Here is a 72089-nt window from a genome sequence, read left to right as displayed (position 1 = left end):
AAAACTTAAACCAAATGCTGTGCCTTTCTCACTGAAAACCCATAGGAGAATTCCCCTGCCGCTGGTGGGGAAAGTCAAGGAAGAGCTCCAGCGGATGGAAGAGCTGGGCGTCATCAGCCGTGTGGAGGAGCCAACAGACTGGTGTGCCGGTATGGTGGTCGTACCAAAGAAAAACAGTTCACGCCTGAGACTGTGTGTGGACTATACTGGCTTGAATGAGTATGTGCGCCGTGAAAAATAGATTCTGCCGTCTGTGGATCAGTCCCTCGCCATGCTTGCCGGAGCAAAAGTGTTCAGTAAATTGGATGCTAACATGGGGTTCTGGCAGATCCCCTTGGCCGAAGAGTCAGTCATGTACACCACATTCATAACACCCTTTGGGCGGTTCCACTTTAACCGCCTTCCCTTCGGCATCAACTCAGCACCCAAACACTTTCAGTGCATGATGGCGGAAGTCATAGAGGGGTTAGAGGGTGTGGTCTGACACATAGATGACTTATTAGTGTGGGGGCGGGACCAAGACGAGCATGACACTCGACTCCATGCGGTGCTGCAAAGAGTGGAGAAGGCAGGCATCACCCTGAATGTGGAAAAGCGCAAACTGGCCTTTCTGGGTCACATCATCTCAGTACCAGGCATTCGGCCCGATCCGAAGAAGACGGAGGCTATCACGGAGATGAAGGAGCCCACAAAGCACTCTGTGACCTCCTCTCGAAAAAGAACTGCTGGGTGTGGGACACTGACCAGGTAATGGCGTTTAAGGAGCTGAAGGAGGCACTTGCTTCTCCTCCAGTGCTGGCCATGTATGACCCAAACAGAGACACTACTAAAGTATCAGCCGATGCATCATCGTATGGCTTGGGAGGCGTTATTCTCCAGAAGGTGGACAGTGAATGGTGTCCTGTGGCTTATGCATCGCGGTCACTCTCTCCAACTGAGCAACGCTATGCACAAGTTGAAAAGGAGGCTCTGGGCCTCACATGGGCCTGTGAACGGTTCCGGGATTTCCTCCTGGGAAAACGTTTTCTCATACACAATCATACATGTGCCAGGGAAGTCACTCTGGACAGCAGACACACTGTAACGCTCGCCAGTGAAAGCGAGCATGTCCCCAGATGAAAACGAACTGATGAAGAGCACAAACATATATGTGGACTGTATCATTGAAAATCTGCCTGCCAGTCCCTCATACATAGAAAATCTGAAAGAGCAGCTCAAAGCTGACAGTGTCTGCTCACGGGTTATGATGCTGTGCAGAGACGGGTGGCCAGCGCATGTAAAACAGGAATCAGTGCTGAAAAACTACTGGCTAGAGCGAGCCACACTCACAGTGGAAGACGGTTTGCTGCTAAAAGACTCACGGCTGGTAATACCTGCAACACTGCGGAATTATGTGCTAGTCAAGCTGCATGATGGACACCAAGGCGTCGTTAAATGTAAAGCATGCGCACGCCAGTCTGTTTGGTGGCCGGGACTTGGTCAGCAGATAAACGACATGGTACTCAAATGCAGAACATGCATACAAGAGAGACACAATCACAATGAACCGCTCATGCCCTCAGAGCACCCTGACCGTCCATGGCAAAGGTTGGGGGCGGATCTCTTTGAACTGGGAGGTAAAACGTACTTACTTGTCGTCGACTACTTCTCGAGATATATTGAGATTGCACTCTTATGTCACACCAGGTCCACCTACATCATCACTCATCTAAAGTCAATCTTCGCTCGCCATGGCACGAGCAGCTCGAAAGCCTATTGAAGCGCACCGCCTGGTTCATTGAAGAGAAGTATATGCGGTGGCGATGCAGAGCTTATAATTTCTTCAAGGACGCTGCGTCGTAAGTTCTTTAAAAGCGTTGTGCGTTTGTGTCAGGCCAAGAAAAACCTGTTCACTGTATCCCCTCAAAAGAAAAATCTTTCCATCAGCAGTTATTTTCAAATTGTTCCTCCAGAAATCCGAACATCCTGGACAAACTGGACCTAACAGGGGAAGAGAGGACGGGGCTGATAAATGACACTGAAAGGCGACTCAGTAATTTTGGCCATTTGGACTGCTGGTACGCTGGAGTGTCCCACGTCCAGGGACAGGAGAGGTACATCCTCAGCCTCCTCAATGCTTCTTCAGCCTGCCAGCAGCTGAATGCCTCCTTGGCTTCCCCTGGGGAAGTGGAGGTGGCATTCCAGTTTGGGATCTCCACAGGAGTACTGGTCATCCCGCGGCAGACCAGCAGGGCAAAATGTGGCTAGAACGAGACCGGGGTGGTGGAGCTGGACCCGCCCCGAGGGGAACCAGTGGAATACGATGCATTTTGTTTTGATGGAAAAGGTGACTATAACAACAAGTTCCACTCATGTGATTTACAGTTTGCATTTCTCAGTTCTGTTTGCTTCACCATTTCGGTAACGTCTACTTCCTGTCCACCATGTTCCAGTCGGGCCTGGTAAGATTTGCCCCGAAACCAACACCACCACCAATAAAATCATGATAAAACAATAAGCTCTGGAGTCAAAGTGCCACATTCCCAATCTTACTCTTCTCACGTGGGTGTTGCGGGTGGAAATCAAAGGCAGGAGGCGTCGTTCTCAAGTTAAAATTAAGCAGGTTTATTCAGAGGTCACAGGTCAGGAAACTGCTGTGTCTAGCAAATGATCATGCATGGTCCACTGATCCTGTACAGGAAAAATGGCAGTGAGGCAGAGTACGCAGAAAGCTTATATATTGATACTGGGCATGATAGAGGTTCTTCTTCGATTGGGATTGGTCGGATCTCGTCGGGTAGTCCTCCTGGCGTCGTTTGGTCCTCCTCCTGGCGTTGCGTGATGACGTGCAAGCCGTGTTGCGGTTACTAAAGTTCATGAGCATATTGTCTCGCGTGTGCGCTTATTTTATGTGTGTGTAAAGTGAAGTGAGGTCATAGAAAACTGTGAGAAAGGCATGAAAACCTCTAGTCTAATCTGTCCGCTGTGTGTGTGTGAGGGAGTCTCAGAACTAATATAATGAAGTGATTCATGAAGCCAGAGGTTTGAAAACCTGTTATCTGTCCACTAAGGCAGACTCCCTTTTTAAGGAGTATGAAACATTCTGAGGTTGAGAAGCAGGAGAAGAACTATGTGTTATGTTTGTGTGTTTACGCTATGTGTATCTGACTACACGTTAAAGTGTGTGTATGTGTGTGAACAGTGGTGTATTGTCAACAAATCCCCCTTTCCGCATCTGATAGGTGCGGACAACACTGGGAAGGCAAAGGGCAGAAAAGGGCAAGGCAGAAAAACAAACCCAACTTAATACTCAGTAAAACACAAAAACAAAAACGTCAAAACATAGCTGTGATTCTTTGAATCACAGCCAGCAAACAAAAAAATCTCAAAACAAACCTGACTGTAAACATTCGGAACAAACTGAACCCAAACAATGTCATACTGACTTTGCCCCAGGAGAGGCAGTTCCTGGATCTCTGTGTGAGTTTAATGAATCTAAGGGAATAAGCCTTTAATATCAGAAAAGTTAATTATTAACACTAAGCAGCAACATTTATTAAAATCATTTGTATGAAGGCCTAATATCTAACTAAAACTACTTCTATCTTTATTTGTTTAGAGTTCTGTCAGACACAGACTATAGTTAAAAGTTTGAAATCCCTCCAGACTCTCTCTTAATCCCCCTTTAGGGTGTGACCACTTACTGGCGAGTTCATGTACCCCTCAACCTTTATCCCATCCAGTGCAAACCCGTCCCCCTCCTCATCATCATCGTCGCGTTGTCATCTCCATCTTCCTCAGCTTCAGCTTCACAGCATCAGTTTCCCCTTCAGCATCCACAGCATCCACAGCACCCATCCCCAGTTCAGCATCCACAGAACAGCTGGGGGTGAGGCACGTTTTCCTTCATCAGAGCAGAGTCTACAGCCATGTCATGGTGCGTAGAGGTGGAGAGGGCACTGGTCACCCAGCCACCAGGAGCAGTTTGGAAAAAATGTTTTTCAAGAACTTCCCATCATAGTACACACACATAACCCTCTTCTGCAAGCAGCAGATCCAGGGCCATTCGTTTCTGTGTGACCAAACAGGGTACAGGAGCGAGCTGTTCAGATATCAGCTTTTTTCAGATCTGCTCCAAGAACAAAATTATCAAGAATTGTCAGTGAGGCTTTTTCAGTCTTTAAGAGTCAATGATCTGGATCTTAGCCTTGTAAAGATCCTTTCGTGGAATTAATACTTGCCAACAGGCCATGTGTTTGAGCTTGCACTGTACCAAGCCAGGCGCAGGGCGTATTGTCGGTCGTGGTGGAGGAGGTGGAGTTAACACCGGATGGGAGTGAGTTGTGGAATTCATGAAGCCCAGTTCCCAGAGTTTGAAAGGAAGACAAACAGAAAAATTATTAATTTACTGCGATGCGTAATTGAGATTAAAGTAGATTATATACATTTATAATTAAAAGAAACAAACAAAATAATCGAATCAAAACATACATACCCTCTTTTGGTATTCAACAATTTCATAAAACTTTTGAGGTGTGGTCGGCCAAATCAGTGGACATTAAAAATAAAAGGTTAAACAAGTTGAATTTCAATGAGCAGCAGATATGACAGTGTTTGAGTATTTGAGTTCAAACCATTTTCCAAAATTCATTGACTGCTCCATAACACGATAATTCAGAAGCTTTGACGTAAAACTGTCCTGTGATAAAACAGGAATCACATACAAAATACAAATGTGTGAGAGATTAGATTCAATCAAATGTCTCAGAGTTGACAGCTGAAACAATTCAAAACAATTTAAAAGTTATTCTGCCACAATTTCCTTCATGATGAAATAAAAACAATAATTGGAGCTTAACATCACCTTTCAAATTAAGAGCCTTAGATGTTAAGATAACTGGTGAAACAAAACAACAAAATAAAAACCTTCTTTCCAGAGTTTGAAAGTTAAAGGGTCCAAAATAAATTTAAATCTAATTATAGATATGACATTCAAATAAGTGTGTAACCAGAGGGCCTTGTATTATGGTTTCTGCATTTCATTTAAGATGAAACCGGCTATGAGTTAAAGTGTATTTGACCTCTGACCTTTAACTGGATTTTAATTTATTCTTCTTCAATGGTGAAACATATTTATTTTAGGACTCTCCATCGTTACATGGGGGTTGAATCAAACTTCTAGTTTAAATTCCAACTGTAAATAGATTTGACATGTCTTGACTATTGAATTCTTAATGGATGATTTGAATATGGAATTAAAGCAGCTACAGGTGAAAACAAAGAAATATCTAATTCTAGGCAGCACTGAATTTAGTTTAAAGTTAAGTTAGCATTTCTCATCCTAATATGATTGAGACAGCTCATATAGAAAGCACATTATTCAGCTCTAAGAAAATAAAAGTCAATGAAACAGCATTTCAACAACCAACTACCTGTGTCAGGTAGAAACTAAATAAGATATTTAAATGATTGGATTTTATGTAGAACTTTAGAGGCCAAAACCTTTCTCCTTTCCTCTTATAGATATATTGGAAATATCTGAAAGAACAAATTTGTGCCAAAAAGTGTAATTTTAACAATTCCCTCTGGAATTCTTTACTTCTGAATGAAGCAATAGTAAAAAACAAACAAACAAACAACATAGAAACAAACAACCAAGCCTCTTTGTGATCTTAACGCCAGTTGTAAGCTGTAAGGCTGCTGGCCTTCCACAGATGGCTTTCCCGACTCCCAAACATTCTTATCTCCCCCTTTTCATCCTCTGCTGTGCACGTACTAAATCTTTCTATTCCCACTTCTCTTCCCTACTTTCTTAACCACTCAAGCTTTACATTCTATTATCCATCTCAGAGCAAGATATCACTGGCCAGATTCATCTCACTCCTAAAGATCTTTCTTCCTCCTAAACTTTAACTTTCTTGTCTTACTTCATCTCTCAAACCTTCAGTCAACATCCTTAATCTTTCTTTGGCAAGTCCTAAACACATTTACCCCTCCCACCCATACATACAACATATATCAGATGGCAAGCGTAAATACCACCTCTAGATTAGGAAAAAGTCATTTTTCAGTCAGTTTGTCGCTCCGTCAGTTTTTTCTGTGTCTTCAGTCAGCCAGCTGACCTTGACACATATTTTCTCTCGTTTCCACACACACAAACACTCCTACTCCCACACACATCTTGGAGTTATCTCCCTGCACACAAGCACACGAACATTCACACCCCAAGCGCACTCTCTGCCACGTTTTTTTTTAAATTTCGGGCAGAGACCGCACTCCCTCTTTTGAGATACAACGGGCCGCGACCCAACGTTTTCTACCAGTCACTCAGTCCAACAGCCACACACTTCCATTCATACTAGTTACTGCACATCCTCTCTATATTATATAATCTAAAGTAGTATAATAATTTTTATATAAGTAATTTCCTCTTTCAAATCCTTATTCGTAACAGCCTTCCATTATTTGTGCCCAATTGAAACAATGGTGTGTCTGGTTTGTAAAGCTCCTGTGGCATTATTCAAATCAGTTCTTATTTCAGCCAAAGGGCGGGAAGGTGAAGGTGCTGGGGTACAATGTGTCAGGTGGTGCCAAGGTGCGCCTGATTTACCTTTGACCTGGGCCGAGTGTGAAGTAACCTCCTTCACTTCGTACGGCCAGTCCACCTGGGTTCTGGCCACTTTCTCTTGTGAACCTTGACTCTTACCCAGTCACCAACTTTTACCTTCGGTTCTGCAGCTTCCTCCGGATCAGTCTCCAGGGCCCTGGTGACCTGATTGGAGAGAGCTGCAGTAAGAGCAGTTAAAATCTTCATATAACTTGACATTTCAATCTCAAAACATCCACAGGTGGCACGTGACCTCCATCCCTGGGTGGTGTCAGGGCTCCAACACTGATTGTCATATATATTGTCTTTTTTAAGTGGGATACCGAATTTGAGTTAGCTACTGCTCACACAACAAACCTGCAGATCAGGCATAGTTATTTACAGTGTGTGTGTAAAATTTGAACTACTACTCAAACACAAACCTGGAGATCAGGCATATGTATTTACAGTGTTTTGTCTTCGTTTCTATTTTTGAAGTGGGAGACCTGATTTGTGTAAAATTTGAACTACTACTCAACCACAAACCTGGACAGCAGGCATATGTATTTACAGTGTTTTGTCTTCGTTTCTATTTTTGAAGTGGGAGACCTGATTAGTGAAAAATTTGAACTACTACTCAAACACAGACCTGGAGATCAGGCACAGTTATTTACAGTGTTTGTATTCTATTTTTATTTTAGAGTGAGAGACCTTATTGGTGTGAAAATTGAAACTACTACTCAAACACAGACCTGGAGATCAGGCACAGTTATTTACAGTGTTTGTATTCTATTTTTATTTTAGAGTGAGAGACCTTATTGGTGTGAAAATTGAAACTACTACTCAAACACAGACCTGGAGATCAGGCACATTTATTTACAGTGTTTGTATTCTATTTTTATTTTAGAGTGAGAGACCTTATTGGTGTGAAAATTGAAACTACTACTCAAACACAGACCTGGAGATCAGGCACAGTTATTTACAGTGTTTGTATTCTATTTTTATTTTAGAGTGAGAGACCTTATTGGTGTGAAAATTGAAACTACTACTCAAACACAGACCTGGAGATCAGGCACAGTTATTTACAGTGTTTGTATTCTATTTTAATACAACCGTCACCATTGCATAATACACAGCATTTTCAGACCATTTTAATTACTTTGTTAAATTTATCATATGTACTTGTATACACCTCAGTACTACTGATCAAAAATTTGGGTTTTCTCTATCACGACAATATGCAGATTTCAATTAAATAGGCTCTGCTCACCTTTTAATAGTACAGCGCTGTTTGATCAGTTTCCCAAGGCGATACAAGTCACTTCAGGACGGTTCTTTCCCGTCCGAGAGACGGCCTCCTCCCCGACCTGTTGTTTCCACTCCGCTCTTCCAATCGTCTTAAACCATCCTCTGCTACCATTTTGTTGCGGGTGGAAATCAAAGGCAGGAGGCGTCGTTCTCAAGTTAAAATTAAGCAGGTTTATTCAGAGGTCACAGGTCAGGAAACTGCTGTGTCTAGCAAATGATCATGCATGGTCCACTGATCCTGTACAGGAAAAATGGCAGTGAGGCAGAGTACGCAGAAAGCTTATATATTGATACTGGGCATGATAGAGGTTCTTCTTCGATTGGGATTGGTCGGATCTCGTCGGGTCGTCCTCCTGGCGTCGTTTGGTCCTCCTCCTGGCGTTGCGTGATGACGTGCAAGCCGTGTTGCGGTTACTAAAGTTCATGAGCATATTGCCTCGCGTGTGCGCTTATTTTATGTGTGTGTAAAGTGAAGTGAGGTCATAGAAAACTGTGAGAAAGGCATGAAAACCTCTAGTCTAATCTGTCCGCTGTGTGTGTGTGAGGGAGTCTCAGAACTAATATAATGAAGTGATTCATGAAGCCAGAGGTTTGAAAACCTGTTATCTGTCCACTAAGGCAGACTCCCTTTTAAGGAGTATGAAACATTCTGAGGTTGAGAAGCAGGAGAAGAACTATGTGTTATGTTTGTGTGTTTACGCTATGTGTATCTGACTACACGTTAAAGTGTGTGTATGTGTGTGAACAGTGGTGTATTGTCAACATGGGGATGGTGGATATGTTTGTTGGCCTCATGTCCAGTGATCCTTTTTATAACATTTGTATTTGTCTCATCTAAATAGTAATCGGTGGTGTCATATTCGCTGGGTGCTGCTACTGCTGCTGGTGGTTGCACAAACGGAGGTAAAGGTTTTATTTCTCCTTTTAGACTAACACAGTGATTCTCAAACTGTGTGGCGCTCTTGGGTTCACAGTGAATGAAGGAGGACATCAAGTGTAGTGACCAGTGTGAATTTTAGGTCTGAAAACTCTTCAGTCCACTACACTTCTTGGGAATAAGAGTGTAATAATACACTGAACTGATTTGGGGTAATAGTTCTCTCTGTAAACTGGTTGAAGCTTCCTCTCTAATAACAGGCACTTGTGATTCAGTTTTTTTTTGAGTAATTCCAGGAGAAAGAGCATTTCTATCTGAGCTGTGAGGTCCTTCTACTACAACGTTCAGAGCAAGAGTGAGTGAGGAGTCTAAGGGGCTCCTCTATTTATAGGCCCTCCTCTCACAGACTCCTCCCCCTTGTCGATTCCATAGTGATCCTTAACTAAACTGGATAAAAATATACTTATTTATAATATCATTCATGATACTGTGTATCTATGAATATATTATATTTTATTGGACTTAGTGATATATTTATATTCTATTTAAAATAAAAGTGTGACTTGTGATTTTAAACGAATTTCGTATAAAATGTGATTGTTTCAACTCACATATCAAATTACATGTTATTAATTTGAGTTGTCCGTATCCATGTATTGTTTTTGTAATAAATAATTATAAATTACGTTGTTATTACAACTTTTTTTCAATAGTCTTTGTGATTTGTGAGTTTCGTTCTTGTGAGTAAATAGATACTGTTGACAATACACCACTGTTCACACACATACACACACTTTAACGTGTAGTCAGATACACATAGCGGAAACACACAAACATAACACATAGTTCTTCTCCTGCTTCTCAACCTCAGAATGTTTCATTCTCCTTAAAAAGGGAGTCTGGCATAGCGGACAGATAACAGGTTTTCAAACCTCTGGCTTCATGAATCACTTCATTATATTAGTTCTGAGACTCCCTCACACACACACAGCGAACAGATTAGAATAGAGGTTTTCATGCCTTTCTCACAGTTTTCTATGACCTCACTTCACTTCACACACACATAAAATAAGCGCACACGCGAGGCAATATGCTCATGAACTTTAGTAACCGCGACATGGCTTGCACGTCATCACGCAACGCCAGGAAGGAGGACCAAACGACGCCAGGAGGACGACCCGACGAGATCCGACCAATCCCAATCCAAGAAGAACCTCTGTCAAGCCCAGTATCGTTATATAAGCTTTGTACGCACTCTGACTAAACGCCATTTTTCCTGTAAAGGATCAGTGGACCATGCATGCTACACTGTTACTCTCAAGTTAGAAGGTTTAGGTTTAAGCAAAGGTCCATAGTGGTTAGGGTTAGGGCCAGGGTCCATGGTTAGGTTTTAGGCAGAGAGAACGTGGGTTAGGTTTAGGCAATAGTAGAGTAGACTTGAGTGCTCTTCCTGTGGAAAAGTGGAAATAACATAACAGCATTAAATAACTGCAAATTTTCACATTAAAACCAGAGGCATGCCAGCAACTGTAAATAATACTAAAAACGGTAAAAATGATTTGTTTGATTAAAATGGATTTGAACTAGTTTCCACAGCCTTAATTTATAAAAATACACAACTGTAATCAGATGTATGTGATCAAAGCAAATCCCTGATAACAGTGACTTGATTCCCCTTTTACTTTATTTATTTTTTTGGAGCAGTGTCTGTCACCCCCACCACCACCACCACCGAAACTCCTGTTTGGAACGGCACAGGTAGAGTCTCTTTTGATGCTGTATATTATCTCTGTAATAAATTTAATGAAAGCGAGCATGTCCCCAGATGAAAACGAACTGATGGAGAGCACAAACATATATGTGGACTGTATCATTGAAAATCTGCCTGCCAGTCCCTCATACATAGAAAATCTGAAAGAGCAGCTCAAAGCTGACAGTGTCTGCTCACGGGTTATGATGCTGTGCAGAGACGGGTGGCCAGCGCATGTAAAACAGGAATCAGTGCTGAAAAACTACTGGCTAGAGCGAGACACACTCACAGTGGAAGACGGTTTGCTGCTAAAAGACTCACGGCTGGTAATACCTGCAACACTGCGGAATTATGTGCTAGTCAAGCTGCATGATGGACACCAAGGCGTCGTTAAATGTAAAGCACGCGCACGCCAGTCTGTTTGGTGGCCGGGACTTGGTCAGCAGATAAACAACATGGTACTCAAATGCAGAACATGCATACAAGAGAGACACAATCACAATGAACCGCTCATGCCCTCAGAGCACCCTGACCGTCCATGGCAAAGGTTGGGGGCGGATCTCTTTGAACTGGGAGGTAAAAGGTACTTACTTGTCATCGACTACTTCTCGAGATATATTGAGATTGCACTCTTATGTCACACCAGGTCCACCAACATCATCAGTCATCTAAAGTCAATCTTCGCTCGCCATGGCACGAGCAGCTCGAAAGCCTATTGAAGCGCACCGCCTGGGTCATTGAAGAGAAGTATATGCGGTGGCGATGCAGAGCTTATAATTTCTTCAAGGACGCTGCGTCGTAAGTTCTTTAAAAGCGTTGTGCGTTTGTGTCAGGCCAAGAAAAACCTGTTCACTGTATCCCCTCAAAAGAAAAATCTTTCCATCAGCAGTTATTTTCAAATTGTTCCTCCAGAAATCCGAACATCCTGGACAAACTGGACCTAACAGGGGAAGAGAGGACGGGGCTGATAAATGACACTGAAAGGCGACTCAGTAATTTTGGCCATTTGGACTGCTGGTACGCTGGAGTGTCCCATGTCCAGGGACAGAGAGGTACATCCTCAGCCTCCTCAATGCTTCTTCAGCCTGCCAGCAGCTGAATGCCACCTTGGCTTCCCCTGGGGAAGTGGAGGTGGCATTCCAGTTTGGGATCTCCACAGGAGTACTGGTCATCCCGCGGCAGACCAGCAGGGCAAAATGTGGCTAGAACGAGACCGGGGTGGTGGAGCTGGACCCGCCCCGAGGGGAACCGGTGGAATACGATGCATTTTGTTTTGATGGAAAAGGTGACTATAACAACAAGTTCCACTCATGTGATTTACAGTTTGCATTTCTCAGTTCTGTTTGCTTCACCATTTCGGTAACGTCTACTTCCTGTCCACCATGTTCCAGTCGGGCCTGGTAAGATTTGCCCCGAAACCAACACCACCACCAATAAAATCATGATAAAACAATAAGCTCTGGAGTCAAAGTGCCACATTCCAAATCTTACTCTTCTCATGTGGGGATGGTGGATATGTTTGTTGGCCTTATGTCCAGTGATCCTTTTTATAACATTTGTATTTGTCTCATCAAAATAGTAATCAGTGGTGTCATATTCGCTGGGTGCTGCTACTGCTGCTGGTGGTTGCACAAACGGAGGTAAAGGATTTATTTCTCCTTTTAGACCAACACAGTGATTCTCAAACTGTGTGGCACTCTTGGGTTAACAGGGAATGAAGGAGGACATCAAGTGTAGTGACCAGTGTGTATTTTAGGTCTGAAAACTCTACAGTCCACTACACTTCTTGGTAATAAGAGTGTAATAATACACTGAACTGACTTGGGGAAATAGTTCTTTCTGTAAACTGGTTGAAGCTTCCTCTCTTATAACAGGCACTTGTGATTCACTGGATTTTTGAGTCATTCCAGGAGAAAGAGCAGCAGTCCAAGCTCAAAGATCTTCAGAGAGAGCTGGACCGATTTATTGAGGAGATTACTAGCTTGGAAAGAAAAATAGAAGACACCAGGGACGACATGCGTAGAGATGGAATCTACCGTGACAGTCTCATGGTCAGTGGCGTCCTCTCAGTGGACAACAGGTGATCAGGATCCACACCGTGGGTCTATTTATTATTATTATTATTATTATTCACGCAATTAATTGGCTTTTTGAGGACTTTAACATGCTCAAATTCTTACCAAAATTTGCAGAAAGTTAGAAATTGGTGAAAATGTACGTATTCTGGAGGAATTTTCAATGGGCGTCGCAAAATGGCTCAACGGTGCCCCCCGAGACTCCCGGAACGTGTTCACATTGACCGATCTTCACAAAAATCGATACAAACAGCTTATGTATCGATACAAAATACATACGCAACAGGAAGACCGCTACTTTGCATTGAGTGGCCATTTTGATAGATTTGGAGATTTTTCAAAGTAAAGTCCAACATATTTACTGTTTAGATTAAGATATTTTTCAAAGTGAAGACGAACATTTTCACTGTGGAAGTGATCATTTCAGGATACTTCAAAGTACTTTAAAAACACCTTGCTCAAAGAGTTCAGAGAGAGACTGATATGCCTGTGTTCAGGAGCTCTGTGACTACCTACATACTGAATATTAAACATTTTTACTGTATAGATTAAGAGATTTTTCCTAGATGTTGAATGTGCTTTGGATAAAAGCATCAGCTAAATGACATGTATTGTAATCACAGTTATTTATAAAGCATCTGAGTTGCACCCGTCATTGAGGTAGCTGCTGTCCTCTGTACAAAGTCCTGACGTGACTGGTTCGTCTCAGATTCTCATCATCACTTCCTACTTGTACTATTTATTTTGTCCGCCAGATAGCAGCAAGTACACACTGATGCACTGTGGGTCAGTTTCCACACATAGGCAGTAATAAGGTAATAAGGGCCTGAGCACCGACAGTGGGAGGCCCTATTGTATTTCGAAGGATTTGTATTTCCCTTTTGGGGGCTTTCAGGGCCTAGTCATGCTCAAATTCTGACCAAAGTTTACAGGAAATTCAAAACACCAAAAAGTAATTGTATTCTGGAGTAATTTGAAATGGGCATGGCAAACTGGCACAACAGCCCCTCAGTTAGCTTTCATCGATCTTCACAAAAATCGTAGCCCAGGTGTATCATGACTAGACAAAAGAAAAGTCTAGAAGTGCAATGGGAAAAACGCAACAGGAAGCCTGCCATTTTGGATTTAGTGGCCATTTTGGCCGTTTTCTAAATTTGTTCTTTTACGTACTTGTCCCAGGGTTTTCATCAGATCAACTTCATATGGACAGGAGTGTCATCACAACAATATGGAGATATTAACCACCTTGAATTTCGAGTTTTCCTCACATGGTGTGATCGTGGCATTGCGTAAAAGTTTGATCACACGCCATCAAAACACAATGTTCTGTATCTCAGACATACATGGTGCAATCGACTCCAAACTAGACATGTAAGACATGAGTCCCGGCCTGATGACATCTACACAGAAATTAAAATCACAGCGCCCCCTGGTGGCAACAGGAAATGTCTTGTTTTTGGAACATCTTACACTTGGAAGTATTCCTCCTCATCACTGACTGCAACGATGTCAAACATAGTCAAAAGCGCCTCAAGACATTGATAATGGCATAAGCTTACTGTGACTTTTCGTCAAACGCCTTATTAGTGGCGTGGCATCAAAGTTCATCAATTCGCCATTAAACACGAAATTGCTGTAACATCAGTGTTCATACCTTAGTCTCCCTCAAAATACATTTGTGTAACAACAGCACCCACCTGAAGATATTCATATGGTTTTAAGGAATGGGCGTGACAAAATAACTGACTGGCGTCTCCTAAAGTGAAACCCCGGCACGAAGATTGGCCGACATGTACAAAAATCGATGGGGACATTTGTCTTTTCATTACAAACAAATAAGTCTGATGAACTTGTCCTTGGGCTTTCATTAGATCAACTTCAACTTCTGTGAATGTCATCTCAACAAGATGGAGAAATAAAGTACCTCGGTATCTATGATTTCATCACACCGTGTGACCGTGTCATGGCGTGACATTTTGATGATTAGCCGAAAAAAAGAGGGATTTATTATAACTCCTCTGTGCATTGTTCTTTCAGCCTCAAACCTCATTCACACATTCACAGTCCCGCCCTGATCAGACCCATATCAATATTGACTCATTACAGCGCCACCTGCTGGCTACAGGAAGTGACATGTTTTAAACTTTGATGAACTGCTCTTGGCTGCTTTACAATATGCAGCTCAAATGAGCTGTATATATAAAAGAATACTTCAAAGGATTCATTAAGCAAATCATTCTTTGTTGTCAGTTTGCTTTAATGTCACAGTGTCAGTGATGTTAGAATCCTTTGATGTCTTAGATGCAAAGGTGAAAGATTTATATGATCTGAAGAGAGAAAAGAGTGTTTTTGACCTGAACAGATCTATGAGTCTAGTATAGTGATAGCGATAGCACCACCTACTGCCAAAAGGAGGTAAGCCTTGTTTTAAAATTAAATTTGATTTAGATAAAGTGTTATTCACCTAAGACTTTTCATCGTAATCCACAAAACGATAATATTCCAACGGTAACGGTCTTATTACATTGCCAAAGGTCCAGACAATCCAATCCAGTAACATATTTAGTCCAAAATACATATTTAGTCCAAATCCATCTCTCTGTGTGTCTCTCTCTCTGTCCCAATTATTTTTTATTGAGTGTCTATCAATAGATAATTTCACCTAAATCTTATTTAATTTTGTCACCTGCAGACAATCCTCGACAACTACTATTCGACAAGAAGTCAACAACCAACCGAGTTTCTTCCGTACTTAATCAAGAAGAGGTTCTTGTCTTCGTTGTGAAATATGCAACAACAAGACACTGTGACGAGCCTCAAAGCCGAACTCATCCGGGCCATGGATGAGATAAAGGAACTCAAAGATGAAACCTCGTCTCTGAAGGAGCAGCTGAGAGAAAAGGATGATCTCGTGAAAAAAGAGACCAGTAAACGACGGAATTGCTTCAGAGCCTACTTGGACTGCCTGTACGAGCTCACTGAGTGTCAGGCCAAGTGTGTGAGACTTGAGGCAAGTCTGCACCAGGAGCCACCTCAGCCCGAGATGAGCCGGAGCAGAGAGGTGGAGTTGGAGAAGGAGAACCAGGCTCCGATGGAGGAGGTCGTCGACCTGCTGAAGGTGGCCTTAGTGGCCTAATCACCACCAAAGAACAGGAGCTGAAGAAGAGTCTGACAGATCTGAGAGACTGAGCTGCCGAGGCATAGACGAGACAATTGGTTTTATTTATATATTAATTATGACAATACTACAATAATAGTAACAATAAATAACCTTGTCATCAATTAGTTTTCATACTTATTTTAACTGTTTTGCTGATGATACATGTAAAAATCACAACATTAGGCAACCGTCTGTTTTGAAAACCTTGGAGATCACACAGCAACCCTTGTGTAACAATGTAAATTTTAAGTTGATCGCTTGTTTACAAATGATGCAAAGATTTTCTGGAACCATTTTGAAACAAATGGATAAGTGGAGCTACAATCACTATGATGGAATGACCAGAGGTAATATAATCAAACTGCTCATCTCTCTGAGTGGACTTCAATCTGACGAGCAATTGGAAACAGCTGCAGGTGTCAGGAGAGTAATCCGTGGCAGTGGTCCTGGAAAATCTGTGCGTCCAGGATTTCAGATCACTTAACGATCTGCTCCATCTTTTAACCAATGGAATCAGATATCAGCCCGAAAAACTGTTTTTCTTTGACCTGGTCCCGATTAGGAATGTTAAAGGCTCATGCATCTTTCAGAGAGTTGATGTGGGCACAGAGTTTGAGTGCAGGTCCCAGTTTCAGGTTCATGGTGCTGACCAGGTGATCCTCGGTGAGAAGCAGCAGAGCCTGACCGTCGATTTCCTGCGAGCGAAACTCTACAGCTACAAAATCTGGAGAAAGTCAAGAACCAATTCTTCGGACATCCTCTGGAGGTCATGTCTAAAGACTGCCCTTCCCCCTCTCTTGACCACCAAGACAACAAAGGAGCATAGAACAATTCAGGAGATGGCAGGTTTGACAAGAGATATTTATTTTAAACAAATACAGAGATTGTTATTTCACAAGCCCAGCCCCCCCCCCGAGAACAACTATCTACAGTAAGTGTTGCATAGGTTTGTTGACTGTATAGTCAAATGGAGGACAATGTGTTTGGTTGTTTATTTGTCTGGTCAAATCTACATGATGACACTGCACTACTTCCCACTAGGTACATCACCCAGGGAATACAAACTAAAATAAATGAATGACCTTGATTACTGGAATTTTTGTGGGGGATCGGTTATTAAATTTTGCTTTTGTAAAATGTTTTAAATATGGCTAGATGCAGATTTTTCAGAGGCACATATCAGATGACCGAGACAAATGAAATCCAAACCACATGCCTGTTGAAATCTCACTTGAGGTAAGTCAGAGAGTATTTTTCTGCACTAATATGAGTGAACTGACGTTTGAGGCTGAAACATTTTTCCAACCGAGCCTTATCGTGATAAATGTATGTATTCTTACGTGTGTAGCATTCCCCAGGTGAATATGAAGAATGAGTCTAAATGTGACATTGTTTCCCTCCTAAAAAATTCTATAAAATTGAGTTGCTTCAGGTAGAAGATCAGGGGGCTACAGCTTCAGCTCCAAATGTAACCAGTCTACGGAACTACATTCTGCCCTGCTCACGCTGGGTTCTATGAAATGTGCTTTCAGGCTGGTTTTTCAAACTGGCTATATGGTTCATCCGTTCTCACAGACATACACCCAAACATAACACGCTCACACATGTGCAGTGCTACTTATACTATACTGAGGAGCCAAAACATTATGACCATTCATGTCTTCCACATTGTGGTCCACTGATGCCTGTTGTCTACAAGGCCTCTGGAGGTCCTTGTGGTGTCTGGCAGCGATACCGATCCTTTAAGTCCTGTAAGTTGTGAGATGGACACACAGGGGATGAAACTCATTCCTGCACATCCTCCAGGGTTCCAAGGTGCCGAACACTGCTGACCAGCAGCACCCCATGAGGCCTGGTCCTTTCAAATTGGTCCGGCCCAGTTGTCTTCACAGACTCTTCTTTACAGAGGCAAATGTCTCCCACATCGTCAATATTGACTATATGCGACTATCAACTGTTCCTCACCAATGAATTCCGTATTTCCCAGAGCTTGATATGTGCCATTGTCTTGTGATGATCACCTCTTCATTGTGTGGTCATAATGTTCTGGCTGATTGATATACAGTATATATATTTATATATATTTATTTATATTTTACAGTTAGTTGTGCAAAACAGTTGTGACCAGTTGTGACCAACCTCAGCAACTTTGCTGAGTACATTGTGCAAACAAGTAAGTAGTTAGAATGGCAGTAGCTGTTGTTTGGATTTATTATAAGAAAAAAAAGTCCCATTCTGTCATCAAATCCAGGTATGTGTCTGAATCCAGTAATATAAAACATACCCGTGTAAGATCAGTCTGATCTCACAATGACTATGAGTTTGTCCATTTTCCACTGGACGTCTTTGGCACCTCTTGTTCTGGCACACAGAGAGTCTCATCTGTCTCTCTCTCTCTGTCTGTTTCTGTCTCTCTCTTCTCATGTCCTTGACGGCCAATCCCCCGACCCTGATCGCTGCACTGGCCACCAACTGCCTCCAGGGTCAGTGAGCTTTCCAAAGAGGATTGTGGTACACCCAGCCTTCACCCTACACACACACACAGAGACACACACACACACACACACACACACACAAATAAATAGTTTATTATATAATAGTTATCTAGTAGAGATTATTTGATCATAATAGGGAAGCCAATAACAAACAATATATGAAACTACAAAAAAAAAATTCAGTCCTCAAAGTGACGACGACCACACTGGTAATTTCTGCTCAAACAATTGCTTTGAAGAATCAGATTGACATCTTTAGGAATGTCATTGGAAATTGTTCCATTGTATTCACTGAGTTAACAGGTTCAAGCTTTTACTTTTCTGTTCTATCAGTTCACTCAGTCAGGTGAATGCAACTTTCATCGTTCAATGTTTATACAACTTGGCTACTAAAATGTTGTGAGATAACATGATGTTTTAAATACAGAGTTGGCAAAGTCCCTAAAAAGACCAAATATGAGCAAAAACCCACCAACCCATGAACCTGTTAGTGGTCACAAAGGCAGCGGGTGCTATTGAAGTGTGCTGCTCCTCACCTCTTTGATAAAATACTTGGGTTTCCAGGGGGTTTTGGTGGTCGCTCTCTGTTTGCCCTCACTGCGCTGTCTCTCCTCCAGCCAGTGTTTGTGTTCTGTGGCTGTGTCCATATTTCCTGCCTCTAGCGATGCTGTCACATGTTGCCAAAGACACCTACACACAGGAAACACAGAACCAGAACAGCTGTCATTGACATTGACTTGTCTGGGAAATAAAAATACAGCTCACGTCACAATCATTCATTGATGTGTACAAGTTTTTGACTTGTGAACAGATACACTTCCCATATGAGGCTACATGTGCTCAGGATCATGTATTTGGAACAGGCGTCCAAAGATTAACAATCATATTACTGTTGTATGAAATCCTGCCAAACCCAGATCAACACAGACGCTGTGCTTTGTATGACAACACTATGAGGTCAACATTGTTATCATCTCAGAGTTGGCAGACAGACAGTCAGACAGATGGAAAGCGAGGGACAGAAAGATGGAGATTCCTCAATCTATTAGAAGGGTTAACAACTATGTTTTTGTCCATTCAAAATGTGCCTGTTGACATTGTTACAAAAACTATAGCCTGATGGGAGTAATGGGTTCCATTTAAAATCTCTCAAAGCAACATTCTATGTCATCAAAATCTCTGACATCACCAAAATCATCAAAGATCATGTCACAGTTTTGAGACCAGAGCACACATCCAGAAATCATCAAATTGGAAGTGGAAGAGCTGAAATGAGTTTCAGTTCCAGCATTATGTTTATGCACTGAAAGGAGCTGGAATCTTAATATTAATTTGAACACTTAAGAGTACAATATGAGCTTAATGGTCCGGTGTGTAGGATCTAGATCTCAGTAGAAATATTATATTCATAATTATTGAATCACCTGAAACTAAGAATCTTTGTGTTTTAGTTACCAAAGAAATACTCCTTTACATATTTTTGCTGAAGCCCTTAACAGACAAACCAAACACTGACTCCGAAGACAACTTTTTGCACTTACCTGCAGGCCACCGTAGTTTCTCCTAAATCCACAAATTGCAGGCTTTTTGGTGGTTTTCTAATTTACCACAATTTACCACTGTACCTTGAATTACTTTGTAGCATCATTTTTTAATTCATGTGAGCTTCTGTATCTACTAGACATTGGAAAATGTGAGTGACTGACTTAAGTGCACCCACCGTGACTCATACTGGCCCTGCTTCTCCACAGGCCGGATCCTCTTCTTGATGACTGGCAGTTTGGAGGTATCGATCACCTTGTTTTCCCCGTTGTTGTAGGTGAACTCCAGAATCCCATTCCACTCTCCCTGGGCCTTACACACTATGTTCCCTGTGTGGTTGTTCTTCACCTCTGCTGTTACTCTGAGAGAAATCAACATTTAACATTCAGGAATAACAAATCACCATCCTGGAAAGTGCAAAATCCAATGATAATGAGTGAAAATGAGAGGACTGTGATCTGAAATCACATTGCATTAGTTTCAATTATTATTTAAATTATCATAACATCCATTTTGCATCATGAAACAAATTATGTTTTCTGGAGTATGAGCAATGCCTTGCGGAGTAGAGAGTGATTCTCTTACGGTCAGATGTGTGATATTCTAGATGTTATATACATTTAGAATTAAGTATTCATAAAAGTGTGAAGAAAAGACTGCAGATACCATATTATTTAGGATCAATGAGCCAGCAGACACTCTGCCTACCTGTGCACTTTTCCTCCATAGAATGGTTTGGTGTGGAACGTGACAGTGGCAGAGTACCCACTCTTGGCACAGTTGATAGTGACCTTTCCCCCGAGTTCCACCCAGGGCACAGTCAGGATTGAGCGGGCGTAAGCACATGGCAGTGTGAACACATACTCCTCATCATGCTCCAACAAATACAGCACACCTGGGAGAAGCAGGACAGAGACGACAAGGTGTATCAACACTGGGTATTAAATGTAGAATGAAGACATTATTTGGAAAAGTAGAGTAAAGTGAAAAGCTGCACAGACAATAATGAAGTCGACAATGTACATAGAAAAAAGTCCATCCCCTATGGTAGTGGATGAGCTGCCATGAAAATTGCCACAGAAATTCCTGAATTCTGAAAATTAACCTATTTGTTGAACTCACTCTGTCGCTCTCCAGTTTCCAACATGCATCAGTGTAGCTACAAATCTGTAGTTACATTGTGATTTAGCATTTGCTCCCCCATCTTCACTGCCGCTTATGTAACTCACAGCTGTCTCCTCTACCGAAGTGCACGCACTGACTTTCTCTCTCTCTCTCTCTCTCTCTCTCTCTCTCTCTCTCTCTCTCTCTCTCTCTCTGATATATGTCAGGAGATAACAATAAGTATGATATACGTGATTGGCCAAATGCATGAAGGGCGATTATGCTGATAATACATGAGCCAATTATTGAACATAGTGAAAATATTTGTATTTGTTGTTTTTGTTTCTGATTGTAATGCATGTGGAGTAATTTCAGAACTATAGTATATTGCCTGTTTGAAAATAAATCGAAATATTCAGAGAAAACCCTCTCTCCCATCATCATGTTGCCATTGTGAAATTTAATGTTTATTATATGTAAAATCTATTAAAAATAGTACTTTTTAATCTTGTCAGTTAATGGTTGAATGGTTTGTCCATCGACCATGAAGAACAAAAAAAAGTACATAGTACATACACGCAGTGTTTATATCTCCTGCACCACTATTGGTGAGAAGAACTCAGGAGGCTACAAATGCTTAATGCTTTAATGCTGGCCTAATTACAGCCACACACACACACACACGATAAGGTAGTGAACAAATGCACACTGTCAAACAATGATATTCGCACCAGTTAGCATTGGGTCCCTGAGGTAGAGACATGTGGTATTGCAGCAGTTAACTGAACACATGAACATACTGCCATGAGCAAGAACACTATGTCAATTTGTAAAAAATAAGAAATAGATTCAAATCTTATTTAACAAAAAGCTAACTTAAAAGCTTGCTACTAATAAAATGATCATGATGATATAGCCCTTGACATTTTTTTAATCTTCAGGAAAAACCTGTTTCTGTGCTATTCCCTACTAATTCCACTTTCACTTCTCTCCTGTAATATGGAGCTGTTGTAATGAAGCTGAGATGTCTGGTGATGCAGAAACACTTACTCATTAGATCTTCTCCTGATTTATTACTAGATACAAAACATCAAGTGTCTGAAATCAGCGAAGTAGAGCAGCAGGGCCCAGAGGGAAGCAGCCTTTATTTTGACACAACAATTTCAAAAATATATCTTTATAATTAAGCCAATCCGATTTCCCATTTAGAAATTATACTGTGTATTGCCATTGTTGCGAATGCACTGGTGTTGTGATGGACAACGTCACTTCCATTGATAACCGCTTGCTCTGGTCACCTGTTTATTATTTATTATTAAATCACTGTACATGCAGTATCACGTGTCAAAATTCTACACTGCACTGTGTTGGGTAACAACACACATGCAAAGGGTGAAGTCGAGAAGGTGAATAGTTCTCGAGATATGTGTTACACATACAGACTGGAATTAATAGAGAGGAGTCTACATACCAAAGCAACATGTTCCAGTAATTTTAATATTGGCTCAAATACTCTATTATAATCTGAATCATATTGTATTATTGTAGGGAATATTAAAATAATTAATCTTAGATGGCTTTAGATAATACCTGAACATTGTATTGACTCTGACACAAAGAAGAACATTTTGTTAGCTATCCTAAGCCTTAAATGTGTTCACATTTTTGAAATATGGCTGAAAGTGAAAACTGCTGAATTACGTTGAGTCCTTTGTGTCTTTGTCACTTGAGAAATAATAATACAATGTAAGGTTAATCTGTATTGTTCCTGGTTGACCTCTTAAGGATTACTCGTCAATTGAATCAGCTCAGTCTTGACATAGAAGAATGTACAAGTGCACAACTTCAAGAACGTCAGGACAAAGGGACAGGAGGAGCAGAGTAAATCATTGAAACAAGATTTTACAAAAAAAGATGAAAAATTCCTGTCAATATATGTGAAACTCTAAGAGGTGTGAAAATATTTTTGGGTTCATCATGAAGCGGTTGGTGTTCTGGCCTCGGATGCATTTGCGTTCGTAATGTTAAAAGAATTGGGCCATGTGTTCCAGACCACCTCCAAAAAAGTGCTGCTTCACTTCATGAATGTGTATGTCAATGGTTGAATGTAAGTTCTACTGTCAAGTTCATTGAGTAGTTGATAAGACTACAAAAATGCTATATAAATACGATCCATTTCATATTTACTTTAGCTTATAGCTGTCCACTTGCGATGCAATTATTCAAGATGATGATACCAGTTCTAGTTCTGGTCTAATTCTAGTTGGTTCATCATGCTTCACTGCAGACAACCTGATAATTTACACAATTTCAAAGGTGTTATTTTTTTCCCCGACACTGACTGCTGAACATGCTGACAGCTCCCTTCCTCTGTAGGCCTCGCCTCGCCCTGCGGTAACATCACAGCACATCCTCTGCTATAGTCTTGGCCCACCCCTGAGGTAATATCAAGCCCTGCTGCTGTCAGCTTCAGGCCCTGACTTCTGTTACAGCACCATCAAGCACTAGAGGCTGTGGGCCTCACTCATAGTCTTGGTCTTGACCCTCCCTACTGATGGTGCACTTACACCTCAAGGACAGGAAATAGTGAGATTTGGTTCGCAAATATAAACTGCTTTAGCTAGCATTGTAAACGTATTTGTTTAATATGAAAAAATGGAAAAACAACTTTTCAATATCAGTCATCTTTGAAACAGGCTGCATGTTCTCTTACCTTCCCCAACCATGGAGAGTCCTACAGACATGCCCATGAACTTGCTCTTGGTCCAGACATGAGTGTTGACACACATTCTCCTCTCCTTGCACTCGCAGTAGAAGCCTGATACAGGTGGGTGGTGGGACACTTGCTCAGCCACAAAGCGAACACAATAGCAGTTGGACGTTGTTCTGCTGCCGCCATCTGTCCCCCTCTGTGAGGACCTGGGAACGTTAGAGGGGGCTATGGGTGCTGAACTGGGAACAGTGGTCTTGAGAGGTCGAACACGGTCCCGGGGCACATACCAAGAACAGTGGAAGTTCTCCCCCAGGATGGGATTATATGGCTTCTTGGCCACAGCACCCTTCCGACCTTCATGAAAGGCAGTCAGGTAGTACTCGACAAAGCGAATGATCCGCTCCTCTGGTGTGGAGCCGGAGGTGATGGAGAGGAACATGTCAGGGTGAGCCATGAAGTTGGCGTACATCTCTAGGAGGGAGCGCTTCTCCAGGATGAATGTAGGGAGCACCACCTGGGAGACGGACATAGAAGAAGTTTCAAAACAAGATACGCCTGCAGAAGATGTGATCAGAAGCTAAATTCAAATGCAATCTCATCTGCAAAAAGCAATTATATGAAATGTTTCGCGATACAAACGGAAGCTTTGAAAAAAGAAAACATGAAAATCGAGAAGGAGGAATGTCTAACAGATGGATATATTGATGGATGGATGGATGGATAGATGGATGAATGATGGATGGATGGATAGAAAGAGTATGTAAGTTACGTCTAATCACACGGATGCCCTCAGCCCTTTCATAATTTGCGTACAACCCCTCACATGAGGCTGCAGGGTCTCAGGTATTCAGAAGTCCCCTTTTGATGCTGTTTTTCAGCACATTATCCCTGTGATCTGAAGCAATGACCCATCAGTAATCAGCCTGAGCTCACTGGTCTGAAAGAGTCACCACAATCACATGAACAGAAGACATCTGAGAGCTGACTACAAATGCACAGCACAGAGGGGAGAGGTGACCGACTCATATGATACAGTATATGTCAATATGCAGGCCTATGTAAGATAGGACATATCTTTATCATAATAAAAGTACGATTTCATGAGTCAGGTCAAAAAAGGCCTTTTCAATCACGACTTCAAACCTAAAAGATGAATTCAAAACCAGCCTCTTACACGAGTCAGGTCCATGCCAAGTTTGAGCTGGGAGAGAAGGTGAATGATGATGCTTCGCTGGTCGTCCAGAACTCCCAGGTCTTCCTCATCATTGTCCTCTGTGTCTGTGGTCTCGTCATCAGGATGTATTGTGTCTGGACTGCTGGTCTGGCCCTGCTGCTGTCCCTGCTGGTGGAGAAGGAAACATCTATTGGTAGAGCTAGAGCAGGCGGACATCATTGTTACTTCCAACAAGGAGATTTTTTTTTCAAATGGATTGTCAAGAGTCACACATAGTTCTCAGAGAACTATGTGTGACTCTTGACGATATAAATCCAGACATATTTAGGGGGTCGGAATTGAGAAGTGTATGCAAATAATTTTGGATCCAGCTTTCAGCTGCTGTATGGTAACAAATCGGGCTAGAAACCGACCATCACCTAGGAAAATGTGTAATTGAGAAAAGTGGCCTTAGCAATAAAGCTTGTTTTAATGAAATGTGACTGTTGGGCCTTGGCAGAGCTATGATATTTGCTGAGTGCAACTCTATGATATATTGGACAACACATCATACTGGACAGACGCACAAGAAACATTTCTTGATTGACTCTTTGTTTTGTTACATACATTTATGTATGCATTTACCCTCGCCAGTCTGGTTTCAAGGAAGGTCACTCAACTGAGACCGCCCTCCTTGCCGTCTCTGAGCAGCTTCACACTGCTAGAGCAGATTCTCTCTCCTCTGTCCTTATCCTTCTAGACCTCTCTGCTGCATTTGACACAGTGAACCACCAGATCCTGATCTCATCCCTTCAGGACCTGGGTATCTCAGGCTCTGCCCTCTCCCTGCTCTCTTCCTACCTCAACGAACGCACTTATCGGGTAACTTGGAGAGGATCTGTTTCTGAACCTTGTCCTCTCACTACTGGGGTCCCTCAAGGTTCGGTCCTGGGTCCTCTCCTCTTTTCTTTGTACACCAACACTCTCGGCTCTGTCATTCACTCAGATGGCTTTTCCTACCATAGCTATGCTGATGACACCCAACTAATCCTGTCTTTTCCCCGATCAGAAACACAGGTAGCAGCACGAATCTCTTCCTGTCTGACTGACATCTCTCAGTGGATGACCGCTCACCACCTGAAGATTAATCTTGACAAGACTGAAATACTTTTCCTTCCAGGGACAAACTCTCCCACCCATGACCTGACTATTAACTTTGACAACTCCGTGCTAACCCCCACTCTGACTGCTAGGAACCTGGGTGTGACACTCGACTGCCAACTCTCCCTTTCTGCCAACATTACTGCAACAACGCGGTCCTGTAGATTCATGCTTTACAACATCCGGAGAATACGCCCCCTTCTCACTCAGAAGGCGGTGCAGGTTCTGGTCCAGGCCCTGGTCATCTCACGCCTCGACTACTGTAACTCCCTCCTGGCAGGTCTACCTGCTACTGCCATCCGACCTTTGCAGCTCATCCAGAATGCAGCAGCTCGACTGGTTTTTAACCAACCTAAATTCACTCGCACTACTCCGCTCCTCCGCTCCCTACACTGGCTACCAGTGGCTGCCCGCATCCGGTTCAAAACACTAGTACTCGCATACCATGCTGTAAACAGATCAGGTCCAGTTTACATCCAGGACATGGTCAAACACTACACACCAGCACGTTCTCTCCGCTCTGCTTCAGCTAAACGACTCGTTCCTCCTTCACTGCGAGCTAAACACTCATCAAAATCACGACTGTTTGCTGTCCTAGCTCCTAAATGGTGGAATGAGCTCCCACTCGACATCAGGACATCTGAAAGTTTACACATCTTTCGCCGAAAACTAAAAACCCACCTCTTCCGACTGTACCTTGAATAAAAAAAAAAAAAAATAAAAAAAAAACTAACCACTTTTGAAAACTAACACTTTGGTAGCACTAAAATGGCACTTACTTATAGCACTCTGTAGTTTTGCTTTATTTCGAAGAAATTTTACTGTCTTGATTCTTGCTGTTCTTGGTTTGTACCCTCAGGGTTGAATGCACTTATTGTAAGTCGCTTTGGATAAAAGCGTCAGCTAAATGAAATGTAATGTAATGTAATTTAGAAACAGAGATCTATAGTTAACATAGTATCACAGATCTACTGTAATACAGGAACATAAATGATGGCAGAAACAATGCACATATCAGATGACTGCTGAACACATCTGCCCTCAAAGGTAGATGTTTCCCCTTTAATACACATGATTCTGAAATGGTGCTGCACTCGATGATGGTTGGTAAAGTGAGTTGGAAGGATGGACCTCCATACAGTTGTTGATTTTAAAAACAAAAACAAAAAAAACACACCATTTATTGTGTCCAAAAAAACAATCTCATTAAGTTGGACAAGGTTGAGCTGGAAAAAGTGGGAAAAACATACAATATACTGCAGGAGCTCTCTGGGAAGAGCCAGAGAATCAGAGCCACTTTGAATCAGGTGACACCGGTCTTTCCTCGTCTTGAGGCTTTCCCCCATTATAGTTCAGAATGCACAACCTCTCAAAAGGCATAATCAAAACAGGGAAATAATGTTATATGTAGTCAAAATAATTCATTTTAAACAAATACACAATCCCTTCTTTGGAAACGACATTATAGCAAAACATTACCCACAATAGATGAAAGGGGAAGTTCACTCCTTCTTCTTTAAGGGTTAAGTAGGTCAGTAGGTTAGTGAATAAAGACCTCCTATAGAAAACCTATGAGAAAATCTATACAGTGAGCAAGTATTTAAGTATTTAGTATTTAAGTTCTTTAATAATTCACAGAATGTGCACCTTCCTCTCTGCATAAATAAACAAGGACTCAAGCAAATTTCATCACTGGCATGGTGAATGCCTATAATTCTTATAATTATATTAATGGCTGTGTTCTATGTTGAGGCACCCACATACTTTGGTTGGCGGTCAGTTTTTTTTGGTTTTCCAAAACCTTTGGGTTATTGTCTGCACTGGTGGTGAAGTTACACTAAAAAGTGACACTGGTGTTTGTATTGATGAACAACTTGGATGATGGAATATGCAAAGTAAGACAGGTCTGATCATTCATCACAAACTACACACAGTGTTGAACTGTGAATTATCTGTATGTCATAACTTCCCAGGCTGCAGTGCTCTTCTCTAATACATACAAAAGGTTAAAACAGTCATGTTGCATGCAGCTGTGATATCATTTGCCGGTTATCATTTTTTTGTATTAGAGAGGTTACATGGAGAGCAAAGCTGGATCACACACTCGAACAAGGGGGCTCATTTTTTGAACACCCTCATTTAAAGTCCGGCGGCCAAATACGGAACTCTGCATGTTCTGAAAAAGTGTTTTTCGTCCCAAATCTTGGTAAAATGTTATTATTCTTTCTGAATATTTTCCATGGTGTAAAGGAATACTTGCCTGACTGACATTGAAAAGGGAAACCAATCCTCTGTGTGAACTGTGGGATTCTCACTTCTTCAGCTATTTACAGTTCATTGAAAACTGATATCCTCTAATGTCTTGGTGGAAAGTAACTCTGAAATTGCTTTTGCACAAAACTGAGTGTTTCAGCCCAGATATTCCAAATCATCATAAGTCATCAGAATTGTGGTATTCTGGAGGTGGTACCTCTCACATGACGTCCTCCTTTGCTAACAGAAGCTGCTCGAGGTCTTTGTCCCTTGAGCATAAACATATGTTGTTTGGTGCATTCACTGAAACAACTGATACTGTCACAAGGAACATCTCCAATGTCTGTGCTGAGCTGGGTTCAACACATCCTGGACTCACAGAGAAGAAACTAGCCTGCTTCCATCAGATATTTGGTAAAACAAGTGATATTTCCAAACTGTCGGCCTGTTCCTTTGAGCCTGATAATGTAAAATAGAAATCAATTTCTATGAAATTATTAATTAAAAATCAGATTCACAGCTGACATGACTTACTACTCTATCTAATGCTTCTAATGTTTCTTGTATCAGTGTGACCTGGATAGTGCCGCGCACCACGATTGCTAAATAATGACAAAAATGATATCAAAGAACAATGCACCTGTATCCTGGATGTGTGTGTGTGTGTGTGTGTGTGTGTTTGTGTGTGTGTGTGTGTGTGTGTGTGTGTGTGTGTGTGTGTGTGTGTGTGTGTGTGTGTGTGTGTGTGTGTGTTGTGTGTGTGTGTGCCCAGCTCCTCTCAAAAAGTTTTTTAAAAAATTGTTAACATCTTTTTCCACTGTCTGCCCACCCATTAACAATCACACTTCACTTCCACAGTCTCACACGCTCTGCCCTTAATGCTTCAGATGCACAAACACACAATATAGCCGTTATTGCTTCAGCAGCCAGTGCAGCATCATGGTAATAGAACATAATATCAATATACACACACACAAACACACACAAACACAAACACACACACACACCCAGCAGTGATCTCACACTCACGCTATTTGGCTGGCATTGCACCACCGCTGACTTGGAGGAAGTCCTGCTGGATTTCATGTCCACCATGCAGAGAGACGGACAGAGAGACAAGGGGGCAGACCCCGGCTGATGTCCAAGCACCAATATGAGCACAGCAACAGTGCAGAGCCAGAGTGAGGGGTGACCGAGAGACGATGAGGAGGAGAGAGTGAGGTGAGAAGACGTAGAGGCAGGAAGGGGAGATGGACAGGGCAGGAAAGGAGAGCCCACCCTGTGGTACTTTGGATAGGCAGATTAAGAGTGATGCTGACAATCCTCTCTATCCAGCAGCCAGCCTCCCTCTGTACATAAGCCCTGCCCCCTGCACATACACACTACATCATAACCCGTCCTACTCTAATACCCCCCCTCCCGCTTTCTCTCACTCTATCTCCCACAGTCTGTTCCCTTCTTGGTACTTTCCTCTATTCCTGGCTGTTTCACGCATCCCCCCCTGTTGTCCCATCCCCCTCCCCTTACCATACCTCCATCCACCATACATGCTACCGTGGAACAGTCTGTGTACCACTATGTAGGCCTGTCTGCGCTGAAGGGCCGAGTGTAGCTGCTGCCTCCTGTCTCCTTATTGCCACAAAATCACTTTTCAATGCCAGCTAAGACAAACAGTTCCGTTATTTAAAAAACAAACCTTATGGGATGGTTCTGGTTTACGTCACCACACAGTAAGATTCTCTCTTTTTTTAAAACAAAGCGTTTCTTTTTCATTTATTTAAAAGAAGCTCTGAAGTGTGAATGGAGTGTGTTGTACCCAGAGTCACTTTCATTCTTCCTTTGCCTTTAAATTATACACAGAGGGATGGTTACGGTTCAGACTCATTGGTTTTAATTAGAGTTAGCTTTTTATTTACAAATGAGACATATCATTGCTGCTTCCCTGTTAATTAATTTACTCCTCTGAACACTAAAACACTCAAAGGCACAAATATTCATATGTACTCTTCAGATCACAAGAGTCCTAAATACACATGGCACCAATATTATTCAATACACCAGGAACAGGGCACTGATCCAGCTCTGTGTACAGGTGTAAACGCACCCATGATGCACTAAGGGCGTATTTGAGATTCGATCACTCAGAGCACATTCTCAGCAGATTATTTTTACAGTGTGAACGCAAATGTGTCTGCTATCACGAGTCAGCTGAGGTACTCTGACCTGCTACAGATTCATAATGAACCAAACATTTCCACTGATTTATTATTTAACACTGATGCAGGTATATTTATTTCCTTTTTTTTCTTTCACTGTAAAAATGTCTTTATGTTCTGTGATGGTGCTTAATAGAGATTCGCACTTAGATGAAGATACTGTGCAGGATGGAACATGCCACTGGCAAGAGCAATTCCCTGTGAGAGAATGAAATTAGTGTTAGTGTCATGTTTATCCTGTTGGGTAACATTTAACTGTCAAGTATAATTGTTCAAATTTATCTCAAAATAAAAACAATTTTTGTAAACAATCACCCCCTTTCTCTGATCTGCTGTGATAGTATTCAGGAATATTGTGTAAAGCACATATAATTGGATAACGTTATTGAACTATTCTGATGTTTGCAGTTCGTTCACAAGGCATTACTGAGGGCTCAGCATATCAAAGCAGAAGCAGGTCACAGAGTTTGAGTGCTTGTGGGTACATGTGAACACCCCTCCTCCTAATCCTACTCATATCCCATGACTGGTCTTCATTCCAGAGAAGGCTTGTCTGCAAACCAAACAGAAGACTTTTTCGAAGCTTTTACTTTTATGGCACCATGGGGTGATTTTCAAGACATTTAAAGTTAGATGGAAGATGTCACAGAGTATTCACAGTATACACAGATCACTAACGATAAAAAAAGATTTGACTTTTCTGCTCAATGTAAAGATTTGAGCAGTTAGGTGAGTGGGTTGATGGAGGAATCCGAAGAAAGATGAGACTTCAGTCAGCTCTATTCTAATCTGTTGATAATCCTTCCCTCCCATCAGATGGATTCAGGTTGAAGTATTAATTCCCTATTTACTGTCATGGCAACCGGCAGCTTATAAGATAAACTGAATTCTTCAACGGATCACCACCTGATGGACAAATCTGGATTTTTGTGTTTTTTATAATTCTAGTGCTGTTCTGAACTTGCCTTTAAGCTTGGCCTGTGGTAATGCTCTGGAACTACACCAACAACTACTTCATAATTATTCCTACAGTTCTACATTATATATAGTTCTGATGCTATTTTTTGATACATTGCGTAGCGGCTATTTCGGAGGTCTGACACTATCAAAAGACCCAAGTTCACAAATTTCAAACTAAAAGCTCTGTAATTCAAAACAAAACATTGTGATTTGACTGTGAAGACAGATTGCCGAGCAGGAAATGATGCTGTGAACGTTGTTGCCATGGTAGAGATTAGTACCTGTGCTGTGTACGATCTGTGTCGGTGCGATATTGTGAAACAAAAATAATTATACTATTAAAATGATCTGGTGTTGATCCTGAGCCGCGGTTTGAGGCTATGGGTTTGACCCAGTGACCGGCCACTGCTGTAGTGTATCCGAGGACATAGAAGAAGATTCAACTGGGTCTGTAGACTTACAGGCAAGGTATGCTGCACCCCTCCAAACAAACACATACACACTGGCCGTTACAGAGTGCTGGTCGCTTGGATGTTTATTAATTATGGAAATATTGCCCTTCCAAAACGCACCAAACTCGACACTGCACTCGTCATGAAAACACATGCCAAGTGTGATGCAAATTAGAATGGTTTTGGTGTTCTTGCCTGTAGAGCAAACAGCAATGGAGGGTTCTGTGTGGCAGCTCGCTGTCACTCCTCCAAGCCCTGGATGTGTTTGCACCATAAACAAAAGCTTCTATGAATATGTGTTTTCACAGAATGCTAGAGATCGATAACTGTCCACTGCCTTCTGAAACACACAGCTGCTTCACCCGAGCCAGTGTCCTTACAATGATCAGTTTTTTTCAGCTTTGATTTCCCCAATGAGAGATCCACAGTATCAGCCTCATCTTTTCATTTCCTCTGACATTATTCTTTATGCAGTCAGCTGTGCAGGAAGTGCCCCTCGTGCCCAACACAGTGAGACTGAATCTGCATTGTGCATCACAGTCCCAAGGCTCCCAAACATACGACTGTGATTTGTGAACACACATCAGCATTATACAGGTAATTTGATTTGATTAAAAAGTGTTCATTTCAGCTGGACTGGATTCACTTACTGATAAATGGCAGAAATGTTAATGCATGTCCGTGTTATCGTTGGGAGTCAGTTTTCTTCACATTGAGTCCAGCTTTCTCTAAAAGAAAATCATAAAAAAGGGAGGAGAACAACTCCCTAAATAATCCTGAGGGTGGTGGTAATGATACATATCCTGCAACTCCACCTAAACAGCCAATGCCAAACCTGGAGATATGGCAGTATGGTGTTGATGGTGGCAGCAGGAAAAGACAGATTTGGAATGAGCATGGGTATAACCCATGATAAAAACAGTGTTTAGACCCTTATTTGCAACCAGAGTGGCTTCTATTCAATTTAAGTGTTGATTCTAAACATTTGTTGCTGGTCTCTCACCATTTATTGGAATAGGATCCTGGTCGTGTTATTCTGCAATATTTGTCCGAGGGGGTTGCCAAGATGGCTGCACTTTCCTATAAACACTTTGGCTGGAGATCATAAGAACATCATATGTCTTGGGTTTGAGTGAGTGGGACTGCACAGTAGGAGCTCCGGTCAAGAACTTAACGATTCAGTGAACTAATCTTTTGAATTAATCATTTTAATGACCTGATTCTAATGAGTGTGGCAACCAAATGATTATGACCTGGCTCAAATAAATACAGTAAATTAGGTTCACACCAACGCACAACATTCCCTTCTGAAATGAGTGACGTTTGAGTCTCTTAATGCTATTTGATATTACCTGTGCCTAAACGTTTCTGTAACTCTTGTCCTGAATTTCATACCTGGTAGGATATTTAAATATTTCAAGGGAAATGATAAAAGAGCAATTAACGGATGAAAGCAGAACTGTCATCATCGTGTGGTGGCTGGTTGTGTGGCACCCCCTAGGGCTGGATCACAAATACTACAGCAGAGATTAAATTAACATAAAAGAGAGGGGAGACAGGAGAAAAAAGACATTACGAGCTCCTGCAATGATGGTTTACAAACACATGTAACGGATTGTGGTACATCCAGCCTTTAGCCTGGACACACAGACACACACACACTAACACACACACTCTCAAGTTAAAGAAAAACAACTGTACGTGGAGAAGTTCACATTAGCTTCTGCAGTCAATTAATGAGATATAGAGAAATGTGCTTGTTGAGGGAAAGCCCAAAGTTGTACTTGCTAGGCAATGCTGGTGACTCTCTACCAGAATAGCTAGGAGGTAGTAGCAGAATGTGTGAGTCTGTTTTCAAGTTTGTCACATTCTCTGAAAGAGAACAAATTTGTCTCAGTCCAGGCAATGGAGGTTGTGAGAAGATGAAGAAGTTTGAGCCCATAGTCAGAACATTTCAAAATCCTCTCCAACTCAGTATGTGATTTTGTATTTTACAACATCCAGTCATCTCTCAATCAACCTGCACAGTTTGACGTTTGAATAGATTTTGCAGCACACATGGTGCAGGACTTGTTTAGTGCCAAAACAAACATTTTTGGGCTGATTGCTGATTGCTTGCATAACAATCCCACCAATGAGCTGCCTGCTGTTAGTAAAATGATCAAATGCCCTTTTGAAACTAGCTCCCTGTCATTTTCAAAAAGCTTTAAGGTAAAGTGGTATTTATTTTCTGCTTTACTGAAAAGGCCAACATTAATTGGTTAAGAAAAAAAACTGAAATAAAGATGTCACTTAAAAGCAGCCAGGAAATCAAGCACAGGTCTAAAAATAATACAGACTCCTGCCAACACAGCCTACACAATACATTACGTATCGTACGAGTAAAAATGGGCCAAGTTTTGCACACACACACAAGACGTGTGCGGATATAATCAACGGTAATCTAAAACAGAGACTTAGAAAAATGCAGTTTTGAGCATAATAAAACTATATACGAGAAGTACTGCTACAACAACAAGCACAACTACAAATAATAATAATAATAATAGTAATAATAATAATAATACAAATAATAATGAAAATGATATGTTCAAATTACCATAACTGTATTGATATCTGATATCTGGATATGTAAATATCTAAATATATTTTTAAGCACAAGTCAACATTCAGTCACACAGTCGATTTATTCCAAAAATTGAATAAATCGAAGGGGAAAAATACATTTAGTTTTTTTTAATTGAGTATTAAGATCATATCCTACACTCCAAGAATCAAGCATGACACAAGTCTTTCTTAGTTTCAGACTGAGACAGTTGCCATTTTTCTGTCCAGCCCCCACCATAATGCACTTATTTTTTAGCACCTGTGTGTTGGTCTTAAACTGAGGTGTGGTCAGTATTGATGCTGCATTGCTATATAAAGGCGGTGGAATGGGATTTCTGAATATTTTGCACCCAAGACAGACCAATGATTGATCAAGCTCCTAAGTGCAACCCCTTTGAGCCATGCAAAACACAGAAAATGTGCTTAGATTGTAACAATATACCCCTACATCCCTCTGACAGTATAGTTCTCATGGAACACAGAATGAAAGAAAGAAGCTGTAATTGAAAGTACTGCTAACAGCAAGCTGGCTCTGATTTAAAGGTTTACACAACCAAGAAAAATGCTAAATCCATCGAGCATAATTATTACATTTTATAAGCAGCTTTTTCACAGGAAAGTGGTAAAGGTGCATTCAATGAGAATAATTCTCCCTAATTTACCCGTATGATACCGTATAAAGGATTATTAAGCCATTAATGAAAGCTTAGAGATCACATTAGTGATATCATTTAATATCATGTAATGAGATTGGGCTGAATATTTGAAAAATACGCAATCCAACACTTGAGTGTAAAAGGATTAAAAATCAGTAAACATCACCAAAAGAAAGAACATCACAAAAGTCTGATTCAAACATATTTGTGCTGTTTGAGAGGTTCTGGTTATTTAGTGCAATAAATGAGACTTTAAACTATGAGCAGATTGATACACAGCATCCAAAGGTCAGTGTGGCAAAGTCAGTGCATGATTGATCCAAAAGAAAAGTAATGTAACTACAGCACTAATTGAGGAAAAACTGCAAGTGGCCATTATGTGATGTATTACCTCTGAAGGGACGACTGGCTTTGTGTGGGTTTGGGTCGAAGGCCAGAAGGAGGAGGGAGGTGTCTGAAGGCCATTTTTCACCTGCTTCTCAGAAGACGATCTGGACCATCCAGTGGAGCTGTCTGATGGACGGGAACATAAAAAGGTTGATAATCAACCCAGAGGCTCTCTTTTTTCCAAACAACTCCTCCTGGCAACATAGCAGTAGCAAATTAGCAAAGCAGAGACTTTTTTGATTCCCGCATCCGAAGGTATTACATTTGAAACTTCACCACTCACACAACTGTTGTCATACCCGTTGGGGAGGATGCTATTTTTGGAGCATTAAAATTTGTGCATAAATGTGAACTTGAATTTAGTGGAAAGGCCACAGGCTTTATTACCTCAGGTGGATTCAATGTGCAAATATGGTGGAGTTTCTACACGAAAGATAAGGATCACAAAAAACATTAGGGATCATCCTCTGAGGATCATGACCAGCAAATCCCTTCTTGTTTTGGAACAATAGCCCTGGTTATTGCTTCCATCATCAGGGCACATGGCTGGATTTACCAGTAAAGCAAAAATCTGTGAGGCTACAATAATAACTTCAGATAAGCAGATTATGATTATATAATATATCATAGACACTTATGATTCCAATTTATGTCACATACTTCAAACTGCTACAAAGAATCAGTCGGCTGTCTTATCTATCTTTCCTTGAGCCCACTGACCCAAAACATATTATCAGTATCATTCATTGTGAACAGTGACCAATGAGCAATGTGCAGTTCCATTAACACAAAGCGTGACAAGCAAAACAAAGGGTGAAGAATAATAGTTAGAAAGTAGAAAGAAAGAAATAATTTAGGTCCTTTCACTCATTTCACTCTGGAACCTTCCGAAGCAAAAATACTTTTGTAACAGAATGGAGACAAAACAGATTAATGGAATATTGCTTCCACTTCAGGATTGTTCTTTCTGATGTCTATGTTAGGACTTCTCCTGATGACACAGGATTCTTGAAGGTTACTAAAAGTTTATCAAAGTGAGGGAGGGATGACAGGAGTCTGTTTAAGTAATGTTGCTTTATGGCGTCTACTTATATTGTGTTTGTAGAGGAACATCTCACCTGTGGCTTTTTGATTGGCACCGAAGCAGCTAGAGAAGGTTTGGAGTTTTAATTAATTTCTGCTTCATGTTGTCACACTCTGCAGATGCCATTGATGCCAAACCAAGATCCAAACACATTCGGAGCCAGACTTAATCCTGAGGTGATCTGGACCATTTGTTTGCTTTGATGTATCCTTTCATCCACCCAACTCACCTGCATGACTCTGGATGTGGTTGTGGCCACTTCCTGACCCTGCACTGTAGCTGCTGTGAGTAGGACTCCGGTTTTCACTCAAGCTGTGGGTGGGGCTTTGACTTCTGAAGCTAAGGCCACCAGGCTCCAGCTGGTTCACACCGGAGCTGCAGCGCTGAGTCCACGGCTTAACTCTTTCTGTTGGAACTGCCTGATTCATACCACCCGCACTGTGGTTGAGGCTCAGACAAGGGACGTGGTTCTGGTTCTGGTTTTGGTTCTGGTTGAGGGCCTGGACAACATTGTGCTGCAGCAAACTGAGGCACTCCCCAAGGCAGCTCAACGTGGCTGCAGAGGTGGCCTTTAAAAGGAGGAGATCCTTCACCAATGGGAAAAGGAAAGGAAGAAAAGTATGACGTGAGAAAGATGAGGAGAAGCAGCTGGCACTTTTTCTTCAGAGTAAACCACACCCTTTGGTGCAATGGGTAAAATAGTGATGTGGATTCTCATAAAAAGCAAATAGGTGTACATCAAGGTAACCTGAGATCAGGAGCCTGGATCATGAGAAGAAATGACCAAATAATGCTACGAATAAAGTCAAATAACATGTGGATATGTACCCAAGATAAGACAAACCGAACAACTACTCAAAGCTAAGAACCACCGTGTAGTAAATGTCTGTGCTCCCTCACTACATTTGAGGAAGCAAAAGTAGGAATTTTTAGTCAACACTTTCAAAATATTCACAGGATAATCTGCCGGTTGGAAGCCTTAAAACTGCTGTTTGTGTCAATTTGCAGTATCTGTGTTTATGTAGTGCAGAGTTCAATGAAAACTGCAAACTGTGTATCTTGTCGTCTTATTTTATGAAATAAGATATGTACAGACTCAGCTAAATGGACAAGGATATACAGCGTCACACATGTAAACAAACTGTCAAGTCATCTTGCAGGTAATTTCCTCTCATCTCCAAAATGGGAGTGGAGTTAGTAAGATCCAATCAGCCACAATGACCACATTCATGATAAATGTTCATACATGTGGGAGTAAATTGGAATAATCTTCAACCGCAACTTTAACAAAAGTAGTAAATTAGTTAATGGATCTTTGCCAGAGATTTGCAGCACACTGTAGCTCATCCTAGTATAGTATCACACGGAAGACCGGGATTCGATTCCCCGACGGGGAGTGTTTTGGAGCGGGGTGTTTTGGAGTGGTTAGAAAAATGGACGTCAGACTGAAGGTTGCTGGTTCGAGGCCACCTACTGGACCGGAGGATGGACCAGACCTGATTCTGTTCGAGTCCAAGAGGACAAATGGACTCTCCTCCCTATTTCTCACTGTTTAAGTGCCCCTGAGCAAGGCACCTTACTCCCCTCACATCTGCTACCCAGGTGCTTTCCATAGCTGCCCACTGCTATGTGTGGTCACTGTGTGTGCTGTGTTAACATGGTTGCTATAAAAGCAGGTCAATTTCCCCATTTGCATGTAATGCTTGTGTGTGCATGATTGTGGGACAGCTAATAAAGGAAAGTTAATGGTGTGCTCCCTTTGGGTTGTACTATAAGGTGCCAGTTAGTGTGAGCTTTTTCCAACCTCTCTGATTACTTCCTGTCCTGTCGTTGCACAAATGCTGCAGTTCAATGTTATGTGGGATGTTGTGAATATTCAAATAAAAACATTATAATGTAGCACTTTTTGTCAAAACAGTCATTGACAAAATGAGCAAAAATCTATGTGTGACGTGATGATTCCATGATGCGAACAGGTGAGATGTATTTGGACAGAGCAGACATGAGAGGACAAATAGTGTTGAACAAAATGACACCTAATCTCACTCCTGTAAAGACAAGTCATGGTGTTGTACCTCATCCAGAGAAGAGAGTGGTCCGCCTCGGGGGGGTAGGGACTCGATAGAGGTGACCAGGTTCTTCTGCTGTCCTTCAGTCTGGCTCACCACCTTCACACAGACAGCAGTAAACAGTACCACATCATCACAAGGACCAAAACACAGCTGTCTAATCTTTGAGAACATTTTAGACAGTGAGGTGTATGACAGTGAAGTCACCTCTACTTCCAGTGACTGACGGGAGGATGCACTTAGAACAAATGCAGATTTTCTCATTTCCTCTCCTGCTGAAGTTTGGCAATGTTTTAACACTCGGCACAAGATGCAGACTGGATGCTATGATTGACATGGCTTGATGCTGGTGAGACCTCTAGCATGCAGGATCAGCGACACCCTCTGTAGCTGTTGCTGTTCACTTGAGAGACAGAGATGATTAGCAGTGGGAGCTTAAATTTGAAAAAGGAGTGAAAACGAAGCTGAAGGGTGATGTGAGTGTGAAAAGAGGAATGTGAGAGAGAGGTTGTGAAAAGGAGTGTGTGAGGCAAGAATAAACTTGTTATATTTTCTCCTCTGTTCTTAAATTATTCTCAGGCGATGTGCACTTTAAGTTGCATCTTCTGGATATTTAAAAAATTTACAGTAGACTTATAATAGTGATTAAACATTACAGCTATTACATTTAGGTCTTAAAAATGGTGTAATGTTCCTTTAGTCCTTGAAATTGTTCTTAAGTGCTGCTTTAGTGGAGCAGAGCCAGCTGCATGTTGGACTGAGCCGGGGAATCAGTAGAAACTAGAGTTGCTGTGGTATCACATGGTTTTCATACGGTGTCCTATCATTGTTAATCAGTTTTATACAGCAAAGAGGATTCAGTGGATTAAAACTTCTAAAAAAAATAGAAGGTTTTTGAGTAATTTCAACTTGATGTCGAGTGCATTATTGGAAAGCTACGTTGGTTGGATACATGTATGTCGACTACCAGCTAGGACACATTTTAGCACCAAGAAGCAGGAAAGATATTGTTTGCCTTCTCCTGAATGGTGAAGAAAGGGGGAACAAAGAAAAAGAGACGAGTCTGCGAAAGAAAGATGATGAGGGTTTTTTCTCTGACCACAGGAGGTAATTACTACTGACACTGCTACTGCAGAGCAGACTCATGGGACATCTCAGCTTGTGTGTGTGTGTGTGTGTGTGTGTGTGTGTGTGTGTGTGTGTGTGTGTGTGTGTGTGTGTGTGTGTGTGTGTGTGTGTGTGTGTCTGTGTGTGTGTGTGTGTGTGTGTGTGTGTGTGTGTCTGTGTGTGTGTGTGTGTGTGTGTGTGTGTGTGTGCGTGGTGAGCTGTGATGAAGTTGTAGCTGTGACTACACCACTGCTCCCACTAACTTTATCCCCATCATAGAAACTGTGACCCTAACCATAACCACTAACCCTAAAATGGCCCTAAATAGATGTCGAATGCACTAATTGTAATTCACTTTGGATAAAAGTGTCTGCAAAATGACATGTAATGTAATGTACACACCAACACCTCTGATCAAATTTATATTTATAATAATAAATCTTCTTTATTTGAAGATCATCTTCATTTCTTCAACTACTATGAACATTTTTCTCTTTTTCTTTTTCTCATGATGAAGCTAAGATGTCCTGTAGCACAATCTCAGTTTCATTCTTCTTTCGTGTAACATCAGAGGTCCAACTCAGTGTTGTAGCCATGCCCTTGTCTCTGGTCCCACGTCAAAGAGGCCGGCTTCCGAGGGTGGTCTGTGTAGGGGGCAGGTGGTCATAATATGTTCGACAGTCTGTTCAGGGGCACCACACTCGCATGCAGCGCTGTCTGCCAGGCCCCACTTCTTCATTGAAGATTTGAACCGAACGACCCCAGTACGCAGACGGTTCAGCAGAGTCCATTGCCGGCGTGGAAGAAGGTCTCCTGTGGCTCCATCTCCTGGATCCAAGATGTAGTGGTGGATTTGGGTTGGCCCAGCCCTCTCCCACTCCTGTTTCCAAGCTGCCGCCAGCCATCCATCTTTGGACAGGTCCTCAGTGGTGGACCGGAGCAACTCTTGTGCCGCCTTGTTGTAAGGGTGGCGGGACTTGAGTCTGCTCAGAGGAGCTGCTGTCTCTGTGGTGTCATGGAGGATGTGCCAGTCATGCTTCCGTGCTTTCCTTGCCAGGACGAGAGTGGCAGCCTCTCGTCGTAGGCCAGCCGGTGCGATTCCTGCTAGGACTGGCAGCAGGACGATTGGGGTAGGCTTCAGGCATCCAGTGATGATCCGGAGGGCGTTGTTGATAGCCACATCCACCATTTTTGTGTGTGGACTTCTGCTCCATACTGGGGCACAGTACTCCGCTGCTGAAAAGACCAGGGCTTGGGTGGATACCCGTAGTGTCTTGGCAGTGGCTCCCCAGGTTGTGCCAGCAAGGCGACGGATCAGTGCGACCCTTGATATTGTCTTTGCCCGGACATCTTCGAGATATTGTTTGAAGGTCAGTGTCCGGTCCAGACGCACACCAAGGTATTTAGGCGCTTGCTGGGACTCCAGGCGCTTGTGGTCGGTGTATACCTCCAGTTCCCTCTTGGCGTCTCTGTTGCAGAGATGGTATGCTGCTGTAACAGTCTTGCCGGTGCTGAGTTGCAGGCGCCACCTTCGTAGGTAGGCTACTAGGACGACCATGTCTTGGTTGAGACCGTCTTCCATTGCCTTCCATGTGGGTCTTCTCAGCATGATTGCGAGATCGTCTGCGTAGCCGTACTTTCTGGATGCTGTGTCTGGTAGATCATAGATGTAAATATTAAACAGCATCGGAGAAAGGACCGAGCCCTGTGGGACACCGTTCCGTAGTCTTCTTAGCCTACTGCGCTGGCCATCACTGGTCTGTAGGACAAAACTGCGGTTAGACAACGTCTCCATGATGAATTTCACCATATGTCGATCGGTTATTGTCCTCAGCAGCTTCAGGTGAAGTCCGCGGTGCCAGACGGTATCGTACGCGGCGGTCAAGTCCAGGTACACTACCCCAGCTTTCTCATTATCCTGGAAGCTGTCCTCGATGTCTTGAGACAGAAGTGTAACCTGGTCCACTGTGGACCTACCGCGACGGAAACCGGCCTGTTCCTGTGGAAGCTGTGGGTCAATCACTGGCTCAATGCGGCAGTGGATCATTCTTTCCAGGATTTTAAATGGAACACAGAGCAGCGATATGGGTCGGTATGCCTTGGGGTCTTCCGCAGGTTTTTTTGGCTTTGGCAGGGCGATTACAGAAGCACGGCGCCAGATCTTGGGCAGCTTGCATCTCTGGTAGCAGGATGAGAAGAATGCACAGAGCCAGCTGGATGTTATTGTGCTCTGGTGCATAACAAACTCTGGGTGGATGTTGTCACGTCCTGGAGCTTTGCCTGGCTTGAGCTTGCTCATGGCCTTACTGAGTTTGTCTGCTGTGAATTCTCCTGAGAGGTTGGAATCCGCACTGGCCACCCTGGAGAGGGAAGTCACCTCCTGTGTTATCAGACGGGCAACATCTTTGTCTGCGTCTGGGAAGCGACCGTTTTTCAGGAGCTCGGACGCGATGGCATCTGCTGTGACTGGGCAGCTTGGGGGCTTTGTGCATCTGCCTGTTAGCCGGTTGATGGTTTGCCACGCCTTCCGATTAGAGTGGGTAAAGTCAATTGACTCAACAACTTCAGTTCATCTGTCTCTGCGTGTTATGTCCAGTCTCTGAAGCAGTGCTTCTGCAGTCGCATCCACATCTTCCCTGGAGATAGCCCTCTGGTGGGCGCTCAGGAGGCGGCTGCACTCCTCGTCCCAGCCAGGGATGTAGTTCCTGTTGTAGCCGCGTGGGATGGTCTTTTTTGCCGCTCCTAGGAGGACCTTACAGTAGGCTTCATAGGCGGTGTCCACGTTGGCTGCATCAGGTTCTGGCAGACTAGCAATCCTTCTTTCTGTCTCCTGAGCAAATGACTCCCAGTTGGCCTTTCGAAAGTTCCATCTTTTGACAGGTTTCCCTAGTACCGGTTGCACCAGTGATGGGACTTTAATGATGGACGGTCGGTGGTGTGAGCGGGGAAACCTGTCTAGGACGCGTCTCTCCGGTTTCGGGTCATTGCTCCGGCACACAGCGAAGGCCAGGTCCGGGTTGGTAGAGGTGTTCCAGCGTGCAGAGAAGAAGCTTGGCGGCTCCTTGGGGTCGTACAGTAGCAGGGCATCGGTGTTGGAGGCCCATTCACTCAGCGCCACTCCGTTTGATGTTGTGTAGTTGTAACCCCAATCTGTGTGTTGACAGTTGAAGTCACCTGCGTAGATGGCGGGGGCAGTTATGGGCGGGAGTGACGTAGCAGACAGCTCTGATGGTGGGGGCTTATATACATTGATGACTGAAGTTTCCTGGATTGTAGTAACCAGCCACTCGATGTTGGAGCCTGGTGGGGATTGGCTAGTGGCTGACCAGGTTAGTTCAGTCCTCACGAAGGTTGCCACTCCGTGCTGCTTGCTGTGAATGGACCCAGCGAGATGGAAACCTGGCATCTTGAGGATGTTATTGTTAGTGCAGTGTGTCTCCTGCAGGAGTACAACCGCTGCCCCATTGGAATCAGCCAGGTGACGTACGATTTCGAGTTTGGCGGTGGTGAGGCCCTCGACGTTGAGTTGGAGCACTGGAAGACCACGGTTTTCGACGGTCGGGATGACCGTGCGTCCTGAGTGGGGCGCTTCTCCGTTCCTTGGCCTGCCAGCTCTTTGTTTGGTTGGCGACATTCGTTTCACAAGTTGGTCTTGCACCATCTCTTGTTACTCACAGGGAAGGCCGCGTGAAGGCTGTCGTCTTCTTCCCCCCAGTTTCATTCAATTACAACCTATGCAACCAGTTTCATTCAATTACAACCTATGCAAATTCTCATTATGATTTTTCATGCATTCAAATGTGTGCACCAGTGTTTTCTCCAGTTATTACAATCTTATAACTCTAACAGCAGAATTGTCAGTTTATGTTGAGCTGATTTGGAGCAAGCTACCAAAAGGCTACAAGAATGGATTATTGCATTCAGCATAAAGTGAAAATCAGGTTCAGGAAAGATCAGATGCATTGTTTCATAACTTCTTATTAAAGAGATACTGCAGTATTAAAAGGGTTTTTTGTTTCGAGGTTTTACCAAGGACAGTATTTTTACAGTACCACTTTGGACGCCATTGTACTGTTGTTTCCTGAAGGCAGTTCATGACACCTACTGAATGATGACATCACACTGGATGTTAAAGACAGGAAACTGTGATTATTATTCCAGTCATTCCTCACGGCCAATTTTACCTTTAATGTACCTCGCTCTGCAAAATGCTGGAACATAAACCACGAGCAATATCGCCAGCTGCTGGTCCAGCTGTTTTAGACCAGAAGAGTAAAGCAGCTGAGTGGATGGAAAAACATCCTGGCTCCATTATATGCAGTAACCAAACTTGGCTGTCTGGCCAAGCACTTATCTGTACATTTGAAATGGTTGTAATCCAATTAGGAGGCAGAGAAGGAGAGTGATACAGATGTCTCAAGTCCCAAGATCGATGTCATCAAGAGTCATAAGGTGATTACATCATTGTGAGTCTCTCTATGTGGGCCATGTGGTTACAGTGTGTGTGTGTGAGAGTGTGTGTTTGTGAGTGTGTACCTTGGCGCTGCTGTCAGAGTGCCGTCTGGAACACAACTGTAGCTGAGTCATCCATAACTCTTGTTGCTTGGCGTCCGGTGCTATCAATTACAGAACAAAGAATCAATGTGAATTTGTCCTGCAGTAATGAGCAAACAGTCTGTACTTGAGTGAGAAAACAACCTACACATCAAAGGTTGTGTCAATTACTGCATTGACAGCTGCTCATGCCAGTTGATGGAGAATTCTTTAATTCTTCTAGTCATCGTCTAATAACTAATTCCATGAAAATACCCAGCAATTAATTGATCCTACTGGTAGAGTGTTTCTAAAGCCTGACATATGGAGCTCTGTAAATATCTCTGTTATTTATCGTGTGGGTGTGTGAGTTTTATATTTCAATACTTCCTTGTGCAAAGTGTTAATCCGCAGTGTTAACTGTTCAGAGAATTGCAAGGGTGAAGCTGAAGGTGTGATTGTGATCTTGTGAGAATTAGCAGCTTGTCAGACTGAAAATAAATCTGCATTAAAACAGTGGTGCTTCAGATACTGGTTACACAATGAAAAATGATCAAGAACTCCCAGCTCAGTTAAAACTCTTCAAAACAGGAAAAAGGTCCTTTTGACAATGAAACTACTTTGACAAAACGTATTCACTATGTTTCTTAATGCACAAGACATAAAGTCCCTCACCTCTGAGTTTGTAAAAATCCCCGGTAGTGGCCTGAATAGTAAACATGTAGGGAAACTCGTTGCTAGAGACCACCATTGCCCCGAGGAGAGGCAGAGATCCACGGGGAGGCCGCTGGCTCTTACTAAGTTCATTTAAATAATATTGGAGCTGACCAACATCTGGGTCCAGTACAAAATATCTGCAGGAGAGACAAGTGAGAGAGAGAGATAGAGATGAGGAGAACAACTGAGTAAAGGAACATGGGATGGGGAGGGGCAGAAAAGATTAAGATGTTACTGTGCAAAGTAAAAATCCCTTAATGTATTTGACAATTTGGAGGGAGACCCTCCACTTGATGTAAAAAAGACATTCAGCTTGAAGGTTTTGAATTAGGACTGAAACAAATAGATTGGATTAAGATTTTTTTAACCAGATGCAGGTGCTGATAGAATTACTAAAGCATCTTCAATCATAAATTAGCATTTCAGGAGCAGACAAAGACGATATTTGCCAAAAGTGACAATAAAAGACACATTTAACAGAATTAACAAGAGATGGTAAAGCATCAACTGTATTGTGACTTCTATTAATACACTTTTCAAACAGTTTATATAAAAAGTTAAAATAATATTTTTTGGAAAATTATATATCTAGAACAGAATTTGATTCTATTCTATTAGGTAACAAAATATTGTTTCGAGAGGAGAAATGGAGAAATTCCCTTTCGCCCACTTCATGTACTTGATCCTGCAAGAGGATGCCATATATAGTTCCAGAGTTTTTTGCCAGATGGTCACATGCTTTCATATGTTTTTCACTCTTTATATACAGTCTTTGGTTTTTCTTAGCGTTGCTATGTGTGACTGGACTGTTGCCTGATCAGCTTTTTTTGGCTGCATCAGACTAATCAGATGCAGCATGAATTATTAGTTCTCCAGTAAAGAGGCTTCCCGGATAGCATATGGATGTGGGCGTCTTCAGGCAATGATGCAGCACTTCTGGTCTTCTTGTGGCCAGGACAAATGGATGTGAGCCAAAAGTTGCCCACTTGTAAAACGGCAAATGTGGCCAAACTATCTGAAAACAAATGTGGGCCTTTTCTTGGCAAACATGCAGTGCTCATAGGCAAGGTGTGATCTGGATGTGAGCATAAAGTGGCCCATGTGGCACCTTTGGCATCTTCAGTTGGCATGAGGTATTATTTGTGGCCCAGATAGCAAACTGGAGCGGACTCCCCAAGCTCCATCATACCATGCCCTACGTGGGCCAGGTGACAGCAGTGTGTGGGCAAATCTGGCCCAATAAAATTTTCCCTGTGGCATCCTTGTTTAGTTACACCTTTTCTGTGCATCCTCCTCTGCATCTGAGTCCTCACTTACTTTACACTAGTGGTACCATTAGCCAAATGACACTAATAGATGGATTGAATGACATTTAGTTCAGACATTTATGTTCTCGACAGAAGGATTTTTAATAACATTGGTTATTTCATCAAGAGAGAAAATGCACCTTGTTTTATGACCAAACAACTGCAAAGTTAATGACAGTCCTGATGGCTCTAAATAGCAATTGTTAGTGTATCAACATAGTGGTTAACATCTGCACATTAACCTTGTCACCATGAGCATGTTAGAATGCTGATGTTAACATTTAGCTCGGAGCACAGCTGTGCCTCCATACAGTTGCACAGAACGGCTAACATGGCTGGAGACTCTAGGGGCCGGATTTACTAAGAACATTAAAAAGACCTTCATTAAGTTTGCTTGTGCAGTTCCTGCTTTACTACGACAGAGACTCATTATGCATCTGAACCGCACTTAAAACTCCCTGGGAGACGATGTTAAAAGAGACCTCAGAGTTTAGCAGTGGGATTTTAATGAGTTCCCAAAACTAAGAAACAAAATGACAACGTAGTCATCACGACCCAAAATCATTTACTGTAGTTATAATAATATATTCGTCATTTACTTTTCACCTCAGGTTGGAATGAAATGGAAAAACATCACTATTTCTCGTTACTCATATTAGTATTACCCACAGAATATTATATACAAACTGTAGCCAGCATTTTTACATCAATAAGCTTAAGAAACGCTCTTGGGAAAGGGAAAATAAGAAGACATCTTATAATTAATCACTAAATAATTTTACCAACAGTTCTCAGACGACTTGCTCACGGACATTTTGAAATGACTGTGTGTTTTTGTGCTGAAGCTGGATTTGTGTTTGCTTTGTTACCTGTTCAGTTGTTTGATTACTTTTTCCATGATGAGGCAAAGCACATTGAACAAAATTTAACAATCAGTTATTCATATTTATCTTAAACTTTAGAAGCACCATGAAGGAGTGGGACATCATAGCTCATCATTGTAACATCCTGTGCAATGGGGGGGGGGGGGGTCTCAAAACAAGTCAGCATTCTTCACTCGTGATTAGAAGAAAGCACAAATGTTGCTCCGTGTCACACTGGAGCTCATATGCAAGCTACTGAGGCTTGAATGATTTTACCCTGGAGTCTTTAGTATGGGAGCGGTATCTCTAAGCACAGATGAGAACCACTGATGGAGGGAGGGACAGGAGCGGGGATCAGGGAGAGAGAGAAAGAGGAAGGAGAGGGTGCTGCGAGGATAGAGGGGAAAAAGCACCAAGTGTTAATGGAAGACAAGGAAATCCAGCAATAAGAAGAAAGAGATCACTATGAATAATTTAAGCCTGTTTTCACACTGCAATCTGTTTCTTTCCCTCCGCCGCTGTCATGTGTCATGTGGCTGTGTAGTTTGCAGTGGAACATCAAGTCCAACTCACACCTTCTTTCTTACTGCTACATGCAGCAGGGAACATGGCAGAAAAACAAGATGTGACTTATCCTAGCCAACAGGACAACATCATTATTTTTGTTTCTTCCATAGCAGTTATCATCATCCCAGTTAATAAAAAACGTGCTGCAACAATGGAAATATGTTAAAGAAAAAGTGATGAAGCTGGCTGTAGTTCTAAGCTTTGTGGTTTCTTTCTATTTGCAGTTTGTTGAGTTCTCTCTGCCTATGTCATTGTGACTTGATTAGAAGCCATTTTTACACCATTGCAGTCGGAACGAGTTGGATAAAGAGAAAGAGAACAAGTAGGAAAGAACAAAAGAGGAAAGAGAGCAGAGAGACAGAGTTGGAAGACAGAAAGGATAGGAGAAGAACATGGAGGGACAGGACAGAGGGAACACAGGCTTCACTCCACATCCCTTTCACCCTGTGAGACAATAGGACAGGAAGTGAAATGCTGGAGACACACATTTTCAATCTGCAGATAAAGGCTAATTTGTTTTCAGAAATAATAGCGTGTGTGATACCTTTCTGATTATGTTGTAATGTATGTATATGTTATTGAATGTCTTCACAGAGTTTATGCTTCTTTATGTATAAAAAAACTATCAAATATAGAATAATAGGCTATAATATTAATCAAGAAGTTGTCTTTGGCAGCCGGACTGAATGCCAGTATAACTCTCTGGTGTATCTTCTTGTCAGATCAGGCAACAACAACTTAATCCCTCTGACAGTCTGAGAATAAAAATAAAGTAAAATCTGTGTGATGATATACGGTTGCTTCAATGCGTCGTCTGTCTCCTGGATCATCTCCATCAGAATGCAAGATGAAGGCTCCCGTCAGGACTTGTGAAGAATGAAACATTTCATACCATATTAAAACACAGAGCACAACTTGCTGACACACGCACTCACACACACACACACACACATGCACATCTCTTTATAGTTGTGAGGACGCTCACTGAAATAAAGCATTCCCTGTTCCCTTATCCTAACCTTAACCATCACAGCTTAATGCCTAACCCTAACGCTAACCTAAACCTTATTCTAACCCTAACCCTAAAACCAAGTCTTAACCCTCTAACAGCCCATTGAATTTGTGAGAACCAGCTAAAATTGGCACTCATAACTATAGATAGACATGTGCACACACACGCACACACACACACACACACACACAATACATTATTTTTGTTGTTTCTGAATAAAATTAGTCAAGTGTCTGTGTATACGTGTGTCTAAAAGACAGGGTGTGGAAAGGTAAACACACCACACACTCTGATCATGGAGCTCATTGCAAGATAAGATGCTCTTCCTATCAACTCACTGGTACGGAGAGTGAGAGGGTCAGCAGTTAAACAGGGAGGAGGAGGAGAGGGTGTTGGGATGCAGGAGAGGGGCGCAGGGCTTTCCTGAGACTGGATGACTCATACAGCATTTCTGGGACTTCCACCCCCACATCTCCTCTCACTGTGACATCACCACAGATTGAAGCTGGATTAATGGAAAGGTGCACATACAGATAAATGAGTGCAGATGTTGTGGACCCGCTCCACAGATTTATTAGACCCAATGGCCCGAGCTGGTTGTTATGCGACCCTAAGTCAAATGATTGACACCACATAAACTAATAAAGTTCTGGGGGTAACTCTCAACCTTTAAGTAAAAGAAAAGGTTTAGTCTTAGACTGCTCCACTCTCTCTGTAATGTAATGTTTACTGAGCTACAGCTGGACAATCAGGGTTAGACATATACATAAATATAGATTTTCTATCCCCTACAGACTTTTAAGGGGAATGGACACATAATCCTGAACGGGATCCTTACAGCAGTCGATAGTAACCAGAAAGACATAATCAAGTCAGGTTTGAGTCAAGATACTTGTCGTGCCGTGGTTATAAACTAGATAGAAGTGGATGCCGTGCACCCAGACCCGAAAGGAACATGATACAAACAGGATGAGAACAATGTCCAACACTTACCTGCTCTGCCAGCCGTGGAGCAGGTTGGTGTACTTCCTCAGGACGCCCTCCAGGTGCCGCTTGCTGCGGGTGGTCCCGTGGTGCGAGGGGCCCGACCCTGCGCCGCTGTGCCCTGTCCTGAAGCCCGCTCGGGGCGGAGAGGCGTCCGGGCTGCGCGGCGGCTCCTGCTGCCTCCTGCAGGGGCTGCGAGCCGGGCTGTCGTGACGCGCCGGGCGGTGCATGCTGCTGCTCGGGACTCGTCCCCAATCTGAGAAGTGTGCGATGGACCAGAGGCAAAGCGGAGCCGGAGGAGCGAGGTGTGTGAAGGCTGATATCGCAGGTTTTGGACAAAGTGATGCAGCAGTGATAGAGTGGGTGGTGCTTTACTCCATCCCAGTGTTTACACGGAGGGATATTCCGACCAATTTACTGCGGTGCTCTCTCTCTCTCTCTCTCTCTCTCTCTCTCTCTCTCTCTCTCTCTCTCTCTCTCTCTCTCTCTCTCTCTCTCTCTCTCTCTCTCTCTCTCTCTCTCTCTCTCTGACGTTATTGCGTATATATTTTGGAAATCCCGGGTTGGTCACTCCCCCCCCCCTGCCCCCCCCCTCAGCAGGGGATACTCCCCCTTCTTCCAGCCACTGGGAATCAATAATGCAGTAAAAGCTCACACAACATCACAAGCTGGCAGCATGGTTGCCCCTCAGTAATGCTACAGACACAATTGTTATAGAAACGTCACAGTTATGCATGGCCTGTCCTATTTCTTTTTTGGGACTATACTTATATATATAGTATTTTTATCTCAATTCTAAAACACACAGATTTGGAGGGTAGAACAGTGACTTACTCTTTTTGATGGGAAGAGTTGCATAACGAAGCCTTCAGAGGAAGTACCAGGGATTGACTAAATGACGTCCCCACATAGGAAAATTGTTTTGGTCAAGATTTGGCCCACACTGTCATCCGGCCCACATACGTGCTGCTCCTGTTTGCCATATCTGGGTCACAAGTAAGCCATGGCAATACTGGATGTCTAAAAGGAGCCAAAGGTGGCCTGAATTAGTTTTGTGCTATTTGGGCCATATTCACCATTTACCCCCATGGACCCACTTCAGGTTCACATCCAGATACTGGATCCAGATTAGACCTTGTTTAGAGCACAGCATGTTTGACGAAAAGGCCCACATTTGTTTTTGGATATTTAGGCCACATTGCTACTTTACAAGTGGGCCACTTCACATCCCTCTCATATACGTTTTGTTCGGGCCACATAAAGCTCAGAAGTGGCTCTCATTCATATTTTGTCTGGATGTAGTTGATCAATCAAGTCGACTGAAGTATCTATTCAGTTTTTTTCTTACTTAAACATAGTTTTGAATGTGATAACTCAGTTTTATTTCAGTAAGAATCCGCAACTACTGTATATATTTTTAATCATTTTACCAGTGAACAGCTGGGAATCTAACAAGGCAGCGTTGAAGGGATTATTTTTTTCATTTGGCTATAGGCTTATGATAAACCTGTATAGTCCAAGTATGCAGCATTGGTGAATAATGCTCATATCAACGTGTGTAGCATTTCTGCACTGTGGATAATGACTTGAACAGCAGGACCTGAACAGATAACTGTCCTCCACAGAGACATGGTCCTCTGTTGTGTAAGCTGCATCATACTCTCATCCTAACACATTGGAATATTCATCATTATAAATTATATATACTCTCTATTAACCAACATAAGTTATTTATTATTTTACTGTATATTATATAACATATTATATATATATTGTTAGTTTTTATTATAAACTATAATTTGTATATACTTTTCAATAGTAAAACAATATTACCAGTTTATTTTAAGACTTTAACGCCAGCATTATATATTATTATAGGTGTCTAGTACAAGGCAGTCATTCTATAGTCATCTTGTTATGTAATCTCCAGGACTACGTCAACGAGGACGAATGAAAACAAACTACAACTCCCGACAGGCTAGTGTGCGACGAGTTCTGTGACGTCATCAGCAGCAGACGAGGTCTCGGCGGCTGCGTGTTGTGAGGAGAAGACCCGGAGAGGACAGCTGATCATCATCCATGGCGTCTCCGCTCAAAGTGTGTATAGTCGGTTCCGGAAACTGGTAAGCTGCCACAGGCTGGGTTAGGAAGACAAGGAGGAGGATGATGAGGAAGAGGATGAGGAGGAGGATGAGGGTACAGGACATGAACCTGTTGGGATGTTGCATCTCCTCCACTCGGCCTGGTGTAGTGCATGTGTGTGAGCAGGGCTGGTGTGGTGGTGATGATCTGGGTGGAGGTGAGAGGTTCTGCTGCAGGAGATGGAGGTCACTTCTTCTAGTGCTTTGCTCAGTGGCACTCGATTGAACAGTGGTCCTGGATTGAACTTCAAGAGGTTCATCCCACCCTCTTAACATTGTCTCTAGACAAAAGGTGGAGCATGCATTGCAGCACCTATTGAAAAATAACTGTTCAGCATTTTTAAGGCTCCCTCAGTTGTCATGTCATTTGGTCCAGTGAGTAAAAACAAGTCTGCTCCGACAGCTCTGCAGTAAATCCTGCTTCAGTTCACTTTAGTCGATCCACAGAACATTTTTCACAAAGGATTTGTTACAAAAACGTCAATGATTTGAAAAACTAAAATCTAGAAAAGTGTCGGCTGAAGCTCAATATGCTTACACTTCATACTTAGAAAAATTCAACTGGCAACCTTATTATGTCCTGAAATTAAGTCCATCAAATAGACAACATTTCCATTTATTTAAAAATAAATGTGATTCGATCTCTTCTGTTTAATTGTGAAACATTTTTACTTTATTTATTGTTCTATATATTTACCCTTTTTACAGAAAAGCATCTATTCTTCTTACGGTTGTCCTTGGTTTTATTTTATTGAACTTGCCTGTTCCCCTCAGGTCATATTGTCTCTCTTTCGATACTCAACAACAAACTGTAAACATTTCGAAAGTTTTAAGGCGTATAACTTAGTAATGTCTTAACTTAAAGTGTGAGCCACTTGGTCATACAATATCATCCCCGTCTAAGTCATGAAAAGGCAAACACAAGTATTTATCTTTTTAATGGCTTTATTGAACAATTTTCATTCTTCCTGACCGACAGTGATGGTAGGTAATGATTGAATGTATATCTCTTGCGTGTCTATGCAATATATAGCTGAGACAAATTACCAACAAAGTCATGTGTGACCTGGGTGTGACGTGCAACCTGATAAAGGAGCCTGTCAGCCATCAATCGTCTCCTCGCTGCTGTAGAGCGCCGGTCGCCTGTTTATTGAAAGTGCATTTAAATTGAGCGTATCCCGTGTAATAATCACAGTACTCATACCAAGTTTTAAGCCAATAAGATTACTTTTATACGTTTTCAAAAGATTTATCTTTTTTTAAAATCCACAACATGCACTGAATTAGGTAACATGGTAGATGTACAGCCTTACAGGTAGTGCTTTACGCAACAAGTAACTTTCACAAACACACATTCATTTAGTGCTTTCATATGCTGCACTTTTCTATCACTCAGAACAGTCGTTGGGGAAAGTTAGGGCTTTGTGTCTCCCGCATAGATGATGGAGTGATGACCGCTGCTCTACCTCCTGAGCCACAGACAAACATTAACAGACAAACAAATTCAGAGTGACATTGGTTCACGTTGAGCAAACAGTGAAGGTGGTTGTTTACACATGTGTCTGTTGAAGGTAAACTGACCTCTTGGCCTGTGCTCTGGTTGCAGGGGCTCAGCCATCGCCAGGATCATTGGAGATAATGCCAAGTCACTGGAGCGTTTTGCCACCACAGTGAAGATGTGGGTGTTTGAAGAAAACATTAATGGCAGGAAGCTCACTGACATCATCAACACGGAGCATGAAAACACCAAGTACCTTCCTGGATATAAACTGCCAGAGAATGTGGTAAGAGACAGCGAGATTATAGCGTTTATGATCCTCCAGTCCGCTTGAATCTGCGGCGCTTTGATGCTGTGCAAGCTAACATTGTATGTTATATGTTTGTGGTCGTAACTGCAGTCAACATACAGTAGTAACCGAGATGTAGTAAATAACATGTTGCTGTAACAGACACACACATAGTTCACACAAACACACACATAGTTGGTTTCTCAAATCTCTTTTATTTCAGAAGTCTCACCAGGTCAAATTTCCATCACACAGTATTTCGGAAGTATACTCTCAACCTCGATGTTTAGGACTTTAACTTCCAAATCACTTAATCAGAGCTTAGTGAAACCTCACAAGACTTCTCAAAGCCCACGTTGTGCATAGTGTAGAATTTGATGTCTCTGTTGGTTTTCTCCACAGGTGGCTGTCCCTAAGCTCTGTGATGCTGCGGAGGGAGCTGACCTGCTGGTGTTTGTGGTCCCGCACCAGTTCATCAGGAAACTCTGTGACGAGATGGTTGGCTGCGTCTCCGCCAGAGCTCGAGGAATCACACTCATCAAGGTAATGTCGTATATTCGTTAGAGGAGATAATTTTGGTATGTGTTCAAAACATATTGACAGGCTTACATTTATGATGCCTATCTTCTGGACTCTCAGACATTCTCAGAGATTCCTCCAGATGTTTATCTTAGTTCTCTCCCTCTTTGGAAGGACCTTTGACCTAGGGAATTATCTCTGACCAGCTAATGGATGGGTGAAGAGGGAAGGTTCTTGACCAATGTGTCTTCATCTTCAGGTACAAAAACATGTCCTTATTTAGGCAGAAGGCCCTATGTGGGACGGCATGTTACCTGAAGTCATGGGCCGAACCAATCTCGCTATATATATTGTGTGTTCGACCCCTGGAAGTCAGACTTTCACTATCTGGCTTGTGATTGTCTCCCGGCATAACATGGTGCCCGTCCTGACCTGCAAATCTTCTGTGTAATAAACATATTATACAAACCAGAATGAGGTCTGCTGAGATTCCTTCATCATCATCAACTTCTACAACAACATCGACATCTCGGCTGCCCAGAATATACCATAGAACTTGGCGTCACGAGCTCCGGGCGTGTTGTGGTCTAGTGCACCTCCAGTGAACTGAAGAGCTTGAGCATATTATCTTGCAATGATAGATGACATATTATTCTGCGTTGATCACCAACCGCTCCACGCTGCCTCACAGTTTCTGAATGTGTGTGTGACAGTTCACTTTAGTCGTGCAGCCTGTGCTGTCCTTTGAGGACAGATTCCAGCTCAGTGTGAGTCCCTGTGCGGCAGAATGAGTTAATTAAAACTTATCATGCGTCTTGGCTCATCAGCTGGAGCTGGCCCCAGTAGCTTTTATCTTTTATCAATGGCCTTGAATTTATGTTCATGCATCTCAAAGTCACATTCACTGCTAAAGTGGGCTTTTTAATCATCTTGTGAGCCTGAGCTGTTAGAACGTTATTCAATTTTCAGTGTTTCTCATAAATATCAGTTCCGTAAACAGAATGTTACAGAAAGAGAACATTCCTGGATCTGCCCCCTGATCCGGATCCATAACAAAATTGAATGTGCTCTTCTTTAACCTATACTTAATACTTCCACCAAGTTTCTTGGTAACCTGTACAGTGTTTTTAGTGTAATGCAGCTAACAGACAAACAGTCAAACAAACGCTTATGAAAACTATAACTTCTTTGATGGAGGTATTAACTCTGCAGACATTGACATTGTCTTATAATGTCTGTTTAACACAGGTTTTCATCAGATTGACTCCTCTGGATCTGTCAGGAGCCAAAGTTGCTGTAAATCATTGCCTTTGCCTTTGACAGAACATTTACTCTGTAATGCACACATGTTGTAGAAAATAAATCCTCATTTCTATCCAGGTATAAAGCAGATTATAAACTGTGGAAGGGGACATTAGGGAGAGAGAGGGCTTTGGGTGCTGTTAGGCCTGGGATTGAAATAGACCAAAGCTGCACTTATACTCACTTTCCCTCAGAATAGAACGTGAGCAGCTAACTTTGCCCCAGCTGTTGCAAAGTTCATCGTGTCGATAGAAACAAATCCTTTAGAATAATAATATGTGCCAAAGTGTCTTTAGGCAAGATTCTGAACATCAAATTGCCTCTGAGAGCTGTACCAGCACTGTGAATGAAGACAATTTAACTTTGAAACACTTTGAGTGGTCATCAAGACTAGAAGTGTGCTATATAGGTACAGACCATTTACCATTTAAAGACAATTTATCAGTCAGCACTAAAAGTGACTTTTGATTAGGAGTATCTTTGTATCTTTCTGCCCTTTCAGTTGTCTCTGGTTAAAATGTTACGCTACATCTTGCTCTCCATATCCACAACCTTCATGTTAACAATCAATTCACAACAGTCCGATCCTTTGTACAGAATCCAAAGAGTTAGAGGTTCTGAATTTGAACACAGAGGAGGGGGCCAATGGAAATGTGGAAAATGAGACATTTTTGTTTTCTGTTTTCTTTATCATTGTGTCTTCTAGCATCTGCATGACATGCTCACAGAATTCAAGTATAAACTAAACGTCTGCATGCTGAATGAGTGTGTCACCAATCTGCTGTTTCCCTCCACGTCTCTCACCTGCTTCCTGCTTTCACACGTTCCTCACATCCCTCTGTGTCTGTCTGTCTGACAGGGCATAGATGAAGGCCCTGAGGGTCTGAAGCTGATCTCCGACATCATTCGAGAGAAGATGGAGATGGATGTCAGTGTCCTCATGGGAGCAAACATCGCCAACGAAGTCGCAGCTGAGAAATTCTGTGAAACCACAATCGGTAAGAAGAACATATGTGTGTGTGTACAGTTAAAACGATGACAGAATCATGTGTTTGAATGATGAAATAGCCTATAATGTAAATTTGATCCTAAATAGATTCATGACTTTTTATCGCATTGTACACTTCTTATCGTGTTGTACACAGTGTTGGAGTTATCTATTGAAGGAGACGGTGTGCCTGCATTTTAGTTTTCAAGGTTTTCAATGTGGGCTGCAAATAGCTTCAATTGAAGGAGTTTCTATTTGAGGAGGAGGGCTTAAAAATAAAAAGTCGGTTGTGTAATCTTTTGTCTTTGTTGTCTATTTTTAACGAAGCAGTCTCACTCTTCTGAAGCAAAGTTTTCAACTATTGCTCTGTCGGTATAGTTACATGTTAGGACTCTGGAAAAGAGGCATGGAGCTGTACTGAATGAGAATGAGCTAATCAAAGAGCATTGCACATATAGGTAAAAAAGGTTGGTCTCATTTAATGTTCCGTTGTGTGTGTGCGTTTGTGTGTGTGCGTGTTTGTGTGCAGGCAGTAAGATCCTGGAGAACGGCCTGCTGTTCAAAGAGCTGCTGCAGACTCCAAACTTCAGGATCACAGTGGTGGATGATGCTGATACAGTGGAGCTGTGTGGAGCACTGAAGGTACGAACACGACTCTATACCTCCTCCATGTTAGTAGATATAGGACCTGGACCAAACAAAAAAAATGTCTAATACATGTCAGTTCAGTATCAAACGTGGAACTCATGAGTGCTGGCCTGAAGCCTTGTTGCCATGGTAAGTCATTGTTAAGGTAATGTTGTGGTTCAGTGATTGTGAATACATGTGTTCTTTGTCTTAATGTTGGGAACAGAACATCGTTGCAGTGGGTGCGGGCTTCTGCGATGGGTTGCTGTGCGGTGACAACACCAAGGCCGCTGTGATTCGTCTGGGGCTGATGGAGATGATTGCCTTCGCTAAACTCTTCTCCAAGAACGACACTGTTTCTACGGCAACTTTCCTAGAGAGCTGCGGCGTGGCCGACCTCATCACTACGTGCTATGGCGGCCGCAACCGGCGAGTGGCAGAGGCCTTTGCTAAAACAGGAAAGGTAGGTGCATCGCCAAGACAAAGACACTGTTAAAAGTGTAATTCTGTACATTTTTTATAATAATATATTTTATATTGATATTAACACATTTCTACTGTAAAGCTGCTTCCATTTTGATGAATTTGTATCTTCTTGTCTCACCTTCTGTCAGAGCATTGAGGAGCTGGAGCAGGATATGTTGAATGGTCAGAAGCTCCAGGGTCCTGCCACCTCAGCTGAGGTTTATCACATCCTCAAACAGAAGAGCCTGGTGGACAAGTATGTATACACCAGTCTCTGTCTTCTTTTTAGTAATAAAAGGTGTTTTGTTTATCATCTGTTGGTTTGTGGAAGGAGAAGGAGTTTGACAGACACACGATGTCGGCCCTAAGAGATGGAAATACACATAAGCCATTTTCAGACCTCAGGTGGATTTCTGCAGAATTGTCGCTGCTGTTAATAATCTATAGGTGCGGTTCTGGTGGGGTTGGGTTGTAATATAACTAGTTGAAAATGATGCATTGATGCATAAAAACTGGGCCTTGAAAGTAGCTGAGGTGTTGACACTTCAGATTTGAACCATCCGTGCACTGCTGGCTTCCTTGTGTTCTCTTCTGTGTCTCGTCTGACTCCCTCAATCCTCTCTCTGCAGGTTCCCTCTCTTCACAGCCGTCTATCAGATCTGTTTTGAGGGGAGGCCGGTCCGAGAGATGATCTCCTGCCTGCAGAGCCACCCAGAGCACATGTGACCACCGGCTGGGTTTCGCAAGGGGCTGTCGAACAGATCCATTCAACGTGGTTGCACCGAGATCAGTTCACATTAAGTGTCTCAGCATGTGAAAGATAAAGTCCATTATCATTTCAAGTAAAACTAATATAGACCAAAAGAAACAGTTTCCAGATTCCAAACAGTATTTCACCTCAGTCTCAAAATGCAGGGAAACAGGTCTGCTAGACGTGACCTACTCCTAGTTTACACAGAAATGAGGACAAATTAAAAAGCAAAGCATACTCCGCACACAAACAACGCAAACAGATAGTTTCAATGATTTACAACTGATTCCCATGAGCACTCAAGCCAGTTAAATTGATGAATTGTCTTATATCAATAAGAATTTTAAACAGGGCTGTTTTCAAGACATTCCAGGGGTCAGCTGTGTTTCTGTGTTATCTGGTGTGCTGTAGAATCACTATACACCTGCCTCTGCCTTTTTTTCTGGCTGCTGTTATCAGATAGCCGCCATAGTCCTGGCACGGTGCCCCTTAGACACTAACCACACAATGTTATATTCATTACATTTCATATCATTCATATCACACAAGATGTTTCTACCGTCCTCTTACACACTTGAACCAACCAGCAGCATTTTGTAGTGAAATAGCACACATCATTAAGCCATTGACAAGTCCACTTAAAGGTTTATGACAACACTTTCCTCATCTCGATATGGTAATATGAAGGTAGTACTCGCCTTGTTAAAGAAGGATTCTGGTGTTTTGATTCAGGACTCATTACCTCTACCAAGGACGTTATGTTCATTGCTGTTTGTCGCAATTTCTTTTGCCAGAAAATACTGGACTGATTTTATTGAAACTTGATGGAAGGTTGGGATATGGTCCAAGAAAGAACACATTTACTTTTGGCACAGGCCATTTTTTACCTTCAACATTGATGAGATAGGGAGTTAGCCTCGGCAGAAGCTTGCGATCTCTGGATGCCCTTCTTTTGATTTAAATTGGCATCTATTTGTTTGTCCGTCTATCTTTTTGACGGATTATTTTAAAAGTCCTTAACTGATTTCCATCAAATTTAGTGGAGGGCAGTGGCAGGACCAAAGAAAGAAGCCATCAAACTAAGAAGACTTTCTCACATGCTGAGATTAGCCGTTAACCTTGGCGGAGGTGTGTGAGCGCCCTTTTAGTTCTTATTATTTCAACCATATCCTAGTTTCATGAAGAGAACAAATTTGACCTAAATTGTTTAAAAAGTTTGTTTGTAAATGAACTACCTTTTATACAGAGTTGTTCTAGTCTTAACGACCTCTCAAAACACTTAACACAACAAGTCATATTCACCCATTAACAAACACATTTATACAACAAGGGCCAGTTCAGACGTCAGTGTCTTGCCCAAGGACAATTCGGCAATTCAGGTGAAGGAGCCAAGAATCAAACTACCAACCCTCTAGTTGATGGATGAGCTGGTTGACTCTTGTGCCACAGCAGCTGTTTGTGAACCAAACCCAGAGCAAACACAGATATCTGTACACACCGGGATAAGATATTGTCACTCAGTGCTTAAGGATCAGCTACAGTAACAACATGCTGCTCCTTACAGACCTTTACACAGAAGCCATGTCAAAGCAACACAGATGCAACTAGAATGACACTCAGTAAAGCTCATAGCCCCACCAAGGACCTACAGTCCCTTTAAATTCAATCAAGCTACACCAATTTGAAAACACTCATAGATATCAGTCCTCTCAATGTGCCTGATTTTACTCAAGATCCAGGTGTTATTGGAATATAAATAGTTTCTTCCTTGGCACATCCCCCAACCTTCCACCAAGTTTCAATGATATTGTTTTGTAGTTTTTTTTAGGTAAGCCTGAAGTCAAACAGGCAGAGGGCAACGGTGACAGAGGTAATTAATAACATACCACATTAGGTTTCTGTATTCTTCCTCAGGTCTGTTTCAGATCCGAGTTAATAGATGCATAGATTTTGGCTTTGCGGATCAGGGACTGTGATCGAAAAAATTTCAGAAGTAATTTAGTCCAATACGTTAATAAACAGGAACCATCCTTCAAATGTCACGTGAACTGGTCAGTGTAGCTGTTTTCAGAAATGACCTCCGGAGGATGTTGGATCCTGAGTTTAACTTTTCACACATGAACAACAAAAGCAGGAGATTCTCAGTTCAGAAGTGTTCACAACAACACAGAAATCTCCAGAGTGCTCGGATGAGGGGTGTTGCAACAGGCAGGGTGTAACATATACATTCTGCTGCGGAGATCACATGTTTTTGTTTACAGCACATCGACACCGGCTTCAGCTCTTATCACCAAAATCTCTCTCGACGTCTTCATCGGCACCACTTTTCATCCTGAGATGTTTTGCATCTGTCGTGTGTCAGTTCTGAAAGCAGGTTATCTGAAGATATTGATGACATTTCTTCTCTTCTCTCTTTCAAGGGGGAATATATAATTGATGTCCTAAAATGCACTATTCTGGTTTTATAGGTTTTGTGGGTGATCCAACAAGTTTATATCACAATTAATCTTGAGCAGGTCCATGATCTCCTTTTCTACCCAATTGCAGGGATCCATACATTTTAGGACATTTTTGTCTCCACTGATAATCAGGATCTATGTTCACAATTTAATCAGATGACAGACAGCAAGAGGTTCCTCGAATCAAATTCACATTGTGGTTGTTTTTGCTGCTGCACTCTATAATCATATGTTTGTTTATGTGTGCGTATTTTTATGAGACAGCACCCTTAACCTTCACTAAGATTTATTTCCATGTTTGTGACCAAATGTTTGAAATGGAACATGTCGTTGGTTTTTCATAGTTTCACACATATCAATGGAAAGCTGTTGTTATTTACTTGCGATGACTAAAAAATACCAGCTATGACGTGCCTGTCTGTGGACTCCAGCATGAAACTGCCTCTGTGTCGTAGGAAGGCTCTTAAGTCAATGTCTGCTCCAGAACAACAGCAATAGACAATCCATTGTGACTCAGGAGAAACACACAGTATTGCTCAAAAGATCAAACTGAATCCTAAATATTGTATAAGAACTGCACATAAAAAATACTCTCATGATATTCTACCTGAGACATCAAATTTTTCAATTTTAGTGAAGATATCACTTAACAAATCTGCAGTATGTTAATAATGCCTTTGGGAAGATCATCATTAGCTCTATGTAAAATGTGTTGGATACGTTTTATGGAGCCGTTTTATTTATCTGTTGCCAAGTAGGAACAGTGTCATTCTGTCATATTTTATAGAGCGCAGTTGTTTTTATGTTTCCTCACAGATCCACTGTGGTAGAGAGTCATGGATTCTTGCCCTTGAATGGTTCATTGAAGTGCTTATGCGCTGCTCTGTATTATAAAGTTGAGGCAGTTAACCCAGCATATACCTCTCAAACCAGAGTATTTGTTTCAATACAACACATCACCTGGCAATGTGCTGTATTAAATAAATTACTCATTATTTCTATTGTTGACCTTTGAACTGTTGTGGCAAAGTGTAAAATATTTGCCACTGTGAACTCCGCAGAGTTGTGAAATCCTGTCCATGTGTATTAAAAAAACTGTTGTTGACTGAGAAGCCTTTAAACCTCTTCATTTGTTTTTCAGACTGGACTTCCTGAAACATATTTAGTGTCTCACCAGAACATTTACTATGTGCCTGTTCAACAAAGCCCTCTGCACTGGTTCCATACAGGCCTGGTTTTGGTCTGAAGTCCCACTTACTTCTTATCATTGAAGCTTTTTCGTCCACTAACCGTCTAAGCCAGAGGTCTTCAACAGGGGGTCCGCGACCCCTAGGGGGTCCGCGGAGGTACTGCAGGGGGGCTCGCAAAATCTTTGGTTGATTAGACAATTTTTTAATTTTTTTTATAATTTTTTTTTTTTTTTTTTTCACGAATTTAAATTTCTTTCAATACACATTAACATGCATCCAACATATTGTGAGGCTGATTTGACCCTCTGCCTGACAACCTCCATCCATCCAAGATTAGATAAGTTGTGTGCTACCCATCAGGGTCCGACATCTCACTAATGTGTGAGTATGTGTGCCATCCACAGATAGCTTGAGGATTCACTGTCTCTCCTACATGTATGTTTAAAATAAAAACATGAATCTGTGAATTACTTTTATAGCTCAGTGTTGTATGCAAGATGTACAGTGGGTACTGAAAGTATTCAGACCCTCTGTTTATCACCCATCCCACGGACACGGTTAATGCTGGTCATTGTGGTTAAATCCTCTCACACACGCAAACACTTCTACCATATATTATATATTTTTTATTTATATATATTTTATATTTATGTCTTTTGCTAAATTGTTTGACTATGATTTCCCAGGGAGTAATGCATAGATCTTGATTTCAAAAAACAAAACTAAAAAGACAGCCAGATTTAGGGGACCAATATCTGTTTTCAGACATGTCCACAGAATTGGTTCGGCATTTTCTCACCAGAGTTTGCCCACATGAACAACACAGCAGAAGATTCTCCGCAGTATAAACACAGACACAATCTTTGGAGTGCTCAGGTGAGGGGGGGGGGGGGAGCAGCAGACCGAGGCAGGACGTAACGTATACATTTGATTGCGTCGTGTGTTGGAAACATCATCAACACCCCCACTCACTTGTGGTTCACACATACAGCCCATCCAGAGAATGGCCGTAAGATCTCAGTAGTTCAGTGCATGTCTGATGGGAGCTTATGACTATCTTCAAATGGGTGAGGCCTAATTGAATTTAAGGGAACTGTTGAGCTTTGGCCAGTCCGACCTGAAGCAGCACAAAAATTCAAAAGCAGAAAAACAAGTTATGTCTTCTGGGCCGGTCTGTGTTATTCGCATTCTCCATCCTTTGTTGTGAAAAACTGTCTGTTTTATTGCACCACTGCATTGACCAAGTCACCAGTTTAGCATTACCTTGTAGCAGAAGCATTAATAAAATAAGATACCGAGATGGTGAGTTACAAATGACCTGTTTAGAGCCCCAAATTAATATGATGAGCCTTTAACTGGAAAAAATATTGACACTTAAGAATTATGAATATTACTTACTTATTTTACTTAATTCGTACTATGTAAAACCTCAGACCAGGGTTAATGTTAAGGATATAAATCAGTCATAAACGAGGCAATGTTCCTTATTGTTTTGAAATTATGTCTGTGATGCATTCAAACATTTTCTAGTTGATCCACTTTATCAAACATGGTTGATAATGTGGGACCGCATGCTTTGGGTAATCTGGGAAAGTCATTTAATTTTCTGAAAGGAGAAATGTGCATTTAGGGTCTTCCTGGAGTTAAAAAAAAATAAACTACAGAGGTGTAGCGTTACTTCTGCAGTGATTGTCTGGTTAGCAAACTAGACCATTATCAGTCAGCTCTTTAAAACAGTGGTGATCCAAAAAGAGTCCGTCCTGTGTTCTGCAGCCACTGGTTTCACCAAACATGATCGATGATGATGAGTCTCTCACCTGCCAGAACTGTGTGTTCCCTGAGTCGCCCAAATGGAATGGCAGATTACTGAAAAATAATCTCTTATTGTTACTTGCTGTTGATTGAATTTTGATTGATTTTATAAAAATGTGACACAGCTTTAATTGAATGCTTTAAATACATGTTATAATTTCTTTATTTAGGCTAGGGTTCTTTATGACAATTGTGTTTACATGTTTAAAATAGGTCATATTGAGCTTGACAAGTATAAAGCAAGGTGACAAAAGCCTGATTTAAGTGTTCCATTACAAAGTGACCTCTCCCACATGATCAAATTCAGGCAGAATTTTATTTTTTAACACTATGTGTCCAATGTCTCCTCTGAGTATGATATCTCCATGATTTATTCTGATGTGATTGGAAAACATCTTAAGCTTTACAGAAAGGTATAATTTGTTGGTCTGATAAAAATGTCACCCTACATTTTGTTTTGCAAAGTTAGGAAAGCAATGTTCAAGCCACGCCCGATGTTGCATTACACATGAAGAATGCTCCAGTGTCTTTCACACAATAACATATGTAGGGGATTTATTAAACATCTGTAATGTTTATTGGCCCCTACCCAAAGGCCAGGTATCAGTTTCACTATCAGGACAGAAAAATGTAAAAGTCAAATAGCTGCATCCCTCCTCACAACCCATTTTAAATAATAATAGTTATATGCTGTTTCTTCTGAGGGAGTGTTGTGTTGCTGGACCTCTGTGTAAACTTGTGCTGCTCGTTCCCGTTGTCACTACTCCATATTGAAGGTACCCAGCTGCAGGTAGAGAGGGTGGCAGAGCACAGATGAAGTCCTGACCAATAGACTGTTTCTCTGACACTGAACTCCCAGATACGGAGATAGATTCAGAGGTTTTGCTGGAATATAGATACACATTGTTCCTGAAAGCAGTCGTGGTGTTTTGTTCCTTCTTGAAAATGATAACGTAGCACTTTGGTAAGAAATGACAGCTGAGGATGCCGTAGTTGGAAATGAGAATGACCACCATCTCCACAGCCGAAAGGTAAACTCCTGAGGTGGAAACGTGGACAGGAACAAAGAGCATCCAGGAGATCAGGTAGAGCAGCATACTGAAGGTGATGAACTTTCCCTCATTGTAGAACTGTGGAAGTTTGCGGCCTTTGAAGGCACAGATGAAACACACCAACGCTAGGAAAGCTATGTAGCCCAACATCACCCCGAAGGCCAAATATGAGCCCTCGTGACACATCTCCAGCAAAGTGGTTGGTTGCATGACGATCTGGAGAGATGGGCTCTTGAGGACTAGCCAGCAGATACAAGCAATCACCTGCAAGGCCACACAGAAGCTGGCCATGACGTAAGGCTTGAAGAGCCTCCGCAGAACCACCTGCAGTGCAGGGTTGAACTGGAAGGCCAGCAGGATCTGCAGGGTCTTGACCAGGATGCAGGAGACGCACAGAGTGAAGCTGATACCGAAGAGCACCTGTCGAGCCTTACACTGGAAACTGTTGGGCCGACCGACAAACAGCACGGCGCTGATGTAACTGATGACCAGAGAGAATAGGGTGACCTGGCTCAGTGGCCCTCCGGCAGCCTTCACTACAGGAGTGTCGCGCTGATGTAAAAACAGAGCTGACACCATCACAGCCAGGAGGATGCCCAGGGCAGAAAAGGTGAGGAGTGCCACAGCAAATCTGTCCTGCCAGGAGAAGAAGAGCACGACTTTGGGGGTGCAGCTGGAGCTGCCCTCTGCCGACCACTCTCTGCTTATGTTACAGCTCAGACACTGATCCATATCTGCAGGGATGGAGGATTACAAGCACAGGTGCGGATTAAAACAATAAAAGATACTATCTGACTCAACAGAATCCCACACCCATCCTGGTGATTAAGCTAACTTGGCTCTGGGTAAACATAAGCACGAGCATAACCAGGTAAGTGAGAAGTGCTTAGTTCATTTTAAAAGATGTTTATCAGTTTACGTCACTTCTACTGCCAAGCAGGAAGTTCCCAGGCATTCAGATCTTTATCAAGTTGTTGGCAGTTAATTGTTGTCACATGAAGCGTGACTGGGAAGGAACATCAGTTTCTACAGTAACAAGTGTCACACCCATAGATATATATATAAAGACTAGATGTCTCGTCTGCGTTGCTGGCCAACGGAGATGAACGTCCGCACATGGCGGCCATCTTGCTAGGGGGCAGCTCGCTCACCCATAACATTGTGTTGGTAGTGGTAAATAACCATAACTTGCTCAATTCTCAACCGATTTTTTGTTATAAACTTCAGAGATGTAGATATGACCCTGCATACTTATGAATAATTATGTTATTTTCTAAAAAAAATGAATAATTTATGCAGTGTCATAACTACATCTCTGACGTTTATAACAAACCAGATCGTTTAAGAATCGGTTGAAAATTGAGCAAGTTATTGTTATTTACCACTACAAACACAATGTTATGGCAAGATGGCCGCCATGTGCGGATGTCCGGCTCCGTCGAACAAGACATCTAGTCTTTATATATAAATCTATGGTCACACCAGCTCACACTTTGTGGTTCTTAGTATTTCTGTAAGGTACAAGGTTTACTTAATTTATTTTGTTTTTTCAGTAAATTGTTGTGAACTGGTATGCATGTTGAAAAATTAAGAACAGAACTTTTCCATTGTAGTTACTTAATTAAATAACTGATTATGTGGAGAGATTTGTCTATTCAGGGCACTTGCATTAGAACCAGTGGAAACTGGGTGTAAATTGAGTCCAGCAGTCATGGTTCCTGCTTCCTGAAAGTCTCTGCTCTGCAGGTCACTACACTCTCTAATGGCTACGAGACTAACCTGACATCTTGTTCCATGGTTTGTTGTCATGCAGTATGATGCTGACACAAGATCATTGACACAGGGACGTACTGGATACACTCCAGTACGGATACAGAAACTGGACACACTAATGTTCTGTTTATACTGCAATGTGTGTCTGCAAATAGGGTGAATTCAGGTAATCTGGGACATTGGTTAATGTGGGACACCTAAGCTTCAGTCTGTTCATTTCCTGTTCTAGTAAAATCTAGTCAACAGGACTTTTACTGTAGGTTACCATGGACATCATGTTACTGAGATCATGTGACTTCATGCAGGGTAATAGAAAGGGGCAGGGCCAGTTTTAATCCGAGTCTCCCCCTTGTAATTGCATGACAAGCTCAATGACATCGGATTCTTTCAAGATTAATGTTAAGGATATTAATCTGTTGTAAATTAAGCAGGGAATGTGCTTTTACTCTGAAGACAAAGGCAGAAGGTAGATGCAGTTACATTCTAATGCCACACTAGATTGTTGATAAACTGATAAACTACACATCTTAAAACCCAATGTTATAGACTTGCTTTCATGTGATGTTGGGTTTTACGGTGCTTTTTTTCCATTTTCATTATACATTTTATTTTACTTGTTCATTTTTTTTATTGTCATATTACTGCTTTTATGTGTATACGTTTTCATTTACTTTTCTTGCTTTGCTATTGAAGCACTTTTTAAAATCTTTATTTTTAAAAGTGATATGTAAATAAAGTTAATTATTAATATTCTTGACATCCTTCCTCTTTGCTCCTTGGATGTGATAACACCTGGGTTTCTGTATTTGTAAGCACACACACACCCTTAAATGACAGCTTTTATTTACTGTGCACATGCAGTGAATGTGTCCAGTGAATCCAATGTGTGCAGGGGTGACGTACCTGTTTTATTCGAGTAGTAGTTCTCAGTACAGTTGATGCACTCATAACAACAAGTGTGTTGACCTTCAGCTGTTTTTTTGAACTCTCCAGGGACGCAGCTATTGGAGCATTTGGAGATTATGTCCTGCAGAAATCAGAGAGATACATTCAACACTTCATATCATTATTCTTTTCGTATTTCGTATTATATTTCTTGTAACAAATCTATTAGGTTTTTCCTGAATTCTACGTTTTGTATATACAAATATACAAAACGTAGAATTTGAATTAGTGTTTTCAGCTTTAATGGTCTGCATGTTTTCAGTAAACACATTTTGCAGTATTGCACGTGTGTCTGCATGTGTAACGTTCCTAAGAGCAGCAGGATTAGGGCCTACCGGAAAGTCCTTGAGGTGCTGGGTGCTCACATTGGTGTAAGTGAAGTCGTTGGTGGATGGGTGGTATTCAGCCACAACCTCAGTGAAATGATTATTTCCTCCATCTGAGCACCACATTTTCAGTTCGTAGCCCAGATTGATGTCACCGCTGCTGTCAAACTTATAGGTTTTTCCTCTAAGTTTAAACTCTTGGAATAACAGAGGTTTCAGCAGCTACAGGATAGAAGACAGTTCATTATCAGCTCAGTACCTTGGAAAAGTCTAAACCGCACTATGATGTGACAATGATAAATAGCCCTGTGCAGAGTCCATCTCTTTTCCCCTTGGCTGTGGGGTCTGCTGCTCACTTGTTGCACTTCAGCTCAACTCAGGCCTCTTGCCAAGTTGGTGAAAAGCACTGGAGCCAGAGACCTCCGGGTACCTCCACAGCCTTGTTTTTTATACACCTTCTGGACACCTTGAATGCATACATTTGCATCAGCCTTCAGTAAAATTTAGTGGAGGAACAGGTTGTAAATAGTTTCAACCCTGGAATTCTGGTTAGTTTATCTAGATATCGTTTTTAGTGAGGCAAGGATCTGTCTCCGCAGCCTAAAATAAATCCTTAGCTGTTATAGGAATTTTATTTTACCCCAAATCCTTACTGCCTACAGATCTAAACCCTCATTCTCAGACTAAAATTAACCCACGTGGACCCTGTAATGCAAAACAAGAGCACACACACACACACACAGACACACACACACACACACACACACATATATGTGTGTAATTACCTCCCAGGGTTGCATCGTGCCTGGTGTTTTGCAGTCTCTGCTCTTGCAGACAGAAGCCACAGTCTGAGTAATGGCGCTGACAGCCATCTCAACACTAAGGATAGTGGCGGCATGAGTGTGTTTCCTGAGATTTTTCACAGCTTCTGAAATAAGCTTAGTGTCTTCAAAACCTTTACTGGCATTTAGCCGCAAATAGAGCTCCTTCATGAAGGGGTTATTCCTTGTAAATTCATGGCCAGCTGCCTCCAGCCTGCTCAGGTAGTCCTCAATTGATGACTTGTCTCCACTCTTGAAGGTGAAGCCCACAACGTGTCCTATGTCCCTCAGAGTCGCGTTTACTCTCACAGGGTTGCTGGAGGACCAGCTGTCACTGGCCACCCAAACTCTTCTCATTGACTCTATGCTTTGTCCTGCTCTCAGTGCCTTATGCTTCAGCTCCTGGAAAAGATACCTCATGTGAGTCGACTTGGCAAATGACACAATGACCTGCACCTTGGGATTGTTGAGGATGGTTGTGGCAGTGGCTCGAATTTCAGAGTAGACATCATGACTGGTCACAGACTGAGGTAGAATCGATTTGAAAGCCACACAGATCCCCTTTGCAGAGGCCTGGGACACAAAGCTATCCAGAGCTGATCGGCCATAATCTCCATCTGCGGTAACTATTCCCACCCAGTTCCAGCCGTAGGTGTGGAGAAGTCTGACCATGGCAGCTGTCTGATGTTTATCATTAGGAACAGTCCTCAAAAACGAAGGGAAGCGGCTCTTATCACTCAGAATGACAGCAGTTGATGAATAGCTGATCTGGAGAAAAAAACAGATGATATAATTTTTAAAGATGTGACCTCAGGGTTGAATCCATACACTTATTGGAAGTCACTTTGGATAAAAGCGTCAGATAAATGATATGTAATGTAATGTAATATGTATCTACTCAGATCTTGAGTTGCAACCTACAACCTCTCATAAACTCTTTGCGATTGTTCCTATGTGTAAGTTTCAAACTTTTTAGTTTGGTCATAGTTTTGTTTGGTAACGCACAAAACTGCTTCACCTGCAACTTTCCGAGCAAACAGGTTAAGATGCATATGTGTCTCAATTCAGGGGCTGCATCTTACAGAGGACACATGGGGACCACGAAAGAGGAGGTCCATGTGGAGACTGAATTGAAATTATATGGTCTGGTTTATAGAGGAGTTTCAAGATCTCCGTCAACAGAGGATGCAGCTTTATCTGTGGCTCCTCACTTTGATCATAAAAGGTTCGGCTGCTGATGCTCATAAGCTACCACTGAAAACCTGTTCTGCTGCTTTCTATAACAGTCACTGCTATGTGTGTCAGTGTTGCCACAGAGAGTCAGCAGCTTACTTGAGGAATCATCTGGAGTGTCAGTTGCCTGGCGATGGCAATGGATATTTCAGAGAAAGCGGCACCTATAACAGCCATGATTGGCTGTCCACAGGTAGAGGTGTTGCTCTCTGTGTAGCAGTTGTCCCGCTGCATGAAGTCTCCTGTGACTCTCAGAGCTGTGCTGGGATCAGCGCAAGAGTCCACGATTAGGTAACCCAGAGTGAGGTTCACAGCCTTGAGCAGAGGCGACTTATTCATGACCTCGATAGCATTGATCATAGCCAGAGCCAAAATCAGGCTTCTTTCGTAAAGCCTGTGAGAACAATACATTTGTTATTCCAATAGTAAATACAGGATGTATGTGATAGAATCAAGACTGTGAGGAACAAGAAGACAGAGAACAAATAACTGTGTGACAAATAAAATTATTCTAAAACTAAAAATCTATTTCTTTTACTTGAAATCTCTGCATATGAGACACAGGTTGAATTATCCAACGCCCAGTCTCTGCAGGAGGTGTTCTTCATCAAATGAGTCTAACCCACACAATAAGAAGGAAAAGTTGACTCGACTCTGTGAACAAAATCACATCTTGAAGTATCAGTGAGAAAATCGTTGTACGTTTCCTAATATGAATTTGTTGCCGTACTTCAGTTGAGTATTACCATCTCATAATACATGTTCTTCTATCTATTTTTTCACGACTTTTCAGAGGGAAATATTACTTTTTATTCTACCACATTTATATGAGAGCAACAGCTCGCAAGTAATATGCAAATAGTTAATTAACAAAAATATTAATTTAACCCTGACCCCAAAGTTTGGTACAGTACTGTTGGAACTGTGTTGCTGTTTCTGATAATAATTCACATTTAAGTGCTATCAATATTATTATCAATATTTAAATATACACATTGACAACTTTAGTACTTTTACACTTTGAATACATTTGGAGGATCACTTTGAGTTCATGATTGTTACATATATTTGTTAAGGCACGTTTGGAAATATGCTGTTACTACTTCAAGTCTCTGATAACATCTTTGAGAAACAAATGTTTGGATAATTGATTTCATTAATCTGGATGATCTCACCTGATACATGGCTGTGGTGGTTGTAGTGTGAAAGAGTTTTTTTTTTCTTCCATGTCCTCATGAATGGGAAAGAGTCCTGCGATGACGATATCACCTGCAGCTGTAGCTTCCATCCTCCTGGTATAACTTTCAGTGGCATGTCCTGTATCCATAATAATAAGGAAAACTGTGACATGGAAGTAGATTATAGTAACAGCCCAGGCCATATCACTATCCTCTGTGTTTGCTGTCTGAGCTGTCGCTGGTTTTTCACCTCTGGCAGAGTGATACTCTTCTTTTTAAGCGTCTTCCCAAGGCTAAAAGAAAACTCTCTCTTGCTTCCTCATTCACACTTTTCTCTTCTCACATTCTCCCCTGCAGCCCTGCCCACTTCATGACTGACAGTGAGGGAGTCATTGCTCTGCAGCTTTACTCATATCTGCTCTTGTGCCTACGCATTTCGCAGCCCACAGCACATTTTCAAACACATTTTTTTAACGAACAGTTAAAAGTTTAAGTATTTGGAAGAATTTATATTTTATATAGCACCTTCCAAAACACAGTGCTTCACAAGTTAACAATGAACTTTTTTAAGTAAACAATGAAAACAATTGTTAAAGCAGTTTGAAGATCACCGACAATACAACACTGACTTTTGAAGAATAAAAAAATTAGAAAAGAGTAAAAACTAGATCAAATAAAAATAAAGTTTTCTGATATAATTATCTCAGACAAATTGTATTTACCATCAACTCCTGTCTGACAACACCTCTGTAGTTTAAATGTTTTACTTCATGAAATCCCTCAATGCCCATGTGTTTGTTATTTTATGTAGTTAATATCACGATAATCCATGTCCAAGACTAGTCCATTTCCCCAGATAAGATTTATTCGTTATTTGCCACTATAAACACACTCTGACCTCCTCCAGCTTAAATTTAACATTTAGATTTAACATTTAGATTTAAATTTAACATTTAGATTTAACATTTACATTTCAATTTAAAATAAATATAACAATTACGACTATAAACAAAAATTTCTAGGGCTGCAAAGCAGCACTGGGT

The 72089-nt window shown here is 42.0% G+C and overlaps 3 protein-coding genes across 5 annotated transcripts; 1 reads left to right on the top strand and 2 right to left on the bottom strand.

Annotated features, from left to right (window-relative positions):
* Positions 1-18219: 18219 nt before the first annotated feature.
* Positions 18220-50830, bottom strand: LOC133014590 (oxysterol-binding protein-related protein 10-like). The gene is made up of 15 exons (XM_061081855.1): positions 50761-50830; positions 49687-49933; positions 44903-45081; positions 44231-44310; positions 38594-38686; positions 36748-37105; positions 35439-35560; positions 29186-29290; positions 25535-25545; positions 24764-24905; positions 23590-24103; positions 20481-20667; positions 19951-20133; positions 18767-18920; positions 18220-18264 (listed from the first exon to the last, which is right to left on the bottom strand). The coding sequence occupies exons 1-15, from the start codon at positions 50828-50830 to the stop codon at positions 18220-18222; spliced, it is 2490 nt and encodes an 829-aa protein (XP_060937838.1).
* Positions 50831-51756: 926 nt separating this feature from the next.
* Positions 51757-58752, top strand: gpd1l (glycerol-3-phosphate dehydrogenase 1 like). 3 transcript variants are annotated; one of them, XM_061082032.1, is made up of 8 exons: positions 51757-51800; positions 53425-53602; positions 54077-54148; positions 56286-56441; positions 56961-57056; positions 57268-57504; positions 57656-57762; positions 58136-58752. In XM_061082032.1, exons 1-8 carry the CDS (start codon positions 51757-51759, stop codon positions 58230-58232), a joined length of 987 nt encoding a protein of 328 aa, XP_060938015.1. In that variant the 3' UTR covers positions 58233-58752. The 3 variants fall into 3 exon arrangements, with proteins under 3 accessions (XP_060938015.1, XP_060938013.1, XP_060938014.1); XM_061082030.1 differs by having other exon boundaries at positions 54008-54148; positions 56286-56424; positions 56944-57056; XM_061082031.1 differs by having other exon boundaries at positions 54008-54148.
* A 5649-nt stretch (positions 58753-64401) lies between these two features.
* Positions 64402-71249, bottom strand: LOC133014589 (G-protein coupled receptor family C group 6 member A-like). Its single transcript, XM_061081854.1, has 6 exons — positions 71044-71249; positions 69968-70262; positions 68600-69403; positions 67824-68036; positions 67447-67570; positions 64402-65504 (listed from the first exon to the last, which is right to left on the bottom strand). Exons 1-6 carry the CDS (start codon positions 71247-71249, stop codon positions 64402-64404), a joined length of 2745 nt encoding a protein of 914 aa, XP_060937837.1.
* Between the last annotated feature and the right edge of the window lie 840 nt (positions 71250-72089).

This window comes from Limanda limanda, chromosome 11 (genome assembly GCF_963576545.1).
Source record: "Limanda limanda chromosome 11, fLimLim1.1, whole genome shotgun sequence".
In the NCBI taxonomy this organism is placed as follows: domain Eukaryota; kingdom Metazoa; phylum Chordata; class Actinopteri; order Pleuronectiformes; family Pleuronectidae; genus Limanda; species Limanda limanda.
This window is presented reverse-complemented; position numbering and strand designations above follow the sequence as displayed.

Excerpts from the sequence above, each read along its gene's own strand:
- LOC133014590 (XM_061081855.1), bottom strand. The coding sequence starts at position 50,830 with ATGCTGTGCTCTAAACAAGGTCTAATCTGGATCCAGTATCTGGATGTG. Across the intron at positions 49,934-50,760 it reads CCTGAAGTGGGTCCATGGGG|ATTGGGGACGAGTCCCGAGC; the intron begins GTAAATGGTGAA and ends CACACTTCTCAG. Across the intron at positions 18,265-18,766 it reads CCAAGTATTTTATCAAAGAG|GGTGAAGGCTGGGTGTACCA; the intron begins GTGAGGAGCAGC and ends GTGTGTGTGTAG.
- gpd1l (XM_061082030.1), top strand. The coding sequence starts at position 51,757 with ATGGCGTCTCCGCTCAAAGTGTGTATAGTCGGTTCCGGAAACTG. Across the intron at positions 53,603-54,007 it reads ATAAACTGCCAGAGAATGTG|GTGGCTGTCCCTAAGCTCTG; the intron begins GTAAGAGACAGC and ends TTTTCTCCACAG. Across the intron at positions 57,763-58,135 it reads CAGAAGAGCCTGGTGGACAA|GTTCCCTCTCTTCACAGCCG; the intron begins GTATGTATACAC and ends CTCTCTCTGCAG.
- LOC133014589 (XM_061081854.1), bottom strand. The coding sequence starts at position 71,249 with ATGGCCTGGGCTGTTACTATAATCTACTTCCATGTCACAGTTTTCCTT. Across the intron at positions 68,037-68,599 it reads GCACGATGCAACCCTGGGAG|CTGCTGAAACCTCTGTTATT; the intron begins GTAATTACACAC and ends TCTATCCTGTAG. Across the intron at positions 67,571-67,823 it reads AGCACCTCAAGGACTTTCCG|GACATAATCTCCAAATGCTC; the intron begins GTAGGCCCTAAT and ends TGATTTCTGCAG.